This window comes from Hyperolius riggenbachi, chromosome 5 (assembly GCF_040937935.1).
Source record: "Hyperolius riggenbachi isolate aHypRig1 chromosome 5, aHypRig1.pri, whole genome shotgun sequence".
In the NCBI taxonomy this organism is placed as follows: Eukaryota; Metazoa; Chordata; class Amphibia; order Anura; family Hyperoliidae; genus Hyperolius; species Hyperolius riggenbachi.
In genome coordinates this window covers 243,851,494-243,923,582 of record NC_090650.1, presented here as the reverse complement: position 1 = coordinate 243,923,582, position 72,089 = coordinate 243,851,494, and the positions used below count along the sequence as shown (strand labels likewise).

The 72,089-nt window shown below is 45.4% G+C and overlaps 1 long non-coding RNA gene across 1 annotated transcript; it reads right to left on the bottom strand.

Moving 5' to 3' along the window:
• Positions 1 to 41,431: 41,431 nt before the first annotated feature.
• LOC137517601 (uncharacterized) lies at positions 41,432 to 64,591 on the bottom strand. The gene is made up of 3 exons (XR_011020590.1): positions 64,368 to 64,591; positions 42,459 to 42,686; positions 41,432 to 41,909 (listed from the first exon to the last, which is right to left on the bottom strand). It is a non-coding gene; the product is annotated as an uncharacterized lncRNA (long non-coding RNA).
• Positions 64,592 to 72,089: the final 7,498 nt, after the last annotated feature.

Genomic DNA, 72,089 nt, shown 5'->3' with positions numbered 1-72,089 from the left:
GTAATTAGTGGGTGTTTAGAGGAGAGAGGAGATGTAAACACTGCACTTGGGAGGTGATCTGATGTCGGATCTGCGGGCGATCTATTGGTTTGGGTGGGTGATCAGATTGCCCGCAAGGGGCAGGTTAGGGGCTGATTGATGGGTAGCAGTGAGAGGGGGTGATTGACGGGTGATTGACGGGTGATTGACAGGTGATTGACAGGTGATCAGGGGGGATAGATGCATACAGTACACAGGGGTGGGGGGGTCTGGGGGGGGGGGTCTGGGGAGAATCTGAGGGGTGGGGGGTGATCAGGAGGGGGCAGTGGGCAAGGGGGGGATAAAAAAAAATAGCGTTGACAGATAGTGACAGGGAGTGATTGATGGGTGATTAGGGGGGTGACTGGGTGCAAACAGTGGTCTGGGGGGTGGGCAGGGGGGGGGGGTCTGAGGGGTGCTGTGGGCGATCAGGGGGCAGGGGGGGGGGAAATCAGTGTGCTTGGGTGCAGACTAGGGTGGCTGCAGCCTGCCCTGGTGGTCCCTCGGACACTGGGACCACCAGGGCAGGAGGCAGCCAGTATAATAGGCTTTGTATACATTACAAAGCATATTATACATAATTGCAGCGGCGATCCGGGTGCTAGTAACCCGCCGGCGGGTTACTACGAGCGGTGGGCGGAGCGAGTCCCCGGCGGCTGATCGCGTCACGAATGACGCGATCGCCGCATAGCCACTCCCGCAGCCGCCCCCGACGATGGGCGTATTGCGGTCGCTTGGGCCCAGTCTTTGCCGCCGCCCATCGGCTGGGGGTGGTCGGCAAGTGGTTAAACAATTATTGCACACTTTCTGTAAATGCAATAAATTTCATTTCATTTCTCAAATATTACTGTGTGTGTGTCTCCTATATGATATATATATATTTTTATCGTAACAACCAATGATTTATACAGAAAAATCACAACAAATAACAACGTTGCCCAGACCTTCAAATCCCACTGTATAATGGATTTTCACAAGATATCTATTTTTGAAAATAGAAAATACTTTCTTTCAAATCTGTTTTCTAATGCCCAAAGACTTCAACACATTTGGTAAAAATGTGTTTTCCCATGTCCATAGATTTTCACAAATATTTTCATCTGTGCACAACTGTCAATGCATTTTCAGAAAATAATTCCGAAGCAAAAATGGTTTTATTCTCTCATAATTCTCTCATAATTCATAATTATCTCATAATTCCTGTTCCTTGCTCAGCCAATCATATTTTGCCAGTTCTCTTTTTGTTTTTCATTTTTTTTTTTGCAGTCTTACACCTGTATGTATCTAATAGGTGTATTAAAATCAATCAACTCAAGGTAAAAGTGACATATAGCATTCACCCGTTTTAAAGGTTAGTAAATTAATCCCCCCTACCAAAAGAAATAGCCATTTGTCTTAGAGTCAGTTGGTTCCCAAAACATCAATAAAATAAATAAATTGCTGGTTTTAAAAGATGAGTTGAAAGTAGCTTTGCATTGCTTTTAAAACTGCTGGCCCAAAAAATTACTACCTGAGAAATTAGCAGGCACCGGACTAAACTATCTATAGCAGTAACTTTCTGTCAATTAAATGTATTTTTTACTGCTGTCTGATTATTTTATATGTTTTTAAGTTATGTTTTAATGGTTTAAGGCATGTAAATATAAGATTCTAGATGTTACAAAATATTCTCCCATTTTCAGAGATCCTGTATAATGCATGTTAATGCAGTATCGTACTTAGATTCTTATAATAATTTATATGAGCAAGGGGAATGTCAAGAAGCACTTTTCAAGAGATTTAGTTATAAAAGTCTTTGGACTTGATTAAAAACACACCTATTCAGCCCACAGTACCAAGAACATATTTTAATTATTGTAATTATGCATGGTATTCAATTATGGCAATTAATTTTTGTGACCGAAAAGAGTCTGACTGAATTAATGACCAAGGAAGTTAATAAACCTTAACAGTCCTAAAGTATTTCCATTGCTCTGACCTGTAAATTATATTGTATTCATTAAAGCTAAAAGAGATCTGAATTGTAGGTTCCAACCATATTGCCCTATAAATTGAAGATTTTACAAGAGTATGCTCACAATTATTCATATGAAACTAGAAAATATGATCTTTATCCTTTTATATTTCGTATTTCTGGAAGTCAGTAAGAGATTGTATTAAGATAAACATATTTGCCTTCCCACATTAATTAATATTATTGTTCTGTTTCTTGTTGTAAAGCATACTGTGCCTACAAATTTGGGCACAATTAAAGAAAAGAAAGTCTTATCGTGAAAATATAAAATGTATAAAAATTGCAGTAAGTATATGTCTTCTACTTCCTTGCACAAATTGGTAAATAAATTATACTGTTGATTTTGGTATGTAAGGGTCATATTTTACTGGAACAGAACAAATTAAATACAACACCAAACTTCACCTATGTACATGTGTTAGATTTTCATTACTCTCGAATGCTTGTTTGTATTGGTTCTGGAGTCACATCTTAGTGTGACTACTGTCATCCTTTGATATTGCTATTCACTAAAATCCTAAGCCAAAACATTTTGTTTTTCTCCTTGAAAGTTGCAGTTATATTCCTCTTTATTATTATTAGTATTATTTAGTATTTATATAGCACCAACATTTTTTTGCAGCAATTTATAGAGTACCGCTGTCCTGTCACTTAACTGTCCCTCAGAGGGGCTCACAATCTAATCACATAATCTTCCTCTTGTCAAATCAAAGCTTTATTGGCATGACCAAGATTCATAGCTTTATTGGCATGATCAAGATTCATGCAGGCATTGCCAAAGCAAGCAAGCAAGCAAGGGGAAAAGGGGGACATGAGAGAGGGGCAATGGCTAAGCAGTCTGTGGACATTTTTAGGTTTACAGTTCCATTATGCTCCTCTCAGTCTGTGGCATGCTGTGACATAGTGTGCAGCGATTGTCCCTGTGGATTCCTCTTCTCCCAGTAAGATATATGTTTTTCTCTCATCTTCTAATGTCAGAAAGTCTGGGAGTAGTTCCATCAATTTCCATCAAGTAGGTGTCCCTGGTTGCAGTATATTTGGGACAGGAAGTGGCTTTCATCCTCAAGAGTCTTCTGTTCACAGTGTTGGCACAGTCTCTCCTCCCTGGGTTTGTATGTCTGTCTGTGTCTCCCAGACTCTATTTTGAGGTTGTGAGCATGCAGTCTGCAGACACTCAGGATCTTGTTTGTTCTCCACATTTCTTCTCTAAAGAGGCTCCTGAACATAGAGGTAGCTCTTGATTGAATGCACAAATTTCCTAAGAGTACTCAAAAGTTTCTTTTGGGCAACATTAATTAACAGTTTAGCTTAACCAGCCTGGCGTTCTATTAAGATCGCCAGGCTGGCGACCGGACAGGTTTTTTTTAATAAAAAAAAACTATCGCATGCAGCCAACTAAAAGTTGGCTGAATGAAAGCCCACTAGAGGGCGCTCCTGTCGGAGGCGATCAGAAGTAACAAGAAAGGCCGCGATGAGCGCCCTTTCTTGTTTTGCTTTCCACGTCGCCATGGCGACGAGCGGAGTGACGTCATGGACGTCAGCCGACGTCCTGATGTCAGCCGCCTCCAATCCAGCCCTTAGCGCTGGCCGGAACTGTTTGGTCCGGCAGCGCTGGGCTCGGGCGGCTGGGGGGATCCTCTTTCGCCGCTGCATGCGGCGGATTGCCACGCTGCGGCGGCGATCAGGTAGCACACGCGGCTGGCAAAGTGCCGGCTGCGTGTGCACCTTTTTATTTGATAAAAATCGGCCCAGCAGGGCCTGAGCGGCAGCCTTCGGCAGTAATGGACAAGCTGAGCTTGTCCATACCGCCAGGCTGGTTAAATAAACACGTTAATATCACCATGGTTGAATTGTGCATGATGCTGAACAGAATTTTTATTCTAAAACATATTTTGCACTCAGTAGTTCCGCCTGATATTACTTTGGCCACCTAGTTGATAACAAAAGAATAACAAAAACAACCTATTTTTACTTAAAATACAGGGATACTGCCTGCTGATCAACTTGTTATTGTGGCTAACATTTACCCAAGATCATTTTTCAGACATGTTTGACTCCCTGCTGATCAACTTGTTCTATACTATTTATTTATTTATTTATATAGCACAATCATCTTCCATGGTGCTGAACAGAGCATATTACAAACAATGAGGAATCCACAGTGAGACACATAAATATGGTGCACACTCTGGTATTTTTGGCACCTCATTGACAATAGTTGTATGGTGGTAAGTAACAACTATGTATTTATGACCCACTGTACTAAGTGACGGTAGCACCGGGATTCATTGGTGGACCAAATAGTGGTTTCATCTAGCAATAGTTAGGGAGGGTATGTTTTAGGTGGGGGGGGGGGGGTGTAGCATTGGGCATAGGTAGACGAGGATTAGGGCCCGTTTCCACTGTTGCGACGCGATTTTGCCGGCATCCCGACGCTTGTAAAAACGCATGCGGATGCGTTTCCGCATGCGTTTTTACCCATGATTTCGCGTGCGATTTTGCATAGCAGGGTGCCATGCGAAATTAACCATGACTCTGCCAGGGCAAAATAACATTGAAAAAGGTGCAAAATCGCACGCGAATCGTGGGTAAAAACGCATGTAAAAAACGCATGCGTTTTTCCTATTAAATACATTAGCGGCGATTCGCATGGATTCCCGACGCAGGCGAATTCTGTGGGTCCCGTCGTGCAGATTTGGCCCGCCGCCAAATCGCTCCCGCACGCCGCACATATGGAAACAGCCCCGGCCACTTCAATGTACCAACCGAATCCGCATGTCGGCGCCGCATGCGGATTCGCTATGGTGGAAACGAGCCCTTAATGTGAAAGTTACAATAGGGATAGTAAAATGGCAGAAATATTACCAATATCCTACTACACCCAGTGCATAAAATGAGATTTCAACTTTGCTAAGCTTTACTGTGCACCAAACACACACACACACACCACACACACACACACACACACACACACACACACACACACACACACACACACACACACACACACACACACACACACACACACACACACACACACACACACACAAACTTACACAAAATAAATGTACATTTCATCTTACATGTCTATGTACACATGTATTTTAAGTTTTTATTTTATTTTTTTCATAATAGCAATCCTATTTTTTCATAATAGTAATCCTATCCATATGTATTTCCTTTTAAACAATACTAGTTGCCTTGTCTGGCATCCTGCTGATCATTCTGGCATCAGTAGTGTCTGAATCACACATGTGAAACAAGCATGCAGCTTATCTTGTCAAATTTTTGTCAGATACATCTGATCTGCATGCTTGTTCAGGGTCTATGGCTAAACGTATTAGAGGCAAAGGATCAACAGGACTGCCAGGCAACTGGTATTCTTTAAAATGTTCTAAATATGTCAGCCTCCACATCCGTCTTAATTCATGTTCCCTTGAATATGTGGTATAATAACAATTAGCTATACAGCAATACAGGCACAAGAGCACTTGACTGCATTAGTAAAGATGGCAAACTGTAGGTGGATAAATATATACATAAATATAATATATATATAAATATGTATATTCCACTATTGTATGGACTAAGCGGATGATCATTGGTTGTGGCAGCCAGCCCAATTATTCTCCTACACTTATGAAATTCTTAAAAAGATCTGCCGATTAAGGACTTTTGCATGTATGTGTAGTGTAAACGTGAAGTTAGCTTGAGGAGCGCTCCTGCAGTCTACCCTGCATAGATTTTATGGGGGGAGGTTTAATGTTTAGGGGAAGTCAGTCTTTGAATTACTGTGAAGTGGATCAATAAAAGTTTTCTATTTTTATAGTTATTTGAGTGGCGCTCACTTTTTTTTCTGGGTCTGACAATTGTTTTTGTGGGCTGCCTTCTCTGGTGGTTACTGGGTGAACCTATTAACAAAGGGCCTGTGCACCGCTTCAATATTTTTACAATTCCTGAAACTTTAGGGGATAACCCGGCCTTTGGGAGTTTAAAATGAGATAAATGAGTGGAAGAAAATTTAGAGGAATATGGGAGGGCTGCAGTAAAATATAAAATAAGAATTGATTGAGGATTTTCTGTTTGGTGGATTCCAGAAATGGAATACTGACATCAGGAGACTTCTGTACTTTAGTCAGTCATCTGAAAAGATCACAGATGAATGATCTGCCTAAGAAATGGGTCATGTAATGTTTAGCTAGCTTAAAGGGACACTTAAGTCTCAAAAAAATGAGTTTTACTAACCTGGGGCTTCTACCAGCCCCCTTCAGCCATCCCGTGCCCTCGCAGTCTCGATCGTATCCTTCTGCCCCCCGCAGCCAGCTAGTTTTGTTTTCGGCGACAGGTCCGACATGCCTGGCCATGCGTCTGCTTCTATGCATTCCTGTCCACAATAGTGCCCTCTATGCTGCTATTGTGGGCAGGAATGCGAAGAAGCAGATGGGTGGCCAGGCCTATTGGGCCTTTCACCGGGAATGAAAGTAGCTGACGGCGGGGGAAAGGAGAATCCGATCAAGACTGCGAGGGCACAGGATGGCTGCAGGGGGCTGGTAGAAGCTTTAAGGATGAAGTTCAGATAATAGGATTGTATAATTGTACACATAGACCACGTGCAGACATAGAATGTTGCCTAGCTAGTGGACAGAGAGTGTCGAACAGATTTATAATAGACGGTCTTATCAAATGTTATCTTATTCTACAGTACCACTGCTACGCCGATGACACACAGCTATACCTGTCCTTCAAACCTGGTGGAACAGACCCTACCCCAAAAATAAACTCTTGCTTAGCTGAGCTTCAGGCATGGATGAATGATAACTGGTTGAAACTGAATGCTGACAAAACTGAGGTCCTGTTTGTCCAAAGCCAGTGCCCGCCATCAAAACAGCTCTATCCTAAAGCAACACCAATCAGGATTGGGAATTCAGACATAAACAGCTCCAACCTTGTGCGCAGCCTTGGCGTACTAATCGATGGGGAATTGAGTTTCAGAAACCAAATTTCATCTGTAGTTAAATCTTCCTTCTTTCATCTGAAGAACATTGCAAAGATTAAACATCTGATTCCCCCAGAGGATCTTCAAACCCTAGTCCACGCCTTCATCACATCACGGCTGGACTACTGCAATGCCCTTTATGCTGGCCTCCCCAAAAAGGACCTGCGTCGCCTGCAATTAGTGCAGAATGCTGCTGCCAGATTGCTAACAAACCAGCCTCGCCACTGTCACATTACACCGATCCTTCGCTCACTGCACTGGCTACCAGTAGAATGGAGAATACTCTTCAAGATTGGACTGCTGACATTCAAATCCCTGCACAATCTGGGCCCTGGATACATGAAGGACTTGCTGAAGCTGCACCACACCTCTCACAACCTCAGATCAGCAAGTTCTATAAACTTGGTCACTCCCAGAGTGCACCTCAAAAAATCTGGAGACAGAGCCTTCTGTCATGCTGCCCCTACTCTTTGGAACTCCCTACCACACCCAGTAAAGACAGCACCATCCCTGGAGCTATTCAAATCCAGACTGAAAAGCCACCTGTTTAGCCTGGCATTTCCAGATTTATAAAATTCTTCCTCTGTACCACGATGGTCGGAGCCATGCTTATGCGCTTTGAGTCCCACGGGAGAAAAGCGCTTTACAAATGTTATTTGTTGTTGTTGTTGTTGTTGTACAGTTGCTATATAAATGCTACTATATAAATTACTATTCATAGATAACAAAAGTTTTCAGATGGTAATAGTTGGTTATATTGTAGTACAACACATATAGTTATGCAAATGCTTGTAAGAAGTATAACATACAATATACTGAAAGTAAGGAACACCTCATGTAGAGCTAGAGCGATTAATTTCACCAAATATTTTTAATTACCTCTTGGTTCCAAACCAATCAATTTTAAGTACTAGATGTTGAAAGGGCTACTGTTTTATTTAAAGAGTGCAACTCAATTTGAAAATTCGATAACAATGCCAACAAGAAGTATTTTCAATATTTCAGAGGAAAACTAGAATGCTATCTGGTAATACTGTTTAGCCTAAATCCCAATCTGAAATCACAGACTTCATGTGTTTTGGCATGCTCCCCACCAATTTTCCTCATTGCTGTTGGGTTACTCCATACCACTCTTTTTGCAAAATAAAAAACCACAAAAAAACAACAACTCAGCTTTGCTTGGATGGTTTGTATGTGGTTTGTATTATGTGTCCTTCACAAAGACACATTTGCTTTATTCCAACCTTGCTGATGCATTCTCTTATTTTAAAGTTGGTGTGGGACACAGAGGGATATAGGCTTCTCCAAGTCTCTGTCTAAACATAAGATGGCCAGGTGTTGGGCAAGGCTGAAAATGGGGCTCATCAGAGATGAGTTTACTCCAGTCCTCTACAGTCCAATTCATGTGATCTTTAGCAAATGTTTTCCTTACTCTGCTTAGCTTCTCACTGAGGGAGAACTTTTTTTTATGAATTGGCATGACTTCAGCCCTGTCTGTAGGGTCTGGTTTCAAACTGTTCTTCACTCCAGTCTCACTTTGCAACTGTGTTTGAAGTTCTTGAGTGACATTCAAATGTGATTGTGGTCATCCCTCTCAATGTGTAATTACATTTACACTCTACCAGGTTGTAGCTGTGTTGTCCGCAGTGCCTTTCATTTGAGTTTGTTTGTGTGTAGTGCCATATTTGAAATTTTAAGAATTGAAGCAACTTCATGCTCACTGTATTCCTTCTCCAGTAAAGCCAGGATTGAACCTTCCTTTTCCTAATGTAGAACCTTTCTTTTCACTTTTTATGGCAAGGTCAATGTTATTTTTAAATTACCATGTACCAAGTACTAATAATTCAAGCAGTTTTTTTTGCCATCCAGCTACTCACGTTGGAAGAAGAGAGTGTTATTTAGTGTTGGGCGAACAGTGTTCGCCACTGTTCGGGTTCTGCAGAACATCACCCTGTTCGGGTGATGTTCGAGTTCGACCGAACACCCGATGATGTTCGGCCAAACCGTTCGGCCATATGGCCGAACTAAGAGCGCATGGCCGAACGTTCGGCTAGCGCTGTGATTGGCCGAACGGGTCACGTGGTTCGGGTAAATAAATACCCGATCCACGTCATTTCTCCGCCATTTGTCTGTGGGTTTAGCTTTGGGTAGGCAGGCAGGGTAGTTCTCTCTCCAGCCAGGCTAGCCAGGGTCCCCCCAGTCATTGTGTCGCTGCTGAGAACAGTAGTACACCGCTCACCCACACTATATAGCATTGTGTTTACTGCCACTCTGTGTACACCGCTCACACACCACTGTATAGCATTGTGTTTACTGCCACTCTGTGTCTCTGCTGGGAACAGTAGTACACCGCTCACCCACCACTGAATAGCATTGTGCTCTGTGTCGCTGCTGGGAATAGTAGTACACCGCTCACCCACCACTGTATAGCATTGTGCTCTGTGTCGCTGCTGGGAATAGTAGTACACAGCTCACCCACCACTGTATAGCATTGTGCTCTGTGTCGCTGCTGGGAACAGTAGTACACCGCTCACCCACCACTGTATAGCATTGTGCTCTGTGTCGCTGCTGGGAACAGTAGTACACCGCTCACCCACCACTGTATAGCATTGTGCTCTGTGTCGCTGCTGGGAATAGTAGTACACCGCTCACCCACCACTGTACAATCAATTTTCTCAAAAACTATAAGCTCTTTCTCAAATATTTTTTTTCCTCTTGTACCCACTCCCAAGGTGCACATACCCTGCAAATGTGGGGTATGTAGCATGTAAGGAAGCTTTACAAAGCATGAAAGTTCGGGTCCCCATTGACTTCCATTATGTTCGGAGTTCGGCGCGAACACCCGAACATCGCGGCCATGTTCGGCGAACGTTCGCGAACCCGAACATCCAGGTGTTCGCCCAACACTAGTGTTATTTACGGAATAATTATAAATATATATAAATACTATTTAAATACTAAATAATAATAATAATAATAATTTTTTTTATACTTTTTCTCATTATAAGATTGGTTTCAGGTGATCACCTTATCAGAACCTCATAAGTAAGAATGAGGTATGAGGTATCATTTTGACATATTTCATGATCTTCAGCCTGCTGGACTTCAGATATACTTACATTAGCTCTATGGTTCCAGCTTACTGACTGCAGTGCCTGACAACTAACTGCTATATAGTGAACAGTGCAACTGGGTATCAGTCAATTCGGGCACATATGGTTCCTGGACAAATAGGGTGCTGCAATCCACTTTCATAGCAATTAGCATCAAGTCAGCACCAAAGGGGAAATTATCTTTATTTTGCTTTTTTTCCCTAGTTTTTGCGATGGTTTTGAGTTGGATGCCCACCCCGTATTTAGGGTTTTTGTTGTGCTTTTTTATCGGTACTGATAAAGTAAGGAGTCAAGAACGGGGTTTGGGGGGGGGGGGGGGGCAAATTGTTAAGGTTAGGTGTCAGTAAGAAGGTTTGTGCAAGACAGGAAATTAATGTTAGGCATCAGTAAGGGGATTTGCGTGCATGGTGGGTTAAGGGTTAGGCATCAAGATTGGTTTTGTGGGGGAGTAAAGGTGTGTGTGTGTGGGGGGGGGGGGGGGGGTAACATTTACTGATATTGCACTAGTGAAAATTTACACTGTAAATAGTAGAATATTGGCAAATTTACTGTTATTCTACTTTCAGCAGTTTCCCTGTAGATGAGTTTCCCTGCCACCCGTTTTTCGAGTACGCATACAACTGTCATCTTCGTGTTTACTATTTACCTACATAAAGTTTTTACTTCAGTTAACATCTGGAAATGTGCCTGAAAAAGGGGACTAGTTCCCTGAAAGGTTGCATAATTTAACTTTATCAGTTAGCCATTAAATGGTATTCATTCTTACGAAACAGATATTTCTGCCCATTCATCTTTAGCAATGAGCTCTAAATCTTTGAGGTTGGAGGGTCTTCTTGCCATCACCCTGAGCTTTAGCTCCCACCACAGATTTTCAATTGGATTCAAGTCAGCACTCTGGCTGGGCCACTCCAAAATGTTTATGTTGTCTGCTAACCATTTCTTCACCACATTTGCTGTGTGTTTTGGGTCATTGTCATGTGGAAATGTCCAGTGGTGGCCAAGGGCAAGTTTCTCTGCACACTGCCTGATGTTGTCATTGAGAATCCTCATGTATTGCTCTTTTTTTCATGGTGCCCGTTTACTGTTTACCGTTTACTGGTTCCCTCATCCATTGGCTGAAAAACACCCCCAAAGCATTCATTTCCTACCAACATGTTTGACAGTGGGGATGGTGTGCTTTGTGTTGAAGGCTTCTCCTTTTTTACGCCAAATGAAGGAAACATCATTGGGACCAAACAATTCCATTTTTGTTTTTATCTGACCATAACACAGAAGACCAGAAGTCTTCATTTTTGTCCAGACGAGCATTTGCAAAGGCCAAGCAAGCTTTTGTATGCCTTATCTGGAGAAGTGGCATCCTCCTTGGTCTGCATTCGTCAAACCCAGCGGTGTGCAGTGTTCGTTGGATTGTCTGCCTTGAGACATTGCCATCAGCAGAACCCAGATTCTCCAGGATGGCCTTGGTGGTGATCCTTGGATTCTTTTTCACCTCTCTCACTATCCTCCTGGCCAGCACAGGTGTAACTTTTAGCTTCCGACCATGTCCTCTGAGATTTTCCACAGTGTAGTACATTGTATTTGTAATACTTTGCACTGTAGCCACTGGAAGTTGAAAATATTTAGAAATGGCCTTGTAGCCCTTTCTTGACTTGTGAGCAGCCACAATGCACAGCCGCAGGTCCTCACTGAGCTTCTTTGTCTTAGCCATGACTGTCCACTCACAAACTGCAAAGAGATGCTGTTTTTTTATCTGTTGAGTTGATTAAAACAGCTGTTCCCGATTAATCAGGGTAATTAGGATGCTTTGGAACAGCTTGGACTATTTGGAATGGTATAGAATTTTGGATTTACCTACAGACTTTGACAGTTTGTGAAGGGTATGAATAATTTTGGACTGGACACTTTTTGCTCAAATGTAAATAAAAGCTGAGAAATGTTTTTTTTTTCTTCCCACAATAATGCCTCTTGTACATTGCCTTATTGTCTTTTGGGAGACACATATGTCATTTCTCATCAAAAAATTACTTGCTTGTTGAATAAAAGTAACTTTAAGGTAAAATTTGCCAGGGGTATGAAAAATGATGGGCAGCACTGTATCTGCTGCATTGCATCAATTCCCAGCACAGCTTCACAAGATACAGAAGCAGGGAGGAGCACTTTACAAATCATGTCTAGCCTGCACTGCACAAACTGTGCAAAAGTGTTGTTAAAGGAATACTATTGATTCACATATTTTTATCAATTGACACAAGAATTGTTTGGGAAGTGCTGCTAAGTACTAGTGTATACATTTTAGTAGCAACTTCTTTGTTTACTGTTAGCAAAATACTTTCAAAGTTTACTGATGCCGAAACTGACGACTGACTGAGCCATGAGGAGAGGGGAAATTCCCCTCACACTTGATCAGTTAGCTCTATGTGTAGCTTTGTGTGTGACAGAGAAGAGAGCTCCCAACAGCTGCAGCTCCCGTGTCCTGTGTTTCTGACTGACATGTCTGAAGAGAGCAGAGGAAATGTAACTAATTGTCACAGCTTTCATACTGTTTTTGCTTTCAGAGTTTGATATGTTTGATATTTGCTTTCTGTAGTCTGATATGCAACTCTGTCTGTGCATTGAAGCATACACCCCTTCTGCAATTGATTTGTCCCAAATATCTAAATCCTACCCTCAATAAATTACAGTTTTTGCCTCTGATATTTAACATGAAAAGTAGGAAAATGTTTACACAGCTACTTAGACATTATTTGCACACTGTCATTTTAGAACACTTGGGTATCGATAGTATTCCTTTAAGCACTCCTTAATCTGCTGCAGTTTAGAAATGGATTTGGACTTTTCTTAATTGTAGTGCAGTTCTAGAAATTCCCGTTAAACTGCCGCTATTAAGTAGGATTTAAGAATGTTCTTATTATCATGCAGAACTGTTTCCCCCTGTTAGTTAGAACTGTTTAAGAAGAAAAAAAATCTTGGGCTTTGATAAATCTAGCCCAGTGGGCCATAAAATTAATAAACAAGGAGCATTATGGAAATCCTAGACAGGGATATTGGATATTACATATACATATAGTTACATATAGTTATTTTGGTTGAAAAAAGACATACGTCCATCGAGTTCAACCAGTACAAAGTACAACACCAGCCTGCTCCCTCACATATCTGTAAGAAGGCGGGGAAGAGCCGCCGCCATGAGCCAGCGGTCGGCGGCTCTTCCCGCATTCAGTAGCCGCACACACGGGGAGGCAGCCGCCTCCTCCCAGCGCGAGGCGGCTGTCCCCGTGGAGAGGCGGGCGAGAGGCACTGAAGCCGCCGCGTTGGACGCGGCGGCTGGTACACAGGTCCCCGCTGCGGAGACACCGCAGAGCGGGGCTGCTGGGACTCATAGTCCCTCAGTGTTCAGAGTGACGCGCGCGCGCGCACTCAGGGGAAATTTATGACAGTACTAAGGGAGTCAGCTGACCAGGCTGGTCAGCTGACCCGAACTCTGCTTCCCATTGGTCCAGCACTTGGGAGGTGCTGGAGAGGCAGGTGTGTATATATACTGCCGGGTCTTCACTTGCTCTTTGTCTGGCGTTGCGTTCACATACGTGGGAGCACCCAGATCCGTTAGTCAGATCCGTTAGTGTGCCGGGACCAGCTGGAGCTGTAATCCTACACTAAGTTAGATTCTGTTGATAGCTTAAAGTACTAGTTTGATTGTGATTATTTGTTATGACTCTTGCCTGCCTTGACTATCCTCCTGAACTCTGACCTTGTACCTCGTTATATCTGATACTCTGTTGCCGACCCCGGCTCGCTCCTTGACTCTGCTTCTGCCTCCTGATTTTGTACCCCGATATCTCTGATACCTCGTTACTGAACCCTGCCTGTACCTTGACTCCGCCTTTGCCTACTGATTTTGTACTTTATCTGTCCGTGTGTATACGACCTGGCTTGTCCGACCTCGAGAACCGACCTCACGATTGGAGGCGGTTCCCCGTCCTGTTAGTGACACTCCCGCCTGAGTGCCACTTTCGGACTTTCCTTCCCACTGTCAGTCTGACTCCTCCCGTCTTGGAGAGCTCAGACCTGCGGGAGGAATCTGTGCAGTTCTCCTTGCTGCACTGAGGCTTGTCCTCTGTATTACTGTTGCACCAATCACAACACTCTACCCTGGTGACCAGAGGTTAGCTAGTATATTGGATTATCGGTGATACTGCAGATCACATATAATCTGGTATACGTCTGTATTTCCCGTGATACTGCAGATCACCGGTAATCAGACCTCTCTGTGCTTCACCGAGCGTTACAGAACGCCAGACCATAAAACAGATGGAACGCGCTGATCCTCTGACTGTGCTTGCCACTTCGGTGGATAGCATTCATCAAGCACTAGGCCAGCACAAAGCCTTAATTGATGCCTTATCAGGCTCTGTGAAAACCCTCCAGACATCAGTCGATTCAGTGCGATCCCCTCCTAGTGATGACATACGTATGCCTGTACCAGATAAGTTTTCCGGCCACAAGTCTGACTTCCGGAATTTCAGGAATAGAGTGTTGTCATATTTCGAGTTAAGACCCCGATCCTCGGGGACTGAGGCCCAACGGGTCATTTTTATTAAAACTTTATTGACTGGAGACTCCCAGTCTTGGGCCTACAATTTGCCTTCCACCGATATTGCCCTGACCTCGGTGGAGGAGTTCTTTAAAGCCATGGCCATAATCTACGACGACCCTGACCTTGCTGCGACCTCAGAGCGGAAGCTCAAACTTTTGCGGCAAGGCAGAGGTTCGGTCGAGGATTATGCGGCGGAGTTCCGTAGATGGTCCGTCACCTCTAGATTTGGTAATTTTGCCCTCATGGATTACTTCTTGTCTGGGTTGTCGGAGGAGGTCTCCGACCTAATGTTAACCGTGCCCGAGCCCAAGACAATTGACGAGGCGATATCATTGGCCATTCGCGTAGATCGCAGGCTACGCCATCAGAGACAGGCTAGGAGTAGTCACCGGGTCAGGGTGACGTCGTACGCAGTACCGGCTGCTGCATCTTCAGTAACAGCATCTCCGTCCGTCTCGCCTTCTCCGGCCTTGCCTCCACCAGAGCCAATGCAAATTGGTCGATCAAAACTGACCCAGGTGGAGCGGAGGCGGAGAATGACGGAACAACTGTGCCTATACTGTGCAGAGGCAGGGCATAGGGTACGAAACTGCCCTAACAGGTCGGGAAACGGGTCTGCCTAGGAGTAGTGGGGGGTGACACCCTAGGCACACATTCCTCACCCCTTAAAGAAAGAAAATTAATTCTCCCTTGTACTGTTACATGGGAGGATAAGTCCCTAGCCGCTGAAGCTTTTCTTGACTCCGGCTCAGCGGCTAATTTTATGAATTTTGAGTTTGCTCAGGAGTTGGGTCTACCACTCACTCCCGTGACACCCCCCATTCAGGTCACGGCAGTAGATGATTCCCCTTTGCAACGGAATCGTCCCCTGTCACAGACTCCGCTTGTGAAGCTCACCATTGGGGTATTGCACGGGGAACAGTTGCAATTTTTTGTTTTGCATATGTCAACCTCCACTATTATCCTAGGCATGCCTTGGTTGCAGGTTCATTCTCCGCAAATTGACTGGGCCACAGGGCAGTTGACAGCATGGTCACCTCATTGTTTTCAGCAGTGTTTGGGGAGGCTGACATTAGGTCAGACCAAGGTGCAGGTGGAAGGCGTACCGGAACAGTACTCGGATTATGCCGATGTCTTTTGCCCCAAGGCTGCAGATAAATTGCCCCCACATCGCCCGTTTGATTGTCCCATTGACCTCCGTTCAGGTTGTATGCCTCCTCGAGGCCATTTATATAATTTATCTGGCCCCGAAAAACTAGCCATGCAGGAGTATATCCGTGAGAACTTGGCCAAGGGCTTCATTCAGCCGTCCCGGTCACCCGCTGGGGCAGGCTTCTTTTTTGTTAAGAAAAAAGATTGGGGGGTTACGGCCTTGCATCGATTACCGTGGCCTCAATAAAATCACAGTGAAGAATCGCTACCCGCTGCCACTCATAGACGATTTGTTCACACAGGTCACAGAGGCTAGGATATTTTCAAAACTGGATTTACGGGGGGCATACAATTTGGTGCGTATAAGAAGGGGCGACGAATGGAAGACGGCCTTCAATACCCCTGATGGGCATTACGAGTACAGGGTGATGCCCTTCGGGTTATGTAATGCCCCGGCCGTCTTCCAGGAACTAATCAATGAGGTTTTTCGAGAGGTGTTAGGGAAGTTCGTTCTGGTCTATTTGGACGACATTCTCATTTTCTCTAACAACCTCTCGGAACACAGAACCCATGTCAGGATTGTATTAGACAAACTGAGGCAGAATTTGTTATACGCCAAACTCGAGAAATGTATTTTTGAGGTCACGTCGGTTGCCTTTCTGGGGTATATAATCTCCACCTCAGGTCTGTCTATGGACCCTGCCAAAGTCTCCGCGGTCCTGGAGTGGCCGCAGCCGGTGGGGTTAAAATCGCTACAACGGTTCTTGGGGTTTGCGAACTATTATAGAAGGTTTATAAAGGGGTACTCCACGGTGGTCGCCCCTCTCACTAGCCTTACTAAAAAAGGGGCAAACACCACTCATTGGCCTCCTGAGGCCTTACAGGCATTTTCCAAGTTAAAAGGGTTGTTCTGCTCAGCACCTATACTCAGACATGTGGACACTTCCTTTCCATTTATTGTTGAGGTAGACGCCTCGGAGGTCGGGGTGGGAGCTGTGCTGTCCCAGCGTTCCGGTCTCCAGGGTAGATTACACCCATGTGCCTATTTTTCCCGGAGATTCTCTCCAGCAGAAAGAAACTACGATATAGGCAATAGGGAGCTCCTAGCCATCAAATTGGCCTTCGAGGAGTGGCGTCATTGGCTAGAGGGAGCTGAGCACACCATCACGGTTTATACCGACCACAAGAACCTGGAATACATCGAGGGGGCTAAAAGGTTAAGCCCAAGGCAGGCTCGATGGTCGCTATTTTTCTCGAGGTTTTCATTTTTGATCACATATACGCCAGGTAGTAAGAATACCAAGGCAGACGCACTCTCTAGGTGTTTCGAACCGGAGACAGCACAGCCCGCTGTCCCCGAGACCATTGTCCCACGAAGAGTGGTGTTGGCCGCTACCGAGACTTGGGTGGACTGGAAAGAGACGTTGAGTCCCTTCCAGCAGGATATCCCGGAAGGAAAACCTGATGGGGTGTTATTCGTCCCGTTACCGTTCCGTCTCCAGATCTTGGAGATGGTCCACTCTCACAAAAATGCGGGACATCCTGGAGCGTCTAGAACGCAAGATCTCGTGGCCAGATGTGCATGGTGGCCTTCGTTAGCCGCTGATTGCAAGGAGTTTGTTAGGGAATGTACAGTGTGCGCAAAAAGCAAGCCCTCCCGCCTGGCATCTGTAGGTACATTGCAGCCTTTGCCCACCCCGAGTGAGCCATGGACCCACCTGTCCATGGATTTCGTGGGAGAGCTTCCGAGATCTGAGGGCATGTCAGTCATCTGGGTGGTGGTCGACCGTTTTAGTAAAATGGCTCACTTCGTGCCCCTGAAAGGACTCCCCTCGGCCCAAGAACTGGCCGATTTGTTTGTCAACCATGTCTTTAGACTACATGGCATTCCAGAAGACATTGTATCCGATCGGGGAGTCCAGTTTGTTTCGAAATTTTGGAGGGCATTTTGTCACCAGATGGGCATGAAATTGTCATTTTCTTCGGGTTACCACCCACAGACAAATGGCCAGACGGAGAGGGTCAACCAATCATTGGAGCAGTTTTTGAGATGTTACGTTGCCGAGGCGCAGAATGATTGGGTCAAATATTTACCTTATGCAGAATTTGCCCACAACAACCTAAAGAGCTCTTCCTCAGGGTTCTGTCCATTTCAGATTGTGACAGGGAAACTGCCGAAATTCTCTCCACTGCCAGTTGCGTCCACTCCGTTCCCAGCCTTGGAGGCTTGGCAAAGGTCATTTAAAGACATGTGGTGGACCATCAAGAATAATCTCATAAAAGCATTTCAGAGTCAGAAGGGTCAGGCTGACAAGAGACGCTCCTTGGAATGGAGATTCCAACCAGGAGATTTGGTTTGGGTGTCTACCCGTCACCTGTCACTAAAGCAGCCTTCTGACAAACTTGGTCCCAGGTTCGTGGGTCCATTCCCAGTGACTAGGAAGATCAACGATGTCACATATACCGTTGATCTTCCCACCAGCATGCGGGGAGTGAGATCTTTCCACGTGTCACTTCTCAAACCCGCAGTCCAGATGGGTCCCACTCCTCCTCCTCCTGTTTTGGTCGATGCCCAACCCGAGTATGAGGTAGAGAAAATCATAGATTCACGTACTGTACAGAATTCAGTGCAGTATCTCGTACATTGGAAGGGATACGGCATTGAGGAGAGGCAATGGGTACCTGGGAACCGCATGCATGCGGACGAGTTAGTGAGGGAGTTTCATACTGTGCATCCAGAGAAGCCTGGAGGGAGTTGTCCGGAGTCCACTCCTCGGAGGGGGGGTACTGTAAGAAGGCGGGGAAGAGCCGCCGCCATGAGCCAGCGGTCGGCGGCTCTTCCTGCATTCAGTAGCCGCACACACGGGGAGGCAGCCGCCTCCTCCCAGCGCGAGGCGGCTGTCCCCGTGGAGAGGCGGGCGAGAGGCACTGAAGCCGCCGCGTTGGACGCGGCGGCTGGTACACAGGTCCCCGCTGCGGAGACACCGCAGAGCGGGGCTGCTGGGACTCATAGTCCCTCAGTGTTCAGAGTGACGCGCGCGCGCGCACTCAGGGGAAATTTATGACAGTACTAAGGGAGTCAGCTGACCAGGCTGGTCAGCTGACCCGAACTCTGCTTCCCATTGGTCCAGCACTTGGGAGGTGCTGGAGAGGCAGGTGTGTATATATACTGCCGGGTCTTCACTTGCTCTTTGTCTGGCGTTGCGTTCACATACGTGGGAGCACCCAGATCCGTTAGTCAGATCCGTTAGTGTGCCGGGACCAGCTGGAGCTGTAATCCTACACTAAGTTAGATTCTGTTGATAGCTTAAAGTACTAGTTTGATTGTGATTATTTGTTATGACTCTTGCCTGCCTTGACTATCCTCCTGAACTCTGACCTTGTACCTCGTTATATCTGATACTCTGTTGCCGACCCCGGCTCGCTCCTTGACTCTGCTTCTGCCTCCTGATTTGGTACCCCGATATCTCTGATACCTCGTTACTGAACCCTGCCTGTACCTTGACTCCGCCTTTGCCTACTGATTTTGTACTTTATCTGTCCGTGTGTATACGACCTGGCTTGTCCGACCTCGAGAACCGACCTCACGATTGGAGGCGGTTCCCCGTCCTGTTAGTGACACTCCCGCCTGAGTGCCACTTTCGGACTTTCCTTCCCACTGTCAGTCTGACTCCTCCCGTCTTGGAGAGCTCAGACCTGCGGGAGGAATCTGTGCAGTTCTCCTTGCTGCACTGAGGCTTGTCCTCTGTATTACTGTTGCACCAATCACAACACTCTACCCTGGTGACCAGAGGTTAGCTAGTATATTGGATTATCGGTGATACTGCAGATCACATATAATCTGGTATACGTCTGTATTTCCCGTGATACTGCAGATCACCGGTAATCAGACCTCTCTGTGCTTCACCGAGCGTTACAATATCCCTGTTGATCCAGAGGAAGGCGAAAAAACCCTTACAAGGCATGGTCCAATTAGCCCCAAAAGGGAAAAATTCCTTCCCGACTCCAGATGGCAATCAGATAAAATCCATGGATCAACATCATTAGGCATAACCTAGTCATTGTAGCCATGGATGTCTTTCAACGCAAGGAAAGCATCTAAGCCCCCTTTAAATGCAGGTATAGAGTTTGCCATAACGACTTCCTGTGGCAATGCATTCCACATCTTAATCACTCTTACTGTAAATAACCCTTTCCTAAATAAATGGCTAAAACGTTTTTCCTCCATGCGCAGATCATGTCCTCTAGTCCTTTGAGAAGGCCTAGGGACAAAAAGCTCATCCGCCAAGCTATTATATTGCCCTCTGATTTATTTATACATGTTAATTAGATCTCCTCTAAGGCGTCTTTTCTCTAGACTAAATAAACCCAGTTTATCTAACCTTTCTTGGTCAGCGAGACCTTCCATCCCACGTATCAATTTTGTTGCTCGTCTCTGCACCTGCTCTAAAACTGCAATATCTTTTTTGTAATGTGGTGCCCAGAACTGAATTCCATATTCCAGATGTGGCCTTACTAGAGAGTTACGTCCGTACCAGGATTAGTGAACATCGCAGCAATATACGCTGCGGTGAGGTCAGTTCCCCTGTGGCACGTCACTTTCTAGATGCAGGCCACAATGTCACTCAGTTGAGGTACAGGGTGGTGGAGGAGGTGGCCCCATCGTTTAGGGGAGGGGATAGGGAACTTAAACTTATGCAGAGAGAATTATTCTGGATCTACAGGTTGGACAGCATATTTCCACATGGAATGAATAAGGATGCCAATCTGTCCCCATTTTTAAGATGAGTAGAATTAAATACTGCAGGTGGGTGCTGGTACTGTTGGCCTGCGGTCTGTCTGTCCCAGCATAGTGGTTTGTAAAACCACATGCATAATGCTGGTGCATAATTGCACCGTTTTTTATACTTCTAGTTCTTATGGCTCTTCCCCTTTAAGGCTGCTGTAATTGTTGCTATTATGCCATTTGTCTAATACTTGTGTTTTTGTCTCGTACTGTAGATGGTTAGCACCCCCGCTACTACTGGACACTGCCCTCTCTACTATCAAGACCCGCTGAATGGACTATAACATATGCATTACCTTGCGCACTTTGTATTTATCCCTGTCTAGGTTCTGTCTATGTATCCCGGATTCAGGTCCCCGCCCACGCATGCGCGGCGGCCATGTCGGAGCTGGCTGCAGCCTCTCTGACATGGTTGGCAGCGCAGGGCGGAGATCGCGTCATCCGGAAGTGACGTCATGCCGCGTGACGTCAGGGACGCCAGTCGGGCCGGCCCGGTGTCCATAGCGGGCGTGCTGACACTTAGGAACAGGTATTTAAACTCCACACAGCGTCCAGTACGCTGCAGCAGCCAGGCAGGAGTCTATTACTTGATACCCTCTGACGAAGGGAACCCCCCCCCCCCAAAACAGCGCTGTCAGGGTATAACTCAATCCTCTGGATCATTCTTTAATTGCTCATTTGTCTGTATGCTCTATGTACCACTTGCTAATTTCTGTTGCATTACTTCTAATCATACTGACATGTGAAGGTTCTATGCTGTATGTACCCAGGGGACTCCTTGTGTTTTGCTTCCACTTACTGTGTTATTTCATGGTGTACAATATTCCTCTTGTTGAAACTTGTACTATTGCATGTATTTCTTGTACCAATACAAACTTTATGCTTTCTAATTCTACATTTCTGGTGTGCGAGTCCATTATTCATTATTGTACTAGTAGGACTGCATTCGCAGCCCGGTTTACTGACTCAGCACCCATTTTGATTTTAACTTTATTCACTTATCATACGTGTGAACCAGGTGTACAAACCTTTTGTATTTAATTTGTGTTCTGTGTTTTTCAGGTTTGTGCACCCTACTGCATCCTTACATTATGTCCTTTGCTGATTTAAGCAGTTTATCTAATCGTTCAGCAGACACTTTGGCGTATACACAGACTGAGATAGATGGTGTTGTGGACCAATTTGCCAATACCCATAGCAATATTTCCACAGAGATCCCATATCTGAAGAGGCAGTTTGAGGATTTGGATAAAAGAGTGATCGACTATAAGTTACACTCTGATACCTTGGTGGAATATCTTAGAGCAAAAAGAATTCCCAGAGGTCTTAGATTGAATATCAGACCGACTTTTTGTAAAAACCGTAAAGATTTTTGTGACAAATGGTTCAAGATACTTAACAAATGCAGCCTTGATTTAATTACCCTTACTGATCAAGGTATTCAGAGTGAAATCTCCAGATTGGAGACATTAGCAGCCAAACTATATAACAAACTTGAGACGCTACTTTCAACTGACGACTTTGAAGTTTATTCAGAGGAACATAGCGCAGCAATTGACCTCTATAAACAGGAGGTACTGACAAATAAACTTGACAAGTTTCGATGAGACACCTTAGATTATCAGGAAGACAGAGTGTATAGCTGGCGGGCGGAGAGACGACCCAGGCGACGCCCACAAAAACCTAATCCAGGTAACCCTCCCTCAGAAGGTAGCTCAGGTGAGGTCTCCACAGGGTCCAGTGAACCTTTTTTAGGGTCACAACTGAGGGGCAGAGGAGGAAGAGGAAGAGGACGAGGAGGGGCAGGAGGCAGTACAGGAGATCCCAGAATCACCAGGAGCAAAGCTCAGGGGAGGAGCTGATAGTTAACCTGTCATCTCGGACATTCACTGCCATTGAACAAAAGGTACTGAGTGAGTAGGGCATTGGGTTTTGTTCCCACCCACCCAGGTTCCCTTTTGGAATTAGATTGTGATCTCTTCAATTTTTTCAGGACTCTCCGAATCAAAGCCTTCTTCAGTAATCCCGATACAATTACCAGACCTCCTCCTCCATCTGCACACCCATATCCCCCAGAAGTTGACCTAAAGATGTGCAGGGCCAAAAGTAAGTGGCTTCCACCAACCACATGTCATTCTGTGGAGACCTTCATCAATATGGTGCAACGTGACCTTGCCGATGTTGGTAGGCCTGCTCATCCAGCTCACTCTAATTTAAGCTCACAAGAGCGCATAGCGCTCAATGCTCTTTGCACCGATCCTGAGCTGGTGATCAAGCCTGCTGACAAAGGTGGGGCCACAGTCATCATGAACTACCATGACTACAGGAGGGAGGTGATGAGGCAGTTAAATGACTCTGATGTTTATCTGAAACTTTCAGGTGATCCCACACTGGCTATCAAGCAGGAAATTGACAGCATCATCCTTAATGCTTTAGAGGTTGGCATCATATCTAAACAGCTATATGATTTCCTCTTTACCCCTTTTCCTCTTACTCCTCGGCTTTACATCCTTCCTAAAATACACAAAAGTCTGGTTAATCCTCCTGGGAGACCAATTGTGGCTGGTACTAATTCCATATTTCAACCACTGGCTGTCCTCCTTGACCAGGTTCTCCGTCCACGGGTTTCTTGCATGCGATCATTTCTACTTGATACTACTGACTTTCTCTCCAAAATCTCCAACTTCAGTTCTTTCCACTCTCCCGTCTTCCTGTGCACGTTGGATGTCACCAGCCTCTACACGTCCATCCCTCACGAATCTGGCATTGGGGTCATATGCAACAACTTGAACCAGATGAATTTGTCTCCAGCACTGGTGGCCTTTCTTCTCAATTTACTGAACATGGTACTTACCCGCAACTATTTTCAATTTGAGCAGTATTTTTTTCAACAGCAGCAAGGCACAGCTATGGGGAGCAATGTGGCCCCAAGCTATGCCAATCTATTTATGGACGCATTTGAACATGCGCATGTGTACACACATCCTCTATACCTTAGCCAGACATTGTGCTGGCTGAGGTATATTGATGACATCTTTTTCATCTGGACCGGCAGTGAAAGTTCATTGCTTTCCTTCAAGGACTACTTGGATCACTTTCTTCCTACTATTTCTTTTAGCCTTGAATATAGTCCCACAGAGGTCCATTTTTTGGATGTGCTTGTATCTATACGTGAGGTGGTAATACATACCTCCCCGTATAGAAAACCGACTGATAAAAATACTTATTTACAAGCAAAAAGCTATCACCCGCAACGCCTCAAAAAGGGTTTACCATATAGTCAGTTTTTGCGATTACGTCGCATTTCCTCCACTGATGAGGCCTTTTACAAGGAAGCAGGTATCATGTTCAGTAGCTTCCAGGCACGTGGCTATGATGACAAAGTCTTATCTGAAGCGCTTAACAGGGCTGCTGCAAGGAAACGTTCATCCCTACTCACCTGCAATCCTAGGCCTGATTCCAAACGTATCCCAATGGTACTAACTTATTCTCCCTTATCCTTACAGGCACAGAAAATTGTTACTAAACATTGGCACGTGTTGCACAGTGACCCAGCATTGGGTGATACATTCCGGGAACCCCCAATTTGCGCCTTTCGTCGATCGAAAAACCTGAAGGATTCTTTAGTCCATGCCAAATGCAACAGACCGACTGTTAGTGATCAGGGCAACTGGCTCTCCAATCTACCAAAACCAACCGGTATGTTCCCATGTGGGCACTGTGCACAGTGCAGTTATGTTTATAAGGGTACATCTTTCCCCCATCCACGCACTGGGGAACGTATTGTTCTTAGAACTTTTGCTACGTGTTCTAGTACCTTTGTGGTTTATTGCCTTTTTTGCCCTTGTGGCCAACTGTATGTTGGCCAGACTACCAGGGACGTCCGTACCAGGATTAGTGAACATCGCAGCAATATACGCTGCGGTGAGGTCAGTTCCCCTGTGGCACGTCACTTTCTAGATGCAGGCCACAATGTCACTCAGTTGAGGTACAGGGTGGTGGAGGAGGTGGCCCCATTGTTTAGGGGAGGGGATAGGGAACTTAAACTTATGCAGAGAGAATTATTCTGGATCTACAGGTTGGACAGCATATTTCCACATGGAATGAATGAGGATGCCAATCTGTCCCCATTTTTAAGATGAGTAGATTTAAATACTGCTGGTGGGTGCTGGTACTGTTGGCCTGCGGGCTGTCTTTCCCAGCATAGTGGTTTGTAAAACCACATGCATAATGCTAGTGCATAATTGCACCGTTTTTTATACTTCTAGTTCTTATGGCTCTTCCCCTTTAAGGCTGCTGTAATTGTTGCTATTATGTAATTTGTCTAATACTTGTGTTTTTGTCTCGTACTGTAGATGGTTAGCACCCCCGCTACTACTGGACACCACCCTCTCTACTATCAAGACCCGCTGAATGAACTATAACATATGCATTACCTTGCGCACTTTGTATTTATCCCTGTCTAGGTTCTGTCTATGTATCCCGGATTCAGGTCCCCGCCCACGCATGCGCGGCGGCCATGTCGGGGCTGGCTGCAGCCTCTCTGACATGGTTGGCAGCGCAGGGTGGAGATCGCGTCATCCGGAAGTGACGTCATGCCGCGTGACGTCAGGGATGCCAGTCGGGCCGGCCCGGTGTCCATAGCGGGCGTGCTGACACTTAGGAACAGGTATTTAAACTCCACACAGCGTCCAGTACGCTGCAGCGGCCAGGCAGGAGTCTATTACTTGATACCCTCTGACGAAAGGGAACCCCCCCCCCCCCCCCCCCGAAACGGCGCTGTCAGGGTATAACTCAATCCTCTGGGTCATTCTTTAATTGCTCATTTGTCTGTATGCTCTATGTACCACTTGCTAATTTCTGTTGCATTACTTCTGATCATACTGACATGTGAAGGTTCTATGCTGTATGTACCCAGGGGACTCCTTGTGTTTTGCTTCCACTTACTGTGTTATTTCATGGTGTATTGCTGTACAATATTCCTCTTGTTGAAACTTGTACTATTGCATGTATTTCTTGTACCAATACAAACTTTATGCATTCTAAATCTACATTTATGGTGTGCGAGTCTATTATTCATTATTGTACTAGTAGGACTGCATTCGCAGCCCGGTTTACTGACTCAGCACCCATTTTGATTCTAACTTCATTCACCTATGATACGTGTGAACCAGGTGTGCAAACCTTTTGTATTTAACTTACTAGAGAGTTAAACAGGGGCAATATTATGCTAGCATCTCGAGTTTTTATTTCCCTTTTAATGCATCCCAAAATTTAGTTAGCTTTAGCTGCAGCGGCTTGGCATTGAGTACGATTATTTAACTTGTTGTCGATGAGTACTCCTAAGACCTTCTCCAAGTTTGATGTCCCCAACTGTATCCCATTTATTTTGTATGGTGCTAGACCATTGGTACCACCAAAATGCATGACTTTACATTTGTCAACATTGAATTTCATCTGCCATATGTGTGCCCATATAGCCATCCTATCCAGATCCTGTTGCAATATGACACTATCTTACTGAGAGTTGATGATTCTGCACAATTTTGTATCATCTGCAAAAATAGCAACATTGCTCACTACTGCATCTACTAAGTCATTAATAAATAAATTGAAGAGCACTGGACCCAGTACAGACCCCTGTGGGACCCCACTGCTAACAGTCTCCCATTTTGAGTACGATCCATTGACCACAACTCTTTGTTTTCTGTCCATTAGCCAGTTCCCTATCCATGCACACAAACTCTTCCCCAGTCCTTGCATCCTCAACTTTTGCACCAGACTTCTGTGGGGAACAGTGTCGAAGGCCTTTGCAAAGTCCAAGTATATCACATCTACAGCATTCCCAATATCCATATTAGCATTCACTACCTCATAAAAGCTGAGCATGTTAGTCAAACAGGACCTGTCTTTAGTAAACCCATGTTGATGCTGAGAAATAAGATTATTTTCTACTATGAAGTCATGTATAGTATCTCTTAGTAACCCCTCAAATAGTTTGCATACAACTGATGTTAAGCTTACAGGTCTATAATTTCCTGGATCTGATTTTTTGCCCTTCTTAAATAATGGGAAAACGTGGGCTGTACGCCAATCCACTGGGACTCTGCCAGTTGCAAGAGAGTCACAAAAGATAAGATAAAGGGGTTTAGCTATAACTGAACTTAATTCCCTTAGGACCCGAGGATGCATGCCATCCGGGCCAGGTGCCTTGTCTATTTTTAATTTATTTAGTCTTGCCTTCACTTCTTCCTGCGTTAAGTATTTAATATTACAGTTAGAAGATTGAGACTCTTCTGCCTCTGTAATTTGCAACAGTGCTGTTTCCTTTGTGAATACAGAAGAAAAGAAGGCATTTAATAACTCTGCCTTACCTTGGTCATCCACCGTTGAGTTCCCACCCTCATCCTTTAGGAGTCCTATACAGTCAACCTTTCTTTTTTTAGAGTTGATGTACTTGTAAAACTTTTTTGGGTTAGATTTGATATCCCTAGCGATTTGATTTTCAGCTTCGATCTTTGCCAGCCTAATTTCTTTTTTTACAATTTTTATTGCACTCCTTATAATTGCTTAGTGCAGCCTCGGTCCCCTCCTGTTTTAGGACCTTATAGGCATTCCTTTTCCTCTTAATTTTATCCCTAACCTTTCTATTCATCCATAGAGGCCTTTTTTTATTCCTAGACATTTTGTTTCCATATGGGATATACATACTACAATACTGATTAAGAATAAGTTTAAAAGCTTGCCATTTCCCTTCAGTGTCCTCCCCTTGTAGTACATTATCCCAGTTCACCAAACTTAGTGCCTGCCTAATTTGATTGAACTTTGCTTTTCTAAAATTCATAGTTTTAGTGGTCCCGCTGCCCCGTGGCCTATCAGTCACCAGATCAAACGTTATCATGTTGTGATCACTATTTCCCAAATGTTTTGAACCTGCACATTTGATACATTATCTGGTCTATTAGAAATGATCAGATCCAGTAACGCATTCCCCCTAGTTGGTTCCGTTACCATTTGAGTCAAGTAATTGTCCTGTAGTGCTGCCAGAAATCTGCTGCTTTTAACAGAATACCAATACCCCAGTCAATGTCTGGAAAGTTGAAGTCGCCCATAATTATGACCTCATTTTTACTTGAAGCTTTTTCAATCTGCTGTAGTAATCGCAGTTCTGCAGCTTCATTAATATGAGGTGGTCTGTAGCAATAAGCAATTGGCAACTTTTATTTCCACCATGAATATTTACCCAAACGGACTCCACATCTTCGCAATCTTCTTCCATCTCATCGTTGAGGACAGCTGTAAAAGAATTCTTAACAAAGAGACAAACCCCTCCACCTTTTTTTCCTGTTCTATCCCCCCTAAACACATTGTATCCTTTTAAATTAACTATCCAGTCATGGCTTTCATCCATCCATGTCTTGGTTATTCCCACAATGTCATAGCCTTTGTCATTCAGAATGAACTCTAGTTCGTCTATTTTATTTGCAAGGCTCCGAGCATTGGTTACCATGCACTTTATATTTTTACCACCACATTTACCAATTTTGTTTACATGAAATGGGCTACTTGAAGTTTTACCAACCTCATTAATCTTTACACTGTCCCCACCCCCCTCTCCACCCCCCCCCCATAATGTTAGGCTCCCACTGTCTTTTTACCTTATCTTGTCTACATATTGAGACTTTATCCTCCCGCCTCCCCCCAGATGCTAGTTTAAAATCTCCTCCAATCGTTTAGCCATCTTCTCCCCCAATGCAGCTGCACCCTCCCCATTAAGGTGCAGCCCATCCCTGCTGTAGAACCTGTAGCCGACTGCAAAGTCTGCCCAGTTCTCCAGGAACCCAAACCCTTCTTTCCTACACCAATTTCTCAGCCACTTATTTAACTCCCTAAGCTTCCTCTGTCTCTCAGATGTAGCACGTGGCACTGGCAGTATTTCAGAGAACACCACCTTGGAGGTCCTTGCTTTAAGTTTATCTCCAAGTACCTGAAAATCATTTTTGAGGATCTTCCATCTCCCACTAACATTGTCATTGGTGCCAATGTGTACCATGACAGCTGGGTCTTCCCCAGCCCCACCCAATAATCTGTCAATTATTTCCGCTACATGCCGAACCCGAGCACCCGGGAGGCAACAGACTGTACGGCATTCACGGTTTCTTCAACAGATTACCCTATCTGTGCACCTAATAATTGAATCCCCTACCACCAGTACCTGTCTAGCCTTAGCTGCACTCCTATTCCCTTTCTCGTTACAGCAGTCTGCCCCTTGGTTGCTAAGGAGCACATCCTGCTGCAGCATTGCTACTCCTGAATCATCCTCCCCAATATTACGCAAACAAGCATACTTATTAGTGAGGGACAACTCGGGACTCGGACTCGACTAGAAAAAGTGCAGGTTGATGCTACACTCGATCAAAATCAAAGGAGAGGAAGGATAAGAAGAGAGGTAACCAATGAAAGGATAAGAGGAGGCATAGCCAGTCATGCACTTCACTGGACGAGGAAGAGCCAAGAGGCTCAGGAGGTGTTCGGGGAGTGGATATTGGACATGGGGAATCTGCATCATCCTCTGTTCCTTTTTTAGGACAGAGTCGCCTGGGGATTTGATGATGAAACCTGCTGTGGACCTTCGCAACAGGTTTAGGGAGAGAGGTTATCGCGATGTTCATCTGAGGCGCGCATACCAGCGTGCAGCATACGCGGATCGTGAAGCACTGATAGGAGTGCAACAACACTCCAAGCAAACTGCGAATGAGATACATTTTTGCACTAGGTTTAATGTCCAGCATGGCCTGATAATGGATGCCCTCAAGCGCCATTGGTACATCTTAAAAAATGACCCCAAACTCGGGGCTTTGGTACCCGAATCCCCGAGCATCTTCTTCAGGAGAGCACCTTCTCTGAGAGATTTACTTGTTAACAGCCATTTTTCTGGGACCGTTGACACCTCCAGACACTGTAAGGTCACTGGGACTTACAGATGTGGAGGATGCACGGTCTGCCAGTTTATGCAGGTGGGAAGGGTGGTGGAACTGCCTGATGGCAGAACCTGGAACCTTTCTCATTTTGTGAACTGTGAGACGGTCCTGGTTATTTACCTCTTGGTCTGCCCGTGTGGAGCATTCTACGTGGGCAAGACCAAGAGGGAACTCAGGAGACGTATCAATGAACATATAACAAAAATAAAAAGTAAAAAACAAGAGGCTCTGACACCGGTGGCACATCATTTTAAAACTGCCCATGGGGGAAAATATAGAGATCTCAGAGTGATAGGCCTTGATCGCATCCACACGAATATACGTGGGGGTAATTTTGACAGGCTGGCTCTCCAACGCGAGGCACGCTGGATCTTTGAGTTAAAGGCCACTGTTCCCCCGGGTTTGAATGACTGACTAAGCTATGCCCCCTTCCTGCCCATATGATGTGTCCTTGTCCCTGGCGCTCTGTGCCGATAGATGCACCCCACATTTTATGGGGTGTGGTCAGTTGACGGTTCCCTCTCTATGCCTGGGGATTGAGGGATATGTCCCTTCCCAGCATCGTAGCTCTACACTGCATCACGTGCCCCCCCCCCCTTTTTCTGTTTTGGATGTATCTATATAACTATGGATTTTTCCATATATATTGGCTTGGGCGCTTGTCGACCTTTAGCCTTTCTTCTTCTCTCGTTTTTTCTTTTTGCCTATACATATATTTGAGCTAAACTGGCCACTTGTCCACACGCTTTCATATAATGTTGAACTTAGTTTACTATTATATCGTTGTCCGCTCTGTGCTTCTGTCCTTCCTCCCCTGTTTCGTCTCTGGTGTCCATTTGCGCTCCACTGACGCATAGGGCTGGGTTGCCGGCTAAGCACTGATTGGCGGATGCTCTCTATAAATGGGATGTGCGTATCTGAGGATGTGAATGGTTGACACGCCCCCTCGAGAAAGCCGGAAGTGAACCGGCGAAACATGTCGGGTCATCGCATGCAGCTGTGACCCACGTGGAATGAAGCCGCCCCCTGCCATCTCGGACTCCCACCGCCACATCACTGCTATCGCAGCCTGCATCTCTCACCACCACACCGCTTCCATCTGCTGTCTGCAGCCCACTCCTCTTCCGGGCTGCCTTGCCGGACATTGAACAGTATATTCTCTGGGGCCGCCAGCACTCCGCAACTTGAACAGACGGGTCAGGAGACCTTACCTTGTGGATTACAAATGTTGGCATTACGTCGCACTGCTTGTGACACACACATTGCCACCTGACCTGGACACCTTTTGCTCTGCCACACGGGGGTCATCGTGGAACTGGTAGAGACTGCAGATGTACATTGAATATATGGATACATGCTATACTGCTTATGCTGCTTGTCTGGCTTGCTATTCCTGAACTGATCTGCCCGTGGAGGTCAATTCCTTTATCCTGCTTTATGTGCATTGTGTGTCCCTGCTTTACTAACATCACTGTGACCATTCTGTTAGCTGATGGACTCTATGCTGGTTGGAGAAGTTGGAGCTGCTATTATCTAAAATACACGGGCTATAAATCAAGTGATCACTATAACAAACTTTGCCCCTGGATGCATGTGTGTGTATGGTGGGAGTGATGTGCTGTGAGGGTCGGCCGACTCCACCTAGGGTACACAGTTTTTTAATGATTTTTTATGGAAATTATTAATAAAATGTATATGTTTCTAATGTAAAGTGCCTATTGGCTTTATTGGAGTGATCTCCTCTTTTCATTTACCCTTACAGTTTCAACAACTCGGGACTAGCCTCCCTGCCAATTTTTCCCCTACCCCTTCTAACTGTGACCCAACTAGCGACTACCTCTGCTTCTTGCTCCGGCTTTACTCCACCCACCTCATCTTCACTGGTTCCATCCAGTGTCTGGATCATGAGATCCAAGCTCATCTCCATGTTGTGTATGCGTCTCAGTGTTGCGAGATTCTTATTTAGCTCTGCGACTTCCGCCTCTAACTGAGCAACACGCACACACCCAGGGCAACAGTAAACACCCTCAATCCACTGATCAAGGCATGCATACATGTCACAGGATGTACACTGTACAGTATAGTCCAACATGATGACTATTGTGTGGGGAAATTTTATTTAAAGTAAACTGTGGCGGTAAAAGTTGAAACGGGAGAGTGAGTGAAGTTCGGGAGTGAGTGCAGCTGGGGTGGAAGAGGGGGAGGGGTGGAGAAGGGGGAGTGAGTGAAGTTGGGGTGGAGGAGGGGGAGCGAGTAAAGTTGGGGTGGAGGAGGGGGAGGGGAGGAGGGGGAGTGAGTGAAGTTGGGGTGGAGGAGGAGGAGTGAGTAAAGTTGGGGTGGAGGAGGGGGAGGGGAGGAGGGGGAGTGAGTGAAGTTGGGGTGGAGGAGGGGGAGTGAGTAAAGTTGGGGTGGAGGAGGGGGAAGGGAGGAGGGGGAGTGAGTGAAGCTGGGGTGGAGTCCTCAAAACTTAAAAACTACACCACAACGTGTTAACACATTCTAACCAATGCAAAAAACTGCAATATTAGTTTTTTGTTTTTTTTTATAGTTCTTACCTGCTTCCTCTCACCTCTCCCTTTGTGCCTGTGTTGTAACGCCTGTTTTTAACGCCTATGCCACTTGTGTCGAAGCCTTTTAGTGAGCAAGCCACAGACTGAGCAAGCTCAGTAGTACTGAGTCCTGAAGCTGACCAAATACCTCCTGTTACAGCTAATCCCTCCCCCTAGCTAATTACCTGCCTGTTGCAAGCACACTAGAGAAAAAAAATGTACTTTTAAAAACTTTTAAAACTAACACTTGCTGCTAGATATCTGATGAACTGCAATGCACAAGCCACCAGATATCAAAGCAAAAAAGCACAAATTTACAAACAACAGCAATATAATATAATCAGAGCTCACAATTCCCAGCAGTGGAGTGAAGTGAAACAGCCCTCCACGAAGATTATTATACTCCTTCAAATAACCTTAACAGGAACAAGTGGTGGATATACATGGGTCATGTGTCTGGCTCAAACTGATTTGAGAACCTTTCCTCCATATTGCAAACTACACTCTGATGATTTCCTATAATAGGGCAAACATGCATAGGTAGGCAGCGTCTATGGGCAAAGCCAACAATCATGTGGAGTGAGCATTCATACCCACAAGTCAGAGGAATGGAAGTGGTTAATGCAGAGTTTTTTGGAGCCAAGTAACAGGCTTATGGTCGCATTCACAGTGCCATGTGTCTTATAGCTAGTGTTGGGCGAACACCTGGATGTTCGGGTTCGTGAACATTCGCCGAACATGGCCGCGATGTTCGGGTGTTTGCGCCGAACTCCGAACATAATGGAAGTCAATGGGGACCCGAACTTTCGTGCTTTGTAAAGCCTCCTTACATGCTACATACCCCAAATTTACAGGGTATGTGCACCTTGGGAGTGGGTACAAGAGGGGAAAAAAATTAGCAAAAAGAGCTTATAGTTTTTGAGAAAATCGATTTTAAAGTTTCAAAGGGAAAACTGTCTTTTAAATGCGGGAAATGTCTGTTTTCTTTGCACAGGTAACATGCTTTTTGTCGGCATGCAGTCATAAATGTAATACATATAAGAGGTTCCAGGAAAAGGGACCGGTAGCGCTAACCCAGCAGCAGCACACGTGATGGAACAGGAGGAGGGCGGCGCAGGAGGAGAAGGCCACGCTTTGAGACACAACAACCCAGGCCTTGCATGAGGACAAGAAGCGTGCGGATAGCATGCATTTTGCCGCCATGCAGTCATAAATGTAATAAAGATAAGAGGTTCCATAAACAGGGACCGGCAACGCTAACCCAGCAGCAGCACACGTGATGGAACAGGAGGAGGCGCAGGAGGAGAAGGCCACGCTTTCAGACACAACAACCCAGGCCTTGCATGAGGACAAGAAGCGTGCGGATAGCATGCATTTTGCCGCCATGCAGTCATAAATGTAATAAAGATAAGAGGTTCCATAAACAGGGACCGGCAACGCTAACCCAGCAGCAGCACACGTGATGGAACAGGAGGAGGCGCAGGAGGAGAAGGCCATGGTTTCAGACACAACAACCCAGGCCTTGCATGAGGACAAGAAGCGTGCGGATAGCATGCATTTTTCCGCCATGCAGTCATAAATGTAATAATGATAAGAGGTTCCATAAACAGGGGCCGGCAACGCTAACCCAGCAGCACACGTGATGGAACAGGAGGAGGCGCTGGAGGAGAAGGCCACGCTTTCAGACACAACAACCCAGGCCTTGCATGAGGACAAGAAGCGTGCGGATAGCATGCATTTTGCCGCCATGCAGTCATAAATGTAATAAAGATAAGAGGTTCCATAAACAGGGACCGGCAACGCTAACCCAGCAGCAGCTCACGTGATGGAACAGGAGGAGGCGCAGAAGGAGAAGGCCACGCTTTCAGACACAACAACCCAGGCCTTGCATGAGGACAAGAAGCGTGCGGATGGCATGCATTTTGCCGCCATGCAGTCATAAATGTAATAAAGATAAGAGGTTCCATAAACAGGGACCGGCAACGCTAACCCAGCAGCAGCACACGTGATGGAACAGGAGGAGGCGCAGAAGGAGAAGGCCACGCTTTCAGACACAACAACCCAGGCCTTGCATGAGGACAAGAAGCGTGCGGATAGCATGCTTTTTACCGCCATGCAGTCATAAATGTAATACAGATAAGAGGTTCAATAAACAGGGACCGTAAACGCTAACCCATCACAGATGGTCATTGTTCATGTTACTTGGTTGGGGTCCAGGAGTGTTGCATAGTCGTTTCCAATCCAGGATTGATTCATTTTAATTTGAGTCAGACGGTCTGCATTTTCTGTGGAGAGGTGGATACGCCGATCTGTGACGATGCCTCCGGCAGCACTGAAACAGCGTTCCGACATAACGCTGGCTGCCGGGCAAGCCAGCACCTCTATTGCGTACATTGCCAGTTCGTGCCAGTTGTCTAGCTTCGATACCCAATAGTTGAAGGGTGCAGATGGATTGTTCAACACAGCTACGCCATCTGACATGTAGTCCTTGACCATCTTCTCCAGGCGATCGGTGTTGGAGGTGGATCTGCACGCTTGCTGTTCGGTGGGCTGCTGCTAGGGGTGTCAGAAAATTTTCCCACTCCAAGCACACTGCCGATACCATTCCCTTTTGGGCACTAGCTGCGGCTTGTGTTGTTTGCTGCAGTCCTGGTCGTCCTGGGTTTGCGGAAGTCAGTCTGTCAGCGTACAACTGGCTAGAGGAGGGGGAGGATGTCAATCTCCTCTCTAAAGTCTCCACAAGGGCCTGCTGGTATTCTTCCATTTTGACCTGTCTGACTCTTTCTTCAAGCAGTTTTGGAACATTGTGTTTGTACCGTGGATCCAGAAGGGTATAAATCCAGTAATTGGTGTCTAGTAATGCAGTCTAGCATGAATTGAGCCATGTGTGCCAGAGTCCTGCCAGAATCCTCATCATCCTCTTGTGAGCGTTGTGATAGTTGTTGTGATGCATCATAGTCGTCACCTTCTTCCTGGTCTGCTTCTGCTGACCATTCGCGCTGAATTGTGGAAGTCCAACGTGCACCGCTCTGGCCCTCGTCAGTGGTGGCATGAAATTCCTGCTCCAACTCCAGCTGTTCCTCCTCCTCTTCTTCGTCATAGCTGCTGGGGCCAGCGTTTCCTGAGGCAGATGGCCTGATGTTGGTACCATCACGCTGATCGTTTTCTCCTTCAGATTCCCCCAGTTGCATCATGACAGCTGTTTCCTTGATTTTCAACATTGACTTCTTCAGTAAACACAGCAGTGGTATGGTAATGCTGACTGAAGAGTTCTCACTGCTCACAAGCAACGTGGATTGCTCAAAATTTTGGAGGACTTGGCAGAGGTCCAACATGTTGGCCCAATCGGATCCACAGAAGCTTGGCAGCTGTCCGGATGCGCCTCGGTACTGCGCCGTCATGTACTGGACCACTGCACTCTTCTGCTCGCAAAAGCGGGCTAGCATGTGCAGCGTAGCATTCCAGCGCGTAGGGACATCACACAGCAAGCTATGGTGGGGGAGATTGAAGCACTCCTGCATCTTGGCGAGTGCCCCCGAAGCAGTACTGGAATTTCTACAATGTTTGGCCACTCGTCGCACCTTCAACAGAAGATCGGCCACGCCTGGGTATGTCCTCAGGAACCGCTGAACTACTAGGTTCATCACATGCGCCAGGCAAGGGATGTGTGTCAGCTTAGCCAACCTTAAAGCGCGAATGAGATTACTCCCATTATCACACACAACCATGCCCGGTTTCCGGTCCAGCGGTGCCAGCCACAAATCCGTCTGTTCCTTTATTCCCCTCCAAATTTCCTCCCCTGTGTGCTGCTTATCCCCAAGGCAGATCAGCTTCAGCAACGCTTGCTGACACATGCCAACAGCTGTGCTGCACTGCTTCCACGATCCTACTGCTGCTGGGTTAGCATTTCCGGATGAGGTACAGCTTTGAGATGCGTTGGAGGAGAAGGAGTCAGAGAGGTAGGTGCTGCTGTTGTTATCCAGTGGGAGGGACGGCGGTGCAGCTGTTTGCGGCGTGGGCAACACCCGCGCCGTAGCTGGTGAGGAATTGCTGCCAGGCTCCACAAGGTTCACCCAGTGCGCGGTAAGGGAGATGTATCGACCCTGGCCGAACGCACTCGTCCAGGTGTCAGTGGTGAGGTGAACCTTGCAGGCAACGGCATTCTTCAAGCTTCGGGTTATTTTGCTGACCACGTGCTCATGCAACTCAGGCACTGCAGAGCGCGCAAAGTGGTAGAGGCTGGGAACCACGTAACGTGGGATGGCCACTGACATCATGCCCTTGAAGCTGTTTGTCTCCACCACTCGATATGGCAGCATTTCGCAGGCCAGAAGCTTGGCTATGCTGGCTGTTAGTGCCACGGCCCAGGGGTCATTTGCTGGCAATTTCCTCTTGCGCTCAAGCATCTCCGAGACAGACAACTGAACCGTAGGGCTGCACACTGAACGGCTGTTGGTTGTTGTGTTTGATGACTGGGAGACCTCAAGAGCACTATTCCGGAAAGTGACAGTGTCAGCGTCGTCTGATGTTTGTGAATGTTGTTGTGAACCAGGCAATGGCTGGGCTACTGCTGCTGCTGAGGAGGGTCTGGTGGTGAGTCTGGGGACCCCAAGGGAGGCAGTGTTGCTGGTACCCTGTCCTGGCGGCCACAGAGTGGGATGTTTGGATACCATGTGGTGGGTCATGCTGGTGGTGGAGAGGTTGTTAATATGTTTCCCCCTGCTCAGGCGGGTCTTGCACACCTTGCAAATCACCATGGTACCATCCTCACTGCAGTCTTCAAAGAAAGGCCAGACTTTGGAGCACCTGCCTTTCTGGCGATTTCTGTTTGCGCCTCTTTTGCGTCTTACTTGAACTTCCACGCTTGTGGTGCCTGAAATTTTGCGCCGCCTACCTTGTGGCACAAGGCGAACTAGTGCAGCAGTGGGTTCTTCAACAGACTCATCTGTGCTGCTACGACGGCGATGTTCTCCTTCACATACAAAATCTGGGTCTCTGTCAACATTGTCCATACCCTTCTCCTCTTCCATCTCCTCAAACTCGTCATATGTGATTGTGGGCCGCCGCCGTGGAGTAGAGCTCCCCACAACAACCTCTGCGCAGCACACTCCAACGTCGTCTTCAAGATCTTCTCGGCCGACCTCCTGCAATTGAAACCCCTCCTGCCCAATTTGCTCTGGGATTTGGGTTTCAAAGTCCTCCTCGGACTCGCCTTGCATTTCAGTGCGCGGTGCATTTCCCACAGTCAATGGTTGTGAATCCGGGCACAAAATTTCTGGCTGTTCCATTGACCTTTGAAAGGTGGAAGTTTGTTGGGCTGGGAATAGCTCCTGCGAATACCCCATTGTGTCCTGAGGAAATTCTTCGGACTGGTTATTTGGCAGTTGTGTGCGTGGTGTCGCTGCCGATTGTGTCAGCTTTGTGCCCACTGGCTCCTTGTAACTGGCTGAGGACTCGGACCTCGTGTGTGATGTGCTGGTGCTGCTTAACCCACTGCTGGACGCTTGAGAGGTCATCCAATTAATTATCTGGTCCTGTTCTTTTGGATTTGTGAGGGTTGATTTCCTGGACAACATGGGCAGTATTGAGTGGGTTTTCTTCGGTGCTCCACTGTGGCCTGTACGTGAACCATCAGGGGGAACACCTCTTCCCTTGCCCCTCCCTCTTTCACAGGATTTCTTCTTCATTTCACTTATCCTTAAAGTACACGCTGACTGGCAGCAGTACAGTGGCAGTACAGAAATGCTATACAGTGGCGGGTGAGCGGTGTACTACTGTTCCCAGCAGAGACACAGAGTGGCAGTAAACACAATGCTATATAGTGTGGGTGAGCGGTGTACTACTGTTCCCAGCAGCGGCACAGAGCACAATGCTATACAGGGTGAGCGGTGTACTACTGTTCCCAGTAGACACACAGAGTGGCAGTAAACACAATTCTATATAGTGTGGGTGAGCGGTGTACAACTGTTCCCAGCAGCGACACAGAGCACAATGCTATACAGGGTGAGCGGTGTACTACTGTTCCCAGCAGACACACAGAGTGGCAGTAAACACAATGCTATATAGTGTGGGTGAACGGTGTACTACTGTTCCCAGCAGCGACACAGAGCACAATGCTATACAGGGTGAGCGGTGTACTACTGTTCCCAGCAGAGACACAGAGTGGCAGTAAACACAATGCTCTAGTGTGGGTGAGCGGTGTACTACTATTCCCAGCAGCGACACAAAGCACAATGCTATACAGGGTGAGCGGTGTACTACTGTTCCCAGCAGACACACAGAGTGGCAGTAAACACAATGCTATATAGCGTGGGTGAGCGGTGTACTACTGTTCCCAGCAGCGACACAGAGAAAAATGCTATACAGGGTGAGCGGTGTACTACTGTTCCCAGCAGACACACAGAGTGGCAGTAAACACAATTCTATATAGTGTGGGTGAACGGTGTACTACTGTTCCCAGCAGACACACAGAGTGGCAGTAAACACAATGCTATACAGTGTGGGTGAGCGGTGTACTACTGTTCCCAGCAGAGACACAGAGTGGTAGTAAACACAATGCTATATAGTGTGGGTGAGCGGTGTACTACTGTTCCCAGCATCGACACAGAGCAAAATGCTATACAGGGTGAGCGGTGTACTTCTGTTCCCAGCAGACACACAGAGTGGCAGTAAACACAATTCTATATAGTGTGGGTGAGCGGTGTACTACTGTTCCCAGCAGACACACAGAGTGGCAGTAAACACAATGCTATATAGTGTGGGTGAGCGGTGTACTACTGTTCCCAGCAGAGACACAGAGTGGCAGTAAACACAATGCTATATAGTGTGGGTGAGCGGTGTAATACTGTTCCGAGCAGCGACACAGAGCAAAATGCTATACAGGGTGAGCGGTGTACTACTGTTCCCAGCAGACACACAGAGTGGCAGTAAACACAATTCTATATAGTGTGGGTGAGCGGTGTACTACTGTTCCCAGTAGACACACAGAGTGGCAGTAAACACAATGCTATATAGTGTGGGTGAGCGGTGTACTACTGTTCCCAGCAGCAACACAGAGCTCAATGCTATACATGGTGAGCGGTGTACTACTGTTCCCAGCAGAGACACAGAGTGGCAGTAAACACAATGATATATTGTGTGGGTGAGCGGTGTACTACTATTCCCAGCAGCGACACAAAGCACAATGCTATACAGGGTGAGCGGTGTACTACTGTTCCCAGCAGACACACAGAGTGGCAGTAAACAAAATGCTATATAGTGTGGGTGAGCGGTGTACTACTGTTCCCAGCAGCAACACAGAGCACAATGCTATACAGGGTGAGCGGTGTACTACTGTTCCCAGCAGAGACACAGCGTGGCAGTAAACACAATGCTATATAGTGTGGGTGAGCGGTGTACTACTATTCCCAGCAGCGACACAGAGCAAAATGCTATACAGGGTGAGCGGTGTACTACTGTTCCCAGCAGACACACAGAGTGGCAGTAAACAGAATGCTATATAGTGTGAGTGAGCGGTGTACTACTATTCCCAGCAGCGACACAATGACCGGGGGACCCTGGCTAGCCTGGCTGGAGAGAGAACTACCCTGCCTGCCTACCCAAAGCTAAACCCACAGACAAATGGCGGAGAAATGACGTGGATCGGGTATTTATTTACCCGAACCACGTGACCCGTTCGGCCAATCAGAGCGCGTTCGGGTCCGAACCACGTGACCCGTTCGGCCAATCACAGCGCTAGCCGAACGTTCGGGTAACGTTCGGCCATGCGCTCTTAGTTCGGCCACATGGCCGAACAGTTTGGCCGAACACCATCAGGTGTTCGGCCGAACTCGAACATCACCCGAACAGGGTGATGTTCTGCAGAACCCGAACAGTGGCGAACACTGTTCGCCCAACACTACTTATAGCACAGCTTACCGCACTGCAATGCTAATCCTATGGCCTGTTCACAGTGTGACGTTAAAGTCGCGTTAAAAAAATGTTGCGTTGTGGTATCTCACTGCTTGCAGTGCATTACCCATCCACACAGACACGTTGCGACTTTAACGCCGCATTAAAATGCAACGTCCCACTGTGAATGCGACCTAAGTCTGGGAGGCTCTGGGAGCACAAGTGTGCATAAATGGTGACAGGCACAGACAAGAAACAGAAAAGTAACAGAAGCATTGGTAGAGAGTAAGGTTAGTGTGGTTATTGCAGATAGCATAGTAAGATCTCTAGAATTTGACTGCTTTGCTTTATAACCTTTGCTGCTTGGAGGCTATCTCCTGCCTGTGCTTCTAAGTAATGTGAGATACATTTAGGAGAAAGACTTGTCCTTTCTTAAAGTTTAAATGTTGGCTAATGCCTTGATGTTTGTTTTCATGTGGAAATTGTTATTCATGCTAGTCACATGGAATGAATAGATATATAAAGTCTTTACTGACGGATGGACTTTGATATTGAGAAGTCTCTACCTTTTCTACTGTGATGTTTTTGCATATGGGCTCTGAATTATTGATGCAATAAAAAAGCTTTCACCCAGTCGATGTTCAGCAGCAGGGGCAATGTGACTGCACAGGGGGTATGTGTGTTAGCTGGCTCTGTATTCATTTATGCATAGTTTTTATTTTCATTCCAGTTTTCTATGAGTGGAGGATCATCATTCTGGTCATCTAGAAAGCACTTTAGGAATTCAACTAGATATTTTATACTATATATTTTTGTAGAGGATACTATAAAAATTGTTTCCTGAGGTGGTCAGTGTTTGAAAATAGTGTTGAAAATAATTATATGTGGTTTTAAATGTAGATCAGCTGCTTTCTTTCTTTAATTTGGTATTTCTATACAGGTTATACGTTCATTATCATTGCATTGATGTTGTACTTCCTATTTAAGTGTACAGCTGTTATATTTTTTTCCTTGATATTAGCTAATCAAGTAAAAAAGTAGCATTATATTAATTTTGGAAATATGGAATATGGTGTATAAAATAATTTAGCATATTTGTAAGCGTTGTTTGCATTTTATGTGACTATTAAGTTGGCAATTATATTTAAATGTATATACAGTTGAGAACTGAAGTGTTCTCATTTGGTTAATTATCTTTACCAGCCTCTCATTTCGCTTTCATATCTCTGTGGAGGAAGGAATTCTCCAATGACAACAGTAGACCAAAACATTTGCTAAGCCTTTTAATCTCATTGCCAACCAAAGCTTTATCAACTGAAGTGGGCTTTGACTCTTGCAGTTATGTGCACTTTTGCACCTCAAAAGCTTATCTAAGACACAGCCACTGATCCATATGTCTGCTGTTGTTAAAAACATTAAAAAGTATCAAATTAAGTCCTTGTGTGGCCATCCAATATAAATAAGTTGACAGGTCTGTACAGGGTAGAATTAAACTGAAGGATTTAAATGCAAGGCAATGAATTTATAACAGGATTAAAGAATGGCTTAAGTAGGGGTTTGGATAGAAGAGAGGCTACATGTTCAAAGTAAAACAGGAAGAAGTCACAAGGTACTGACATCTGCAACTGCTTATAGAACTAGTTCTGAATTTCACAGCAAGAATAGTAATTATAATTACAAATGAAGCCCCATAATTAAGAGTGCATTATTTTTTTTTCTATTTTATAAAACACATGCATATTATAGGAAAAATGTCAAAGATGGTGTAGTAAGCTAGAACATCTAGTTTCAGTGCAACAATATCTTCCAAGGTAACCTAGAAGGAGAAACAAAAAAATATTGGATGTTGTAGACAATCATTCAAGAAAATAAATTGTACATATTACTGAGTTATGAACAATATATATATATATATATATATATATATATATATATATATATATATATATATATATATATATATATATATATGTATATATGTATATATATATATATATATATATATATATATATATATATATATATATATATATATATATTACTGAGTAATGAACAAAATATATATATATATATATATATATATATATATATATATATATATATATATATATATATATATATATATATATATATATATATATGTATATATATATATGTGTGTGTGTGTGTGTGTGTGTGTGTGTGTGTGTGTGTGTGTGTGTGTGTGTGTGTGTGTGTGTGTGTGTGTGTGTGTGTGTGTGTGTGTCTGTGTGTGTCTGTGTGTGTGTGTGTGTGTGTGTGTGTGTGTGTGTGTGTGTGTGTGTGTGTGTGTGTGTGTGTGTGTGTGTGTGTTATTATCTATATTCAACTTCCTGCATCGTCCCACCTCATGCAAAGCTAGGTAAGAGAGAATTAGGCATTATCAGTTTATTGTTTATATGTGTTCAAACAGGAAGTCATCACGGCCTCACTGCAGCAAGTAGAAGTGGTTCATTTTGCCAGTCGCCAATTCTTCTGATCTTCTCTGTTGGAGGAAACATGACAAAGAACTGCTCACTACCTCTCTCAGAGCCCTCTTGATGGATACATGCTGGACTTTCTCTTATTTTCTCTCCTATATAGAAATATGGAACACATAAGCTATCATTCATAAAAGCATGTGCGGTAAAAAAAATCTGGGCGGGAAAATGCAGCATTCAGTATTTTAGACTTCTGTGTGCTAATTCATAAACATTTTCACAGCTGCAATAGAAATGCGGTATTTTTCTGAAGCCCAACAGTCGGTAACATTGTTACAACATTGTTACATTCTTGCTCTCCATACAGAGACAGCAATACAATAAAAGAGGCATCCCCAACTTCCCTTTAGATGTGCATTTTTTGTTATACTGCCTCTCCTTACCCTGAATCTGCACTGAATCTGGCTATTAGTCTTTCTAAACAATCTATCTAATTGCCACAGCTTAGAAGAACTTCAAGAAATTTTATATTTGTAGGTTTTCTGTTGTAAAATACATTTGAAAACAGGTACCAAAGAGGTTAAACACACAGCCTGGGGTATTTATGGGAAGCCTTGTTTGTTCCTATCACTCTGCTGCTGCCTGGGAGATCTGTCTCCATTAACTTTGCTGTTATCACTCTCTTATCACCTCTTCAAAGCAGGCGGTAATTTACCTCATTCCTCGGGAATTTCAGCTTTTTTTTTTTGAAGTCAATAGTTTTTATTGTAATAATAGAGATTAACAACATAGTATATCAATATACATAAGTACAATAACACAGAGTATAAAACAAAGTAGTGCACATTATACAGAAGTGGTAGGGCCCAAGATATATATTATGGATGTAGGCATAGCATCAGTCCGCTATTACCCACCTCCTATAGTAGCAGGAGTATTATCCCTTACTGTCCTTCTACGTAACAGATAGTATTATCATGGGTAGGAACCAGAGCCCAAAGGGCATCATATCTGGCCCCTCGAACTAGGTATAGGGTAAGGGAATGTAATAAAATCCAAAAACCTTATTTTGACGTTCACTCAGTGTATTTGGGCCCAGTCAATCTTCTGAAGCTAGACAATATACCCTGGTAAGTACTTTAAGCCTCTTGTGGAAAACACGGCCAGGGAGGCCATTAAGAAAGTTAGAGAGTGGATAGAATATTTTAAGAGAGGAATATGAAGAAAAGAAAAGGAGAAACAGAAGAGAAAGAGAGTAAGAGTTCTCTTCTCAAGACCCTGCAGGTGAAAAACCAATGCCATGTATGAAAAGGACAAAGATTTAAAAGGTAACTGAGAAGGAATCCCTTCACACCTCTCATAGGCCAAATCAGCAAAAATCGCAGAGTCACCGCTATAGTCCCAGCATTACCTTTCCTTCATCAGATTCTTTGAATATTGACCACATTAGCCAACTGTTTTGATGGTTAAGGAGTCTACTGTGAGATTCCTGTACTATAGCTTCCATTGATTCAATAAAGCGCATTTCCCCTAGCCAATCCTGGATTGATGGGGGTATAGTAGATTTCCAATGCCTGGGAATAGTGAGCCTGGCTGCTACTAGCATATGTCTCAGGAGTGATTTTTTAAATTTCTTTATCGGGATAGGCAACATGAGCAACAACAGTGACTCTGGATTAATTGCAAGCGAAATATTTATACAAGAAAGAGTGACCGCCACTCAAGAGCTATAAAAGTATAAACTTTATTGATCAGATTTCATTCTTTACCAAATTTCCCCCTGTGCATAACCCTCCCCCCCCATAAAATTCTGCCTGAGACCTCAACGGGAGCGCTCCCCCAGACTTGCACATTCACACACCAACCATACAATCACGATCGGCCGATCTTTTTAGGATTGCACTTGTGTGTATAAATGGGTAAGAGATAGAGAGAGAGCGCTCCCGTTGAGGTCTCAGGCAGAATTTTATGGGGGGGAGGGTTATGCACAGGGGGAAATTTGGTAAAGAATGAAATCTGATCAATAAAGTTTATACTTTTATAGCTCTTGAGTGGCGGTCACTCTTTCTTGTATGGTCGTATGTGATTTAAGTGTACCTGCCTTCCTCAACAAACCAGGTTGGGTGAGCTAATTAATTAAAGGACCTGTGCACCGGATATCTTTAAATTGTTCAAGCGAAATATTTAGACATTTATCAATGATCAATGTTATTGTTGTCCAAAAGGATTGAAGTTTTGGACACGATAACCAAATGTGAACCATAGTACCCTTCTCTTCACCACATCTCCAACATAGGGGGGAAATATCGGAGTAGATATTGTGCAGTTGGGAGGGGGTCCTGTACCATCTAGCAAGGATCTTGAAAGCATTTTCTTTGCCTCTACTAGAGAGTGAAATTTTAGTGGTGAATAAAAAGGCTTGTGACCATTGTTTGCTGGAAAATTCAACACCGAGTTCAGAGTGCCATTTCTCAATGTATGTTGGTCTAGCATCGAAAATAGCTTGTAAAAGAATATTATAAAGTATACTAACTGTGTGCCGGTCAGGGGGGGAGACAAAACAAGATTTCTCAAAAGGTGTCAATGTTCGATTTAGGTAAGAAAAATCAAGAACCTGTTTCAAAAAGTGGGTCAGTTTAAAGTACTCATACCAGGGAATTTTCTGGCCATTCCCTTTGGCTTCCATTTCAACTTTGGTGGCTATTTTATTATTGATGACTAAGTCTTTGATTTGGATCTTTTCACCCAAAATCGTCTTGCTATGCATGCCTTCCCCCATGCCCGACACAAAGGCAGGATTTTCCCATACAGGCATACGTTCACTAAAATAGGACGATATTCTATGTTGTGATATTATTTTGTCCCATAGGGCTAATGTAGCTCTAGTGGGGCCTAGGGGATGTAAGCCTATATTCAGCCTGACTTTAGATGGTATCCATGGTAACGTTCCCAGCGTATTATCCAAGATGCCATTTTCTAAAGTTACCCATTGTTTAGAGCCATTGTTAACACACCACTCTTTGATTCTCGTAAGGTGGGCTGCTAAATGATATATTTTGGGACAAGGGAGGGCGAGCCCACCTTCTTCTTTGGGTTTGAAAAGCACCGAGGCAGCGATTCTGGGCCTACGGCCTTTCCAGATATATTTAAGCCACATAGTTTGAAGTTCCTTCCAGAAACTTGCAGGAATAGAGATTGGGAGTACTTGGAGTGGATATAATAATCTAGGCATAAGATTCATTTTAATTACGTTGATGCGGCCAACCCATGAATGTAGCAGATCTGTCCATTTGTCTAAATCTTTGTTAAATTGAGCTAATAGTGGAGGAAAATTTTCTTTGAACAAGTTGGCAGGGTTTTTGGTGAGTTTAATTCCAAGATAAGTAATATGATCTTCTTTGTAAATGAATGGAAAGGAATGCTTAAGCTGTTTCATGTCTGTGTGGTTTATGGAAAGATTCAGTATGCTACTTTTAGAAGGGTTTATTTTGAAATAGCTTACTTCCCCGAATTCGTGTAATAATTTGAGAAGGTTAGGTAAGGTAATCAATGGTTTTGTGATGAATAGAAGCAGATCATCTGCATAAAGAGCCATTTTATATTGTTTCTTCCCAACTTCCACACCGTGGACATCTGGGCATTGTCTAATGCTTATGGCAAGGTGTTCCATGGTCATTATATATAGTAAGCGTGATAGAGGGCAGCCCTGGCGAGTACCATTGCGTAGGAGGATAGGATCTGACAGAATACCGTTAATTTTCAGCTGAGCTGACGAGTTTTTATAGAGTATTGATACCATGTTATAGAACTGGGTTTCAGGACCAAATCCCAGAGCAGCAAGGGATCGACGCAGGAAGGCCCACGATAATCTATCGAAGGCCTTCTCTGCGTCGACCGCCAGCAACACAGCCGGTATCTTTTTCTTTTGGACGTATTGTGATAGAAGCAGTGTTTTATAAGTATTGTCCTTGGGTTCTCTACCTGGAACAAATCCAACTTGGTCTGTGGAAATGATAGAGGGAATACACTGAATAAACCTATCAGCTAGAATTTTTGCAAATATTTTTAGATCCACGTTAATAAGTGAAATTGGTCTGTAATTGGAGGTAATTACAGGGTCCTTACCTGGTTTAGGAATTAAAGAAATATGGGCCATCGTTGATTCTGCGGGTAGAAGTGTTTCTGAGGAGATATTTGAAAAGGCTTTGACAAAAAGAGGCGCTAAGGTAGAGGCGAAAGCTTTATAGTATTCCACCAGGAATCCATCCGGCCCTGGGGACTTACCAGATTTCAAAGTTTTAACTGTAGAAAGGAACTCATCAGAAGTAATCGGAGAGTTAAGTAATTCAGTAAGGTCTTTATCTAAACGTGGGAGAGGGGATTTCTCAAGGTAGGCGTCTATTTTAGGGGTTGGAGGGTCCGTAGGAGAAATATTGTATAGTTTAGAAAAATAACCATGGAACACCTTAGCTATCTCTTCTGATTTAGAGACCTTCAAACATTTAGAGTTTATGATGTGGGGGATATATGTAGAGGCTCGTTTGTGCCGTAAAGATGCTGCTAGTAGCTTACCACTTTTATTATTATGTTCATATAACATACCCTTGTATCTCAGAAAGTTATGTGCTCTATTTGATTCCAATAAGGTCTGTAGTGCTTTTCTACGCTCTAGCAGCTTATCCCTGTCTGCAATTAAAAGGGATTTTTTATGAATTCTTTCTAATGTTAATATTTCTTGCAGTAAAGATTTAATTTGAGCTGTATATTCTTTTTTCTTTTTTGCTCCTATTTGTATGAAATGTCCCCTTAACACACATTTGTGAGCAAACCACACAGACATGGGTGAAGCCTCTTGATCTGCTGAAGTATTAGCATCAATATAGTGGGATAGTGCTTTTTTTAAAGTAGCTGCTGAGTCTTTATCCTGAAGAGTCTTGTTGTTCATACGCCATGATCTTAAAGGAGTGGGGTAAGAGGGGAAAGATACTTGTAGGAATACTGGAGAGTGATCCGACCAAATCTGAGATCCAATCCTTGCTCTAGGTGACCAAGAGAGGATGGCATGGGATACTAAAAACAAGTCCAGCCTGCTATAGCTATTGTGTGGGTGTGAAAAAAAACTGTAATCTTTTTCGTCTGGGTGTAGGATTCTCCAGACATCCACTAATTGTAAATCAAAGAGAGTCTTCTTAATCCCACCAATAGCTCTATAGGGCTGACTAGAGACTCCCTTGGAGTTATCGAGAGCTGGGTCTAGAGTGAAGTTAATGTCACCTCCTATGATAGTATACCCCTCTCTAAATTCATCCAGGGCAAAAAGGGTGGAGCGTAAGGTGCTTATTTGATCTACATTTGGCATATATATGCCGGCTATGGTAACTCGAGTGTTAGCTATATTACATTTCAAAAATACATATCTACCCTGTATGTCTACTTTGGCCTCTAAGACTTCTGCAGATAGAGTATAATGAAGAGCAATGGCTACTCCTCTGGACTTAGACTCAGCATACTCAGCACAAAACCATTTAGGGTAATATTTGTTGTGTGATAAATCTGGGGAGTGCCCCTTCTTAAAATGAGTTTCCTGCAATATCAAGATTTGAACCTTTTCTAGGTGGCTCTGATATAGGATGTGAGATCTTTTCCTAGGCTCATTAAAACCATTGACATTAAGAGAACAAACCTTAAGAGCCATTAATTTCCTTAGTCTCAGAGAAACACTTTAGTATTCTGGCATTAGTTTGGAATTCCCCACAGGGGCAGGTCAGAGAAAGAAAAGAGAGAAGAGAGATAGGGAAGAAAAGAGAGGAAAGAAAGAAGGAGTGTGGACAGAGACAACCACTCCAAGTGAGAGAGCATACTAATTGCAACCTTAAACTCCAATACCAGGTTGCACCCAGCTCTGGTTGGGACACGTGGTCTGCCATAACGGGAGAGGGACCGATGGAGCCCTGTCTGGCCCCGCATGATTATTTGATAAATCGTTGTAAAAGAAAAGGAAGGAGGGCTTCTGTATTAACTAGGTGGTCAATTTGCAAGGACTATAGGACCTATATCATACTTAGATTCGTTTTAGTGATAGCATAATAAAACAGTAGAACAATGTAACGATAGAATAGAATAGAATAAGGAGCTACTTTAAAATTTTGCGTCACTGTCCCGTGCTGGCATAATGCAAAATCATAACTTACTACCCATGTCTTAGACCCCAATAAGTAGTACAGCAGTATTTATAACTTAACATAGCAGAATGTATTATTAGATCCAGGAGCCACTGCCATACTCATATCTAAACGTTACTATCTCTTAAGGTAATAGTACCAAATTCAATGCTCTTCCCTAGTGTCCCCTCCCCCCCACCCCACCAAGATCAGAAACCTCGCCTAAAACTTTGATTGAACAAAAGTTAGAAGCAACTTAGCAATATGGAATTTGGTAAAATAGATTATAGAGAGTAGCAGACATATTAACCTAGACATTTCCACTAAGTGGAACTTGAAGTGTTCGAGAGTTGTAACGTGGATCAGGAGGGGAGGATAGGGAGAGGAAAGAAGGGGGGGGGGGAGGGAGCACAGATGGGATCATGAGCGAGAGATACCATATCCTAGGGTCCAGCTGTTCATAGTATTATTGGGTAGAAATAACATGAAAAAAAAGGGAAAAAATATCCAGCGCAGAGGGATCAAAAAAGAAAAAAAACAAACACAAAAAAGTCAGCGCGCATGTAAAGTGTGGTTATTATAGCTCCAGTTCTTAAAGGACCACTAAGTAACATAGTCCAAGAAGAGAAAAAAAAAAACAAAACAAAAAAAAAACAGGCAAAACAGAGGAAAAGCATAAAAATAGTGTAAACTGTACTTGGAATGCACACGGAGGGCAAACTGAGGACAATCTTCAGGTATTACTAACGACCTTTGTGATTAAAGCTATGGTGAAGTCACTCGTCGGCTGTTGAGTTAGCAGGAGCGTTTGCAATGGATCTGCGGCCTCGTGCAGCTGGTCTTGCCGTGCCCCATCTTTCTCTCTGCTGAAGGGAGGTTACCGCTGGTTCCTCCTCTGGCCAGTCTGGTAGACTTATTGCTGATAAGGAGAGTTCATCTCTGATCTTAGGTAGATCTTCTATGCCTTGAAATATCAAAGTAGTACCTTCTTTCTTTATGATGAGCCGAAAGGGGAATCCCCACGAGTACTGCGCACCAGCTTCTCGTATTGCTTCCAGCAATGGCTTTAGTGCTTTACGGAGGAACAGCGTGTATCTGGAGAGATCCGGGTAGAGCTGTAGATTCACTCCATCAAAATCTATAGAGCCGGCTTGTCGCGCTGCGACCATTATGGCTTCTTTGGTAGCGTATGAATGAACGCGGCATATAACATCTCTCGGTATATTTGCCTTGACTGGGCCAAAGGCTCGGTGCGCACGGTCAATGTCAGTGTGAAAGTCTGGTCCTCTGTCTAGAAGAAGTCTAAAGATACCTTGCAGAGAAGGAATGAGATCTTCTGCGCCAGTCGCCTCAGGTAGGCCGCGGATCCTTATATTGTTTCGCCTGCTTCGATTCTCGAGGTCATCCATCTTGAAAACGTGATTAGCAAGTTTCTTATCATGTGAGCGTGATGCCTTGGTCAATTGCTCCACTTTTTCTTCCAGGGCCGATTGTGCTTTCTCGAGTTCATCCACCCGATTACCCACGTGTGTAACCTCCGATCGCACCTCATCGATGTCCCGCTTATATGCTTGTTCAATCCGTTGTGCGAAAGTTTCAAAGTCCTTTTTAGTAGGAATCGTGCGAAGCAGGGCTCGGATGTCTAATTCCTCCTCTCCGTCTGAGCTCTCTGGGGATGATTGATTGCGTGAGAGCTTACTTGCTGGAGAGGTGGGTTGGGACTGCGAGCGGAACAGCCTAGGCCTCGGAGAAGAAATGGCGTCATCCTCTTCTTCCCTGTTGTCACGGCGGGGCCGTGAGCCTGATTTACGGAAGTATGAATCAGTTCTCGTAGAGCTGTTCGCCCCCCTCTTGCCTTTCTTTTTAGTAGTCATCGCTGTAGATAGATCACGCTGTAGAAGCTATAAGCAGGGCCAGACAGCGGAGCTCCCCTCAGACACGTCTGACTCGTCTCATGGCCAGGCCACGCCCCCGGGGGAATTTCAGCTTTTCATGTGGTAACTGCTTTTATGAATTGACACTTTGCTCCGTGCTCGGTAAAGTCAGCTGTTTTCCTCCAGGAAGTGGTAATGCTTTATGAATGATAGCCATAGTGTAACAGGGAGGAGAAAATGAAAAGCTATGGGGCCTCATTTAACACCTTGATAAAAGCAGTCTAAAATATACTACAAATTATTTAAACGTTAAAACTACTGTGTACACAATATCATATCAGGCTGATTGTTAGTTAGCAGTATTTGTCAGTCAGTACTCAAATATTATGGTTGTTACAATAAAATATAGGAACTAACCAAGATCCAAAAATACATAGTTTTTTTTAAAGATTCTTTTTATTGAATTATGACACATAAAAAACAATTAAGACAACATATCCCCTAGAACAGATGGAGTATATCAACGATCTCATCAATAAGAAGAAGATTTACATCCATAAACCCATGTTCAAAGCATTTACATGGATAATAATATATTGAGGTATTAAACACATAACAATGAGTTTACATCTTGTATATCATGGTGAATAAACAGAGAAACTTCCAGTGGCTCTTATTATTATTTTAGTTCAATCACCCCGGGTATTTTAGGTGGAATCACAGACTCACTTATTCAGTACAACGGTCAAATTATGTTGCCATTTGTATATTTGTGCAGATATGCTCTGTATTATATAGCGCCATATCGCAACAGTTACTGTAATTTCTGTAGTAAGAGAGACAATATCATCATCCTTTAGCCTTTAACCCTCTTTTTAATATATATAGTTTAGTCTGAAACAGCCGTGTACAGATTTTTGACCCATACGTCCCATACCTTATGAAATTTGGAAGCACAACCCCTAGCAATGTATGCAGCTTTGTATAAGTGTAGAGAGGAATTGATTACGTTTTTCCAGCATGAAAGTGACGGGGGGTCCTGTTGTTTCCATTGTAGTAGTATGCATTTTCTATAGTAATATAGTAATAATCCAATTAAAGATCTCTGGGCTCTCGTTGGGGCCTGTTACTTCACCAAGAAGACAATGTAATGGTTCTGGGTGTACATTTATTTTGGTTATACGTGTAATGTATTTGCATATTTCAACCCATTGTGTAACTATTCTAGGGCATACCCAAAAGATGTGGTCAAAATCTGCTGATGCCTCCCCACATCTCCAGCAGTTACCAGAGTCAGCCAGATTAAATTTAGCTAATTTAACTGGGGTCATGTACGCTTTATGTAGTATGTTAAATTGTATAAGTTTATCTTTAGTAGCAATTAAGTATTCAAAAAGTTTAAAAAGGGCATTCTCCCAGTCTTCATCGTCAATACTAGGGATTAAGTTGTCCAGGGCTGTTTATATATCGATGAGTGAGGTTCTGTAAGAAGAATTATGTGTTGGTATAGGGCAGATAAAGCTTTTTTCAGGTCTTCTTTTTTAAGAATGTCTTCTAATTCAGTAGTTTGTAACCTGACTAATCCGTCTTTATATTGAGTGTGAAAGGCATGTCTTATTTGGATATATCTAAAGAATTGTGAGTTAATTAAAGATAAATTTTCTTTTAAAGTGTTAAAATCAGTTAAGGTACTGTTAGAAATAATGTGTGACAGTTGGAAGACACCTTTCTTTTATCCAGATAATTGGGTCAGGAATTTTAAAGAATTGTGTAAGGATTGGATTGTTCCATAAAAGTGTGTTGGGAGAAAGTCGGTTATAAGGGGCTTTGTACCAGGAGTGCACCACATTCCAGACCCTAATGACGACTTTCATATTAATTAGTAGTGGATATGGTGCTTTTAGACCTCTGTATAAAATCTGTGCTGGTGCTTCAAATGAGCCAAAGTGTGCCGCCTCCAGAATCATGGAAGAGTTAGAATGGTCCTGGTCCAACCACCAATGAGCTGTGACAAGTTGGCTAGCTATAAAATATTTGTACAATATACAATATTTGTACAAGTTAGGAAAGGCTAAGCCACCTTCGGTCCATGGCCGTTGTAACTTTCTAAGACTGATGTGCGAGGTTTTATTATTCCATAAGCTACATATTAAAGAGCAGTGGTGCTCACCGCCAGGTCGTGATCACGCTTACGCGTGGATTCACGACCATTTTGACGCATTCCGCCTCGGACACGAAAATCCGTGAATAGATTTTCAACCACGAAAATCTACTTCGGCTTCGCGTGAATGCGGACAGAAATCCGCATTCACGCTCTTGAAAACCGGTGCTGAAGTCGTGGTTTGCGGAAATGCGTCAAGCTATGCGGAAGTGACACATTGCAGGCCAATCAGAGTGCCCCAGCCAGGCCCTAGCAACCAATCACAGGAGGGGAGCTATGCCCTCCCCTCCTGAATATAAAGCGGCGGCCATGATGGAAAAGCTCTGTCCTTGCTAGACTGTGGTGCTGAGAGGATTATCTCCAGGCCATTGTTGTTTGAGCAAGTGCATTTATTGTGTTAAAAACAAAGCGGTTTTTTTGCTAACACTGCTCTTATACTGTACAAAGTTAGCTAGTCAGTGAGTGATTGCTGTAGTTAGTTGTAGTCAGTGTAGTGTAGTGGGAGTGTGGGAGTCTAGTGATTATTTAACTGTGTGTAGTGCTGTGCAGGCAGGTTCAGTGCTGCAGTGTAGTGGGAGTGGGGATTATCTGTGTGTAGAGTGCAGGCAGGCAGGTTAGTGCAGCTGCAGTGTTCACTTGTATATTCCAGTGACAGTTATACACTTGTACTATTTGCAGGCAGCCAGTCACACCGCCGGCGCCGCCACTCTCTGCCAGCGCTGTTCATTCATTCTGTCAGTGACCTTGTGCCGTGCCCAGTGCCCACTGCTCGCTCGCTCGCTGGCATATGAGCATCTCATTACACAGTGTGACATCCTTGTGTGTCCACTGCATCCTTCAGTGACCTAGTTGTATATCCAGTGCCCACTGCTGTGCCCACTGCATCCTTCAGTGACCTTGTACTGTGGCCACTGCATCCTTCAGTGACCTAGTTGTATATCCAGTGGCCACTGCTGTGCCCACTGCATCCTTCAGTGACCTTGTACTGTGCCCACTGCATCCTTCAGTGACCTTGTACTGTGCCCACTGCATCCTTCAGTGACCTAGTTGTATATCCAGTGCCCACTGCTGTGCCCAGTGCATCCTTCAGTGACCTTGTACTGTGGCCACTGCATCCTTCAGTGACCTAGTTGTATATCCAGTGCCCACTGCTGTGCCCACTGCATCCTTCAGTGACCTTGTACTGTGCCCACTGCATCCTTCAGTGACCTTGTACTGTGCCCACTGCATCCAGTGATTCATTACTAGCAACATGTCTGGCAGGGTTTCGCGGGGTGAGAGGAAAGGGAGTTCAATTGCCTCAGCCACTTCTGGGACTGCTCCACGTCCAGGGAGAGGACGCCCAGCTGTACGTGATCGTGATGCAGCAGAAAGGGGGGCAGCAAAGCCTGGGCCGAGTCAGCGGACGCCATTGTCCAAATATTTTAAAGTTTCTGGTCCCCGTGTGGTGGTTGAGCAAATGGAACCTGACGTACTCATGGACATCATGACTTCCTCCCAGACCTCTACTGTGAGCACCACTCCAAGCAGTAGCAGCAGCAGCCAACATCCCACGCTTGTTGTGACATCCACCCCAGCACCCACTGGTCAGCAGCCCTCCCAGGATGACAGCGTTCTGTCCCTCAGTCCGGCATCTGGGTACCTGCTGATGCAAGAAGCTCAGGACTTACTGGGGACTGATGTGGCAGAGATTGAGATCGGGCCACAATCACAAGCGTTGTTGAGTTCTGGTGATGAAGAAGAGGGGTCTGTGTCTGGGGATGTAGGGACAGAAGAGGAGGCGGGGGAGTCAGAGGAAGAGCTGGATTATGATGATGCTGCTGATGATGACGACGTTGTGGACCCTAACTATGTGCAGCCTGCTGAGTCCGTGGAAGAATGGTCAGAGGCAGAGCAGGATGACGAGTCACCTCGGCCTAGGCAAGGATATCGCCATATGTCAGGCAGGGGCAGGGGCATCGGCAGCAGTGGGCGTGGAGGAAGTAGACAGGACACTGCTTCAGCCGGCACCACCACCATGCAACCCCCGGCAACTACTACCACACATTGCTCCTCTGCACCCTCTGCTAGTGGGGGCCGCAGTAAATTAAAGTCACCAGTGTGGGATTGCTTTGAGGAATGTACTGATGACAAAAGGTATGCGGTGTGCAGGTTATGCAGCAAAAGATTGAGCCGTGGGAAAAGTCTGAGCAAGATGGGTACCTCATCCCTCCAGGGCCACCTGAGAAGCCGCCACTGCCGCGAGTATGCGGACTTTAAGAGGAAGCAGGCACTGCTGGCAGGGGTTCCTGAGAGCAGAAGGCCCACCAGCGCAGCAGCATCCTCCCTCCCTCAGAGTCGTGAATCCCCCACAGCAGCAGCAGTAGTAGCACGCAAGCGCTCTTCCACCTCGGCTGCTCAGGACACAGACATTGAGGCTGGCAGCCAGTGTTCGTCTCTCTCCTCTGTCTCCCCTGCATCCCAGCGTCGTCAGACCCTGCTGAGCGACACCTTTCAGGGTCTGACCAAGCCTCTGCCTCCAAGCCACAGGCGGATCCGCAAACTAAATGGCTTGCTGGCCCGGGCCATGGCATCACAGCTGCTTCCCTACTCCCTGGTGCAGGAGGGGAGCGCCATGCGGACGCTGCTCCAATTTGGCATCCCCGAGTGGCAAGTCCCCAGTCGCCACTATTTCAGCAGGAGCGCGATCCCAGCACTCCACAAGTTTGCGGTGGAAAACGTGGCCCGTTCCCTGGACTACTCTGTGGGCAAGCGGGTCCACGTGACCATGGACTCGTGGAGTAGCAGATTTGGGACAGGTCGCTACCTGTCCTTTACGGCCCACTGGGTGACATTGATGGAAGGGAGGGAGGACAAGAGCGCATCAGCCCAGCTAGTGGTGCCACCACGCGGGATCAGGGGGGATGCAGAAGGGTCCTGTCACGACACTCCCTCAGCACCCGGAAAGCAAGCCCGCCTCGGCAGCAGCAGCGCCAAGCCTCGGCACTGCCAAGCCCTTTTAAAATTGGTGACCCTGGGGAAGGAGAGGCTTACGGCCACCAACGTCCTGGCCGCCCTCAGGAAGCAGGAGCGGAGGTGGCTGACCCCCAGAGGCCTGGAAGTGGGGTATGTGGCAGCCGATAACGGGGCCAACCTGGTGGCAGCAGTGCAGCAGGGAAACCTCCAGCACATCCCCTGCTTGGCCCACGTGCTCAATCTTGTGGTGCAGCGCTTCTTGCGCACCTACCAGGGGATGAGCGTGCTGCTGCAGGATGCCCGGGCGGTGGTACGCTTTTTCCGCCTGTCAGCCACTGCCTCTGCACTCTTGTCCACCTTACAGCAGCAGTATGGAAGGCCACAACACCGGCTGATCATCGACATGCCAGTTCGCTGGAATTCGACTCTGGCCATGTTGGAGCGGCTGTGTCAGCACAGGCTGGCTGTTAGGGCCTACATGCTAGACCCAAGTGTCCCCAGCAACCAGCAAGTCCCCATGATTACTGCCACTCAGTGGACACTGATACAGCAAGTATGCCTGGTGCTGAGTCCCTTCCTGGAGGCAACCAAGATGGTCAGTGAGGAGCGGGCCTCTGTGTGCCAGTGGGTGCCCTTGGTTTGTCTACTGGAGCAGGCAATGGACAATTTAATTGAGCGTGGGGATGAAGCCCTGAGGCAGTTGGAAGAACAGGAGCAGATGGCAGCACAGTCCAGCTCAGAGGAGGGCTCACAGCAGGTAGTGGAAGAGTTGGAGGTCCCTAACCTGAATGAGGAGGAGCAGAGTGCAGCAGGCGTTGTACGTGGATGGCGGTTTGAGGAGGACAACGACATGGCACAGGAAGAGGACAGGCATGCGTTATGGGACAATGGCGAGGACGAGGAAGATCTTGCTGGCAGGGCCCACTTGTTTCCCATGGCTGTGCACATGTTGCGCTGCCTTCGCAGGGACCCCCGGGTGATCCAGATGCGTTCAAGGGAGGACATCTGGATTACCTTGATGCTTGATCCCCGTCTGAAGGGGAAGCTGGGAGACTTAATGACGCCATCCACCACCGAGCAACGCACAAGGGAGTTGAAGGAGGCCCTTGTGCGCAGACTACTGGAAGCATTCCCCCAGCCTTCCACCCCAACTGTAACTGCTCTGCCAAGCCAGCAAGAGGTGCCTGCCATTGCCACTAGCAGCACAACAAAAACCACCAGCAGCAGCAGCAGCAACTGGCGCCCCGGAGACCTGAAGAGCCTAAGCAAGAGCCTGTATGCAGTGCAGCAGCCCAGAACAGAGGTGCCCGCCACAGCATCCACCACCAACCAGCACAAGCAACGACTGACCACCATGGTGTCTGACTATATGGGGTCATCCAGCGGGCTCAATGACACCGACAGCCCCGTGGACCCCTTGGAGTACTGGGTCAAGAGACTGGACATCTGGAGCGAGCTTTCCCAGTACGCCCTGGAACTCCTATCCTGCCCTCCTTCCAGTGTCCTCTCAGAGAGATGCTTTAGTGCGGCCGGTGGCGTGGTCACAGAGAAGCGCTCTCGGCTCTCCCACGCCTCTGTGGACAAACTCACCTTCCTGAAAATCAACCAGGCTTGGGTGGAAGGTGAGTTCCTGGCCCCTATTGTCGGACACAGGGGGACATGAAGTGGCTGCTGCATGTGCTGTTGTTAACTATGACTGCCTTTATAAAGACATTTACTACCTGCCTAGTGCCTACCTTGGTTAATTTTTTGGTGTTATGGTACTACTACCAGTAAGTTGCCATGGTCCTCCTTCTGAGCTGCTGAACTGACCGCCCGCTTTGTCCTCCTGACTCAGTCGCTACTACACTCTGCGTTCACACTGCCCGGGTCGCTGGGTGCATTTAATTTTTTGGCCAGCACAATGACGCTGTGCTACTACTACTGTGCTGCTGCTGCTGAACTGACCGCCCGCTTTGTCCTCCTGACTCAGTCGCTACTACACTCTGCGTTCACACTGCCCGGGTCACCGGGTGCATTTAATTTTTTGGCCAGCACTATGACACTGTGCTACTACTACTGTGCTGCTGCTGCTGAACTGACCGCCCGCTTTGTCCTCCTGACTCAGTCGCTACTACACTCTGCGTTCACACTGCCCGGGTCACCGGGTGCATTTAATTTTTTGGCCAGCACTATGACGCTGTGCTACTACTACTGTGCTGCTGCTGCTGAACTGACCGCCCGCTTTGTCCTCCTGACTCAGTCGCTACTACACTCTGCGTTCACACTGCCCGGGTCGCCGGGTGCATTTAATTTTTTGGCCAGCACTATGACGCTGTGCTACTACTACTGTGCTGCTGCTGCTGAACTGACCGCCCGCTTTGTCCTCCTGACTCAGTCGCTACTACACTCTGCGTTCACACTGCCCGGGTCACCGGGTGCATTTATTTTTTGGCCAGCACTATGACGCTGTGCTACTACTACTGTGCTGCTGCTGCTGAACTGACCGCCCGCTTTGTCCTCCTGACTCAGTCGCTACTACACTCTGCGTTCACACTGCCCGGGTCGCCGGGGGCATTTAATTTTTTGGCCAGCACTATGACGCTGTGCTACTACTACTGTGCTGCTGCTGCTGAACTGACCGCCCGCTTTGTCCTCCTGACTCAGTCGCTACTACACTCTGCGTTCACACTGCCCGGGTCACCGGGTGCATTTATTTTTTGGCCAGCACTATGACGCTGTGCTACTACTACTGTGCTGCTGCTGCTGAACTGACCGCCCGTTTTGTCCTCCTGACTCAGTCGCTACTACACTCTGCGTTCACACTGCCCGGGTCACCGGGTGCATTTAATTTTTTGGCCAGCACTACGACGCTGTGCTGCTACTACTACCACCAGTATGTTGCCGTGGTCCTTCTGTGCTGCTGAACTGACCGCCCGCATAGTCCTTCTCCTGACTCAGTCGCTACCACCACTGCACTCTGCGTTCACACTGCCCGTGTCCACTGACAACTCTGCTGCGATGTCATTGCTAATTGCTGCAAAAAAAACAAAAAAAAATATTATAAAAACCTCTCTGGAGCCTTTTTGCCGTCAGCCACTCATCCTCCTCCAGCGGTACCTTCGCCGCCAAGTGCCATTGGAACTCGCCTTCACCTCTTTGACTGCTTAACGCGTATATCCCTTTTTAAAACCACTTATTACCAATTAATAGCCCCATTTAAAGTGTTGATTTCACTTTAAAATCCATTTTCTCTAGAAAAAAAAATTTGGGGGGAATTTTTTATGTTGAAGTTATGTTGCTCCTTATCACCTCGATAATCCATGCTATTTGGGGGACTGTAGCATGTATGGGGGCTTTGTTATTAACGTTAAAAGAAAATCCGCCTCCGGGCGTGAATCCACGCGTGATTACGCCATTCACGGAAAAAAATCCGCGTGGTTGCGTGGACGCGACCGCAAATCCGCATGCGGCGGGGCCGAATGCGGATTTTTTTTTTCAACCACGCGGATTTCCGAATTCGTGGATGAGGCACATCCGAGCATCCCTGTTAAAGAGTTAATTTGTATAAAAAAATGTTTTGAATCCATATGGGGGAATTTCTGAATCTGTATGTGTATTTGGGAAAAAGTTTCATCTTAATTAAGTTGATCCTTACTTTTAATGAGAGGGGGAGACATTTCCAGGCAGCAAGTTTTTGCTTGGTATACTGAAGTAGGGGAAGGAGGTTGTCTTGGTAAAAGTCAAGCGAATCATGGGATATCCATATACCTAGATATTTAATTTTGGTGACTGAGTCCAGTAGGGTTTGTATAGGTGCATTTTGAGTAAGGGGTAATAATTTAGACTTAGGCCAGTTAACATATAAACCCGATAAAGGGAAGTAGTTATTAAAGACATCAAGTGCACCTTTAATAGAGCTGCTAGGGTCTTCTAAATAGAGTACCATGTCATCAGCATACGGGGACACCCTCTCCTCCAGCCCCCCACGCGAAAGCCCTTTAAGTGTGTATGTTGGTGTAAAGCCGCTGCAATCGGTTCTACGGCTATCGCGAAGAGGGCCGGAGAGAGAGGGCACCCCTGCCTTGTGTCTCTATATAAAAATATATCAGAAGATATCGCCTGACCGATTTTTATATTAGATTTAGGACTATTATATATTAACTTGAGGCAGGAAACAAATTTGGGGCCAAAGCCAAACTTGTCCAAAATTCCCAAAGATACATCCATTCGACCGAATCAAATGCCCTCTGTATATCCAGAAAAGCAATTGCTCTCGGGGTAACTATATCAGAGGACATTTGAATATGGGTATAGATACGTCTTTTATTTATATCTGTTGTTTTCTGTGGCATGAAACCTGTTTGGTCTGGATCTATTATTTCTGTTATGTATTTATTGACTCTGGAAGATAGGATTTTAGTAAGTACTGTTTGATCATTGTTTAGTAACGATATGGGGCGATAGGAGCTACATTCCAGTGGGTCTTTCTCCGGCTTAGGTATTAAAATTACATGTGCTTGGGAAAAGGAGCCTGGTAGGCCGCTGCCCGACAAGCTATTATTATATAATTTGGTTAGATGTGGGGCCAATATTCTTATATACCTTTTATAGAATTCGATTGGTATCCCGTCAGGGCCTGGGGATTTCTGGGAAGGGATGGATAGGACTGCAACCACCACTTCCTCCTCCGTAATATCTTTATCTATTGCTTGGGATGAGTCTATGTCTAGAGTTGGTAGCGTTATCTGGGAAAGGAGACTGGCAAGTTGCGCTTCGTCACCTATGAATTTGGAGGTATAGAGGTTCTCATAATAATGCTGGAATTGTAACAGAATTTCAGAGGGATTAGCTGTTATGGCACCGTTCTAGATGTTTGCTAATAATTTGCCATTTTTGTCTCCCTTCTCAAATACAGCTTGTTGCCACTTACTTGTTGTGAGAGAAGTTTTAGTTAAATCTGTCATGTGTAAGTTTAATAGTCGCTTGCTTTGCATCATGTTAGAGTAGGAGTCATCATCAGGGGTGGCTGCATATGTCGTAGTAGCTTTGTCTTCCTTTTGAACTAGTTGCGTTAAAGTAAGATCATGTTCTTTTCTACAGGATGAAATCCGATTGATGTATCCCCCCCTAATAGTGGCTTTAAAGGCATCCCATGTGTTTTGGGGAGTAGCTGTACCTACATTAATGTCCCAATAATTTTGGATGGTTGAAGAAACTGCCTCTCCTATATCTTTATCTGAAATCCATTTTGGATGTAGTTTCCATATAGATTTATTGCGATATGCACCAATGTACAAAGTCATCTCAAGTGACGCATGGTCAGATAGACCGCTAGGTAGGTACGCTGCTGAGTGAACATGAGTTAGTAAATCTGTGTTACCAAATGCCAGATCAATACGGGCCGAAGATCTGTGAGTGGAGGAAAAATGGGAGAAAGCAACTCTCTCAGAGTTCTTCCATCTCCAAATCTCAGTGAGCGACATAGCATCTGCCCATTGTACTAACTCAGCATTTGGCACTCTAGAGCGATTTGTGGAATCTTTCGGGGCTTCTAGTATATCATTGAAGTCTCCTATAAGGAGCAACTTGGCTGGAAGATATTTTTGTAATTTAGTCATTATTTGGTGTATTAATACAGTTTGTAATGGGGGAGGAGCATATATTCCTACTATACAGAAAACAACTCCAAAGAGTGATATGTGCAAGATAATGTATCTTCCCTCCGGATCAATATATGTGTGCAGCATTTTATATGTTAGTGCTTTACTGATTAGGATCGAGACCCCTCTTGAGAAAGTGGAATAGGTTGAATGTACAGCCCTGCTCACCCAAGGTTTGTGTAGTGTTTTCACCAAGGGACTGTCTAAATTAGTTTCCTGTAGGATAAGAGTATTGGGTTTATATTTGTGAATGTACTGAAACATTAAATGATCTCTTGAAAGAGGAGCGTAGCCCCCTAACATTCAAAGAGATTACTTTAACCGGAGTTTCCATATTTTAGTAGTAGAAATATCAATACATGTGAGTTAGATTTGAAAAAATGTTTACATATCACAGGCAATTCAACAGTGGGATATTTCAGAATACATACAGATGTAACATGGGAATTATGTGCATAAAGAAACTTCTTCCTATACATACAAACATATAAACAGTACCCTGCTGCGGTAATAAACCTGAACATAAACAGATAAACAATTACCACAGCTTCTTCCCTAACTAATATAACACCCAGGTACCTAGATCCGTTCCAGACCACAGGTATTTATGTAATCCAGGACAATACCTGTGTGTGGGGGTGACAATGAGAAATAGAGCAGTTCCGCTGCCCAGCAGCACCCGGTTATGCTTTTACTACCAGGAGTCAGAAAACTTTAATATTAACAATTAACATTTCTGTTGCGTCACTGGGATAGTTACATCATATAAGCATACATTATGTACCCGCACTCTGTGTTATATATTGCACATGTACAATTGTATGTTAAACTAGGAACACCTCTCATGCGATGAGGGAGCATATATGCAAGGTGTCTATCAGTGGGCCCCTGTGGGAGGGGCCCCAGTGACGGGCAGAGGGAGGATCGGGGTATAAACTGGCCTATTATAGTCACAGCTCAGTGATGGGACCCAACCCTGGCCGGGGTATAAGGCCCCCCCCGCAGCAGCCCACACCACCCATCCTACTAGTGGTAGAGACAGAAGTTTAATGTAATGTGAGGATCAGGAGTCCCAAACACCACAGCATATCACTGCGCAGCAAAGCACAGCTAGCATGAGGAGTATTGCTTAAGTAAGGTTTTTGCTACATGCATAAAACGTCCAGTTGACTCATTTCAGTAGAACTGTATTAGGTTATCATTTTAAGGAAATAAAGATATATGAACATAGGGACCGGTTATTCATATTCATCCTGACTGAGTAAGGGGTAATAATTTAGACTTAGGCCAATAACATACATTTGACTAGCTGCACATTTAAGCTAGAACAGAGTAAAGGTGCTGCCCGCCCCTCTTTTCCTCTCCTTCTTTTTCATTTAATCACTTCTCTTTTCCTTTCTGATGTCCTCCTTTCCTATTAAATCATCTAACCAGGTGTATATCAGCAAAGGGATGACTTTATAGTGCTTAAAAAATGTGCCCTCTAGTGGAAACACCCTTATTGTTATAGTTCTCTATGGGAGGAGGTTCAGGGAATGCAAGAGGTAATTGCACTATTAGGTATTGCTAAGTAATTACGTGCATTACTCCAATATAGCTATAGAGCAAGGTGATGGAAATTTACCTATAAGGTTGAAATATGCATATATATATAATATAATAATAGCGGGTAGTAAACCTTTCATTATGAAAGAGAGGAAAAGAAGCAAATGCTTGTATTATAGACAATATATAATCGCTAGAAGGAGCCATGAGCATTACTTGATGCAGCACGGCTACTATATGCCATGCAATGGGGGATCGGTCAGTTAATCTAATCTATGAATAAGAGTATACCAACACACCACCCCTCTCCTAACCCTTGAGCAAGATATAGCATAGCCGGTCACCTATCTTATGATTAAGGTATTAGCGTATTTTATGCAGTAGCACATCCAGTTCAGTAGCACATAACTTTTTAACCATCCTGGCGGTCTAATGATTTTCGCCAGGAGGCAGCGCAGCAGTTTTTTTTTTTTTAAATCATGTAGCGAGCCCAAGGCTCGCTACATGATAGCCGCTGCTCAGTGGCATCCCCCCGCCCGCTTCGATCGCCTTCGGCGATCATCGATCAGGAAATCCTGTTCAAAGAACGGGATTTCCTGGAGGCCATGGCGACAGGGCGGGATGACGTCAGCGACGTCGTGATGTCATTGGGAGTCCCGATCCACCCCTCAGCGTAGCCTGGCACTGATTGGCCAGGCAGCGCATGGGGTCTGGGGGGGGGGCTGCGCGGCGCGACAGATAGCGGCGATCGAGCACGGGGCAGCGGCAATCGGTGTGCTGACGCAGCTAGCAAAGTGCCAGGAAGGTTAAGCATAGCATGAGACCCATTTTTAATGCATATACCCCAGCATTTGTTGCAGACTAATAGCAATATAACAAATACTATACAGATAGAACGAAGAAACATGTCGTGGCATAACAGGTTGAAACTTGAACAAAATGCAAAATCAGGTTAATAAACGATGCTGGCTGTAGAGAGCACAGAGACTGCAATCTTTTCACGAGTGCCCTGCCATCATACAGCAAGAATTATCTGCATAAACATTTTATGGAGTAGTTCATGTCAAAGGGAAGACGATGGTATTGCTGGAACATATGATTGCTAGGCACTTTGCAATGTGTTTCTGCCTGAGTCCCGCAGCATATCAGAGCCACTAGATAACAGAAAAGTCTGCAAGTGTACATCAATGGAGGGTTAAGTTCCCGGGCGAAGATAAAAGATGTGCAGTGAAGGGGATGGAGGAGTGGCTTCCATCATATAGAAGGGAGGAGTTACCTTTCCCGGGCTAAGGGGAGTTAACGAAGCCAAGCTTAGGATATGCAAGGCGGGAAAGAGAAAGATCACTTTGCTCATCATGAAGCAACCAAGATGGCGTAGTTAAAAACACAGTTTAAACACATGGTTGAACTACAAAAAGCAAGTTACAACCCATTAATAAGTGTAAGGCAGTTCAGAAGGCAACATACTCAGGGGAAACAATAAAGTTCCTGTACTCACGTATAAGCCAGCGTTATAACCTGGCCGTGTGGAAAGCCTTATTTCTTCTTCCCTTGCTTTTTAAGAGCATCCAACCAGGTAGTAGCCTCATCAGGAGTTTCAAAAAAATGCACCTTATCTCCCTCCTGCACACGTAATCTTGCAGGGAACAGCATAGAATACGGCAGCTGTAGCTCACGTAGCTTGGTTTTAGCTTGCTGGAACGAGCGCCTCTGCTTCTGTGTCTCATTAGTGTAGTCTGGGAAGATCATCAGACGTGTGTTTTGATAGTAGAGATTTCCTTTCTTTCTTGCTGCTTTTAGGATTTCGTCCTGGTCTTTGAAGTTCAGCAGCTTCAGTATAATGGTCCTTGGATAATTGCCTGGGATTTCCTTCCGTGTGGTTAGGCGGTGCGCTCACTTAACCGCGAAGAATGCGGAGAATGTGGACTACGGGAGCAGCTTTTTAAGGAGAGATTCAATGAAGGACACCATGTCTGTTCCCTCTGCCTTCTCTGGTATCCCAAGAATGCGGAGATTACTTCTCCAGTTGCGATTTTCAGCATCAACAGCACGAGTCTCCAACTGTGTGAGTCTCTGCTGGATGCCTGGAACAGCGATATGATGCACCTGGACTGTGCCCTCCAAGTCTGAGGTACGTTGTTCGAGCTCAGTAGTTCTGTGCTTGATTTTGCTAAAATCATCACGCAGCAGCCCCAGGTTGACTTCCATCTTATCAATTTTCTGGGTGAGGGTGGACAGGCAAAGATGTATAGCCTCCAGTATATCAGTGGTGCTTGGTGGCGTGGGCCCTTCCTCTGTAAGTTCCGCCATGTTGTCTCCCTCTTTAGCTTGTTTTGCTCGTGCCGACTTAGACTGTGCAGGTGTAGCAGTTTGGGCTTCAGACATGTCAGCCCCATCTTCTTTTTCTTTGTTTTTAGGAGCTTTGGGAGGCATCAGGGGATTTGGTTGGTGCCTATTAAGGGTCCGTTGTGGTCTGCTTGGTCCGGGCTCACTTTCCCAGTCTGACTTCGCAGCCGGTCTGTGGCTGGAATCTCCCTCTGAGCTCTCGGCAGGTGGAAGACACCATGACTCCAGTGTGTCTCTGTGTTCAGGCAACCTTTAGCAAGTTATTGGTCGCTCTCTTAAGGTAGTTAGAATGTAATTAAGCCTATTTACAGCAAACCGGGCAGTGGAGCTCCTGAAAGCACATCTAGTTAGTCAGCCATCTTGGCCACGCCCCCCAAAAATACATAGTTTAAGTTTAAACTATTATTTATTTATTTTTTATTTCATGTTATTTATATACGGCTGCTATTTTTGGCAGTGTTTTACAAAGTACATCAAATAATTCATATAACTAGCTATCCAACAGCAGTGCACACAGTCTATCATGAACGTAACAATAGTCTCCAGGGGGAAGTGGGGAAGGTGGAGGACTTACTTCTCTCGACCATGCATGTTATGCAGAGGAGCAAAGTGAGCGGTATACATTACCTGATTCTAGCAGCGCTGAGTCACATCTGCGTTCCTCTATTATCTGCCAAATTGCAGCAGGGTAGCTCCTGCCATGTGAAGAAACACCAGGGATGGGAGTCATATGGTGCTATGTGGCTGCACACTAGTTGTGAAGAGAGAAGAGCAGGTGTAGCCTAGCACTAGAAGCAGGTAATGTGTATACTGCTACCTTCATTGATCTCTGCATACATGGAGATAGAAAGTGCAAGGGCTAACTAATTGTAGTGGGTTGAAAGGAGCCTATGAAGTTCTGGTTATGCTTCTAGCCCTTGTTATAGTCTATTGTCCCTGCAATAACTTAATGCAAATTTGGAAGGGGGGGACATCAATTAACTCACAGATGATTGATTATTGTGGCAAGAAAAACAAAAACAAAAACTACAGAAAAATGGGAAGAACATATAAATTCCAGTATTTTTAGATTTTTACGGCTTGCTACTCCTGACAGTGATGTCAGAAGAAGTAATTTGTTGTGCAAATGTATCTGGAACAAATGCCCATGTTAAATGATGCAGGTGGTCCCCTATTTACAATCAAGTTTCATTCCAGGAGATTGTTTGTAAGTCAAGTTTGTTCGTAGGTTGAGTCAAGTGATTTTCTGCCTGCTCCTTTGAAACACACACACACTACACACACACACACACACACACACACACACACACACACACACACACACACACACACACACACACACACACACTAGAGTTGGGCCGAACGGTTCGCCGGCGAACGTAGGTCCGCGAACCTTTTGCGGAAGAAGTTCGGTTCGCCCCATAATGCACTGAGGGTCAACTTTGACCCTCTACATCACAGTCAGCAGGCCCAGTGTAGCCAATTAGGCTACACTAGCCCCTGGAGCCCCACCCCCCTTATATAAGGCAGGCAGCGGCGGCCATTACGGCCACTCGTGTGCCTGCATTAGTGAGAGTAGGGCGAGCTGCTGCAGTCTCTCATATAGGGAAAGATTAGTTAGGCTTAACTTCTTCCTGGCTGCATACCTGTTCTGTTCAGTGAGCCCTCAGCCCACTGCATACCTGTACTGTGATCCTGCCACTGCATACCTGTTCAGTGATCCTGCCACTGCATACCTGTTCTGTTCAGTGAGCCCTCAGCCCACTGCATACCTGTACTGTGATCCTGCCACTCCATACCTGTTCAGTGATCCTGCCACTGCATACCTGTTCTGTTCAGTGAGCCCTCAGCCCACTGCATACCTGTACTGTGATCCTGCCACTCCATACCTGTTCAGTGATCCTGCCACTGCATACCTGTTCAGTGATCCTGCCACTGCATACCTGTTCTGTGAACCCGCCACTGTATACCTGTTCTGTTCAGTGGACCCGCCACTGTATACCTGTTCTGTGAACCCGCCACTGTATACCTGTTCTGTTCAGTGGACCCGCCACTGTATACCTGTTCTGTTCAGTGGACCCGCCACTGTATACCTGTTCTGTTCAGTGGACCCGCCACTGTATACCTGTTCAGTGAACCCGCCACTGCATACCTGTTGTGTTCAGTGAACCTGCCACTGCATACCTGTTCTGTGAACCCGCCACTGTATACCTGTTCTGTTCAGTGGACCCGCCACTGTATACCTGTTCAGTGAACCCGCCACTGTATACCTGTTCTGTTCAGTGGACCCGCCACTGTATACCTGTTTAGTGAACACGCCACTGCATACCTATTGTGTTCAGTGATCCTGCCACTGCATACCTGTTCTGTGAACCCGCCACTGTATACCTGTTCTGTTCAGTGGACCCGCCACTGTATACCTGTTCTGTGAACCCGCCACTGTATACCTGTTCTGTTCAGTGAACAGTTTGGTGTGTCAATGTGAAGCAGTACCTTAATTACACTACCTGATTGATGTATACACATGCAAGATGTTTTAAAGCACTTTAGGCCTGTCATTTAGCATTCAATATGATTTCTGCCCTTAAAACGCTGCTTTGCGTCAAATCCAGATTTTTCCCGGGGACTTTTGGCGTGTATCCCACTCCGCCATGCCCCCCTCCAGGTGTTAGACCCCTTGAAACATCTTTTCCATCACTTTTGTGGCCAGCATAATTATTTTTTTTTTTCAAAGTTCGCATCCCCATTGAAGTCTATTGCGGTTCGCAAACTTTAACGCGAACCGAACGTTCCGCGAAAGTTCGCGAACCCGGTTCGCGAACCTAAAATCGGAGGTTCGGCACAACTCTAACACACACACACACACACACACACACACACACACACACACACACACACACACACACACACACACACACACACACACACACACACACACACACACACACACACACCACTACACACACACACACACACACACACACACACACACACACACACACACACACACACACACACACACACACACACACACACACACACACACACACACACACACACACTACAATCCCCCCTCTCCCCGCCCCAAAAAAAAACGTGTTAATGTGTGTGAGAGTGTATAAAAGGAGCAGTTAGAACTGATAGAGAACAAATAGAGGAGATGTGGGGCAGGTCAAACTAAGGAGGTAGTCAGGGTAAAGAGGTTAACTGGTTTGCCCCCTCCTCCTCTACAGAGATACCACAGTTACCAGCAAACCTTCTCCCACATAGAAGCACTACAGCTGCCAGCATGTCCCTACCCCTTGATAGAGGCACCACTGCTCCCAGCATACTCCTCCTTTTCCATAGTGGCACCACAGCTCAGCAAGCCCCACCTCTTATTTTATAGATACACCATAGCTCCCAGCATGTTCCTTCCTTCCATACAGGCATAACAGCTCTTAGCACGCCCCTCCCTTTCCATAGAGGCACCACAGCTTCCATATAGTATTGGGTTGTCCCCAGGGCCTCGGTGCTGTTTGCTGCCCCCCCCCCCCCCCCCCAGGCCTCCTCCAATGTGAATAGTAGTCTTCCTGGGACCTCTGCAGAGTGTTTTCAGTAGAGCGCACTGACCTCTCAGACTGACTTGCTCCTCTGTGTGCTTCATCCTCATGGGGCCTCATTTCCATGACCTGACAGCATAAACATATATTCATGTTGTCACAAAGATGAGACACCTGCAAAGATAACGATGGAAGTACACAGAGGACACCACCAGATAGACAGGTGTATGTGTACTCCACTGAAAATACTCAGAAGCTCTGGGGGAGCACTATTTATTTTGGGGAAGACCAGGTATGTCCACCAGCTGGCTATGGGGCCCTGGGGGATACCCCAATACCATATGGAGGAGGAGGGGCATGCTGAGAGCTGTGTTGCCTCTATAGAGGAGAAGGACATGCTGGCAGTTGTAGTGCCTCTATAGAGGGGAGAGGGTTTTCTGGGAGCTGTGGTGCCACTATGGATGGAGTATGCTAAGAGCAGTGGTGCCTCTTCGGGGGGAGGGGTGGATGCTGTCAGCTGTAGTGCCTGTATAGGAGGGGAGAGCTTGCTGGGAGATGTGGTGCCTCTATAGAAAGGGAGGGAACTAACAGGCCACCTAATGCTGTGAGGTAGGCGAGGTGGTGTCAGGAACAGGTACTCACTAGCATGCAGCCAGGCCATCGTCACAGCAGCAGATAACATTCCCAGCCAGGCGCTGATGGCATTGTCCAGCTTCATGCACCCAGTGCAGCATGGTGTCTATCATCTTCTCTGCTCTGGGGAAAAATGCACTGAGAGCCCTGCTTCTCCTCACATGCAGTCTCAATCAGCTGAGCACACTCCTCTTCCCCTGTGCTTTGCTGTCAGGAATGAAGGGAGAAGGTACAAACAGCTGCTGTGGCCCTCCTGATTTGTGCAGGAAGTTTTTGCTTTGCATGGCAGCTAGGCTGTAGGCTAGATGTGTAAGTTGCCTGCTGCAATATGTTTGTTGGCAGGTGTGTGTGTTTGCTCTCCCCCTTCCTGTGCTGTGTGTTTGCACTCCCCCTTCCCCAAGCTTTACTGTCAGGACTCAGAAGGGAGAAGGTACAATCAGTTGCTGTGGCTGCCCTAATTTGTGCAAGAAGTTCTCACTCTGCATGGCAGGTGAACTGTAGGTAACATGTCTAAGTTGCCTGCTGCTGTGTGTTTGCTGGCAGGATCACTGCCTCTGCCCCACTGGGATCTTTCATCACCTGCCAGCCAGCAAGTGGGCATGAGTCATGTACCCGACCCGGGCATCCAGTCTGTTTGCCCTGCATAGAGTTTCCACATAGCTGCAGATGGATGAGGTCTATCTTCCTCATGTGCAGACGGTGCTGGCTGCTTCAGCGTTTACTGTTCTGGTGGAGCCGTGGAGGAGACCAGCTGACAGTCGGGAGCATAAAAATGCTTGATGTCCCTCAGCCACCCTAAACAAAGGTTGTTTATCCAGTGCCCTTGACCACGGCCTATGTGGCCTTGCCAAAATATGGCCCTGGCCTTTCAGAGTACATAATTAAAGTGGATTTAGGCATTCTCCTATTAAGTATTGTTAGTTTAATATGAAAAAGTCTAATTAAAAAAGTTAATTGTTTTCCCAAAAAATTGTGAGCCTTTTGCATAGGATATATACTCATTACATACAGGTTTTCTTTATTTTGAGGTTGTCATTACTGTTGCAGCCACAGAAATGAGGAGCTCACACTGCATGTCCTGAGATGTTTTTCTTTTCTTTGTTTACCAGGGAGTAAGAAGTTTAAGGTCTTGGAGAATGAGCAAATCTATAACTAGATTGTATTACTATTTGTGTGAGATACATTATAAGCAAGACACGACTGAAAAATGTAGCATCTGTGCAGAATGGATTGTTTTCATACTATCAGCATAAAGAAGGGATAATGCAGGTTTCAGAAGAAACAAAAGAGGGTAGCCTAGGGTAATGGATGAGGAATGGAATAAAAGCATATGGTTTGCCAATGGGTGAGCCCATTACATGGGGGATAAAAATGTCAATGCATAGCCCTAACTGACATTTAAGAAAACAAAAGGAGAAATAAAAACTTTAATATAAAGAAGTAAGTCAAAGCAAATGTACTAAATATCCAATGTATGAGCATTGTGATCTCCTATATTAAAGACTTGGTCGTTTGACTTATTTTGGTAAAAATGGTGATGACTATTGAGTTCTGCATTTATTATGATTAATGTTAAAACTTTGTTTCAGTCTAATGGAGAGAGATGTTGTTAAAAATGTAACTTTTCTGCAGGCATATGAGGTCCATGATAATTCCAGGGTTTATAAAAAAAGTGATGCAGAATGCACTGTATGGATGTAAGATAATGCATCCAAGAGAAAGTTCATACCTAAAATGCACCAATGTAATTAGTTTAAGCTACTTTTTGTTGAGTGCTTTTTTTTTTCATTCATTTGGATATTGGATTTTAAAAGAAGTGAAACAATTTGAAAGTCATATTGCACTTTGTTAATTTCAGTTTTGTTGTTTCTGTGCATCATGTACTATTTCATTGCCAATTTATTTTCAACTCTTCAGTATTAATTCAGAATATGAAATGGACTTCAGAAAGTTGTATCTCAGGCAGAATGATATAACTCAGTTTCCGGATCTATACAAATGAAGTGTATTGCTGTATTTCCAGATAGTGAATATTAATATAGGTCTTTCTTTAGAAAGTTAATAAAATAAAAGATAATTCATCTCATGAAGTGTCATGGTCTGATAGAAAGAGGATGTCTAAAATATAGCTGGAACCTGGATTAAAAGAAAGGGCATTTCTAGACAATATAACACTGGAAACATTTAATTTCCATACTGACAAGCAGTAAGTCAGCTGTTAAAGATATCTTTGATTTCAAAATCATAAATCAGTGGGTAAATTTTGCAACATACAAAATTAAGAGGGATGAGTGATGAGTTCTGTATAGATCAAAAGTCAACCAGGTTCAGGCACCATGGAAAGCATATATCCTTAAAGAGGAACTGTAGCAAAAAGGGGAAAAAAATAAATCACTACATTGAAAAGCGAGAAGTTAAAAAATAAAAGAGAAATCAAGAAATAATTAATATTCGCCATGAAATTTGTTCATATTGCTTGATACATAATCAGCTTGCACATAATAATATTAACTACTGGCATACATGAAAAAACAGACATCCCCAACTGCTATTATCTATAACACCCACCCTAACATAAAAGGTTCTTTTTTATATAGATATAAATATGGACGGGGGGAGATACTGGTTGCTTAGCAGTTGGAAACAGCTGTTATTTCCCACAATGCAACAAGCCTCACAGACAGGAAACTGACCTAGGC